The 71,607-nt window shown below is 36.5% G+C and overlaps 5 protein-coding genes across 18 annotated transcripts in view; 4 read left to right on the top strand and 1 right to left on the bottom strand.

Annotated features, from left to right (window-relative positions):
- Positions 1-19,596: 19,596 nt before the first annotated feature.
- LOC116255830 (serine/threonine-protein phosphatase PP2A-2 catalytic subunit) lies at positions 19,597-31,832 on the top strand. Its single transcript, XM_031631870.2, has 11 exons — positions 19,597-19,900; positions 21,824-21,880; positions 24,003-24,086; positions 25,226-25,297; positions 27,244-27,315; positions 27,588-27,628; positions 28,950-29,016; positions 30,675-30,866; positions 30,947-31,036; positions 31,150-31,257; positions 31,373-31,832. The coding sequence occupies exons 1-11, from the start codon at positions 19,808-19,810 to the stop codon at positions 31,436-31,438; spliced, it is 942 nt and encodes a 313-aa protein (XP_031487730.1). The 5' UTR covers positions 19,597-19,807; the 3' UTR covers positions 31,439-31,832.
- Positions 31,833-34,807: 2,975 nt separating this feature from the next.
- On the top strand, positions 34,808-39,783 carry LOC116255616 (uncharacterized). 3 transcript variants are annotated; one of them, XR_004172907.2, is made up of 10 exons: positions 34,810-35,164; positions 35,254-35,370; positions 35,566-35,694; positions 35,757-35,933; positions 36,113-36,253; positions 37,037-37,222; positions 38,098-38,172; positions 38,295-38,428; positions 38,562-38,625; positions 39,427-39,783. XR_004172907.2 is itself a non-coding variant. In XM_031631487.2 (9 exons), exons 1-9 carry the CDS (start codon positions 34,898-34,900, stop codon positions 39,464-39,466), a joined length of 1,266 nt encoding a protein of 421 aa, XP_031487347.1. In that variant the 5' UTR covers positions 34,808-34,897; the 3' UTR covers positions 39,467-39,783. The 3 variants fall into 3 exon arrangements, 2 of the variants coding, with proteins under 2 accessions (XP_031487347.1, XP_031487348.1); XM_031631487.2 differs by lacking the exon at positions 38,562-38,625 and having other exon boundaries at positions 34,808-35,164; XM_031631488.2 differs by lacking the exon at positions 38,562-38,625 and having other exon boundaries at positions 35,026-35,164; positions 35,475-35,694.
- Positions 39,784-43,201: 3,418 nt separating this feature from the next.
- Positions 43,202-47,288, top strand: LOC116256426 (DEAD-box ATP-dependent RNA helicase 41-like). The gene is made up of 3 exons (XM_031632790.2): positions 43,202-43,716; positions 44,096-44,191; positions 44,744-47,288. Exons 2-3 carry the CDS (start codon positions 44,137-44,139, stop codon positions 46,285-46,287), a joined length of 1,599 nt encoding a protein of 532 aa, XP_031488650.1. The 5' UTR covers positions 43,202-43,716; positions 44,096-44,136; the 3' UTR covers positions 46,288-47,288.
- Positions 47,289-48,759: 1,471 nt separating this feature from the next.
- On the bottom strand, positions 48,760-54,795 carry LOC116256417 (uncharacterized). Of its 12 annotated transcripts, XR_007573719.1 has the most exons (6): positions 54,326-54,793; positions 51,807-51,968; positions 50,332-50,381; positions 49,998-50,075; positions 49,350-49,574; positions 48,760-49,224 (listed from the first exon to the last, which is right to left on the bottom strand). XR_007573719.1 is itself a non-coding variant. In XM_031632779.2 (5 exons), exons 1-5 carry the CDS (start codon positions 54,505-54,507, stop codon positions 49,201-49,203), a joined length of 555 nt encoding a protein of 184 aa, XP_031488639.1. In that variant the 5' UTR covers positions 54,508-54,794; the 3' UTR covers positions 48,760-49,200. The 12 variants fall into 12 exon arrangements, 2 of the variants coding, with proteins under 2 accessions (XP_031488639.1, XP_031488640.1); XR_007573717.1 differs by having other exon boundaries at positions 49,350-49,899; positions 49,998-50,381; positions 54,326-54,795; XR_004173113.2 differs by having other exon boundaries at positions 49,350-50,075; positions 54,326-54,795.
- Positions 54,796-68,411: 13,616 nt separating this feature from the next.
- The window catches only part of LOC116255575 (heparanase-like protein 2), a 9,519-nt gene continuing 6,323 nt past the window's right edge, over positions 68,412-71,607 (top strand). The window contains exons 1-2 of the mRNA XM_031631445.2: positions 68,412-68,766; positions 71,109-71,145. Of these exons, the coding sequence (XP_031487305.1) occupies positions 68,542-68,766; positions 71,109-71,145 (262 nt within the window). The 5' untranslated portion in view covers positions 68,412-68,541. The remainder of the gene's footprint in view (positions 68,767-71,108; positions 71,146-71,607) is intronic.

Here is a 71,607-nt window from a genome sequence, read left to right as displayed (position 1 = left end):
TTGAATAGTGTCACTTTCTATGTTGTATGTCACCATGCATGCCCCAACTTGATATATGTGTATATTGTCATTGCATGCAATTACATCAAGCAAACTGTCAATAGCTTTAACAAATACAATTTTAACCTACTTGAACATAGTGAGTGTGTATAAATTCATAGCATATACCGACAACTTCATCTCCATTGTCATTGGAACTATGGGGAATACCTTGCAATCTAACTATAACTCATTACCACTACCAACTTCATATTGACTAAAAAATCAAAAAATTGTCAAACATGAGTAAAGGTTCTTCTTAAGGATATCATGCATAACAAAAATACTATCAATTGTATGCTATAACACACTTCTTTTTGTCAACATACAACCTTTCCAACCAGTTGTTATCTTCTAACTGTATTAATCACTCATTTCCTTCCATGATGATAAGATAGGCTCTTCATCTTGTGACTTCAGCATGCACTTTGATAAGCAATCATTGAACCCAAGCTTTTTGTCGAAAACATGCCATGTATGTTTTGTTGCATGTTCGAATGTATCATAAATAAAGCCAATGATATGCATTTGTCAACAATTCCATTATCAACATTAGTCAACATCACTTGTGAGTGCACCTCATTCATTGCCTCGGTAAAATGTGAAAACAACAAAAGAAAAATCTCTATCATCTAGTTATACAAAAATGCACCACCAAATATGCAACTTTGTGTGTGGTAGTTTCTATTCTGCAACACATGAGACCATATTGTTGGCAATTTAGTACCATCAAACAAGCCATAACTTGCATACATCTCCATCTTTTAGTTTGTGATCTTCATGTGTTCGCAATGCTATATTGTTTATTCTTTGTTCATGCTCTACTACACGATGTAATATGTAATCAAGCTCATTATAGTGGAGACTGGAGATTTCCTGCTTTAGCCTATGAATGCATCAAATATAGTCTGCTTTCAACATTCAAATTTGTGAAATAGTTTGTTATTGTGCACACTATTGGCTTTTAATCTTTCACATGTTGCATTAACACGAATGTCACCACACATGTGTGTCATCCTCTCAGAAGCCAAATAGGTTCAGCATAATCTTCTTCTATCCAACTTCACATCATCATTTCCAAATTTTGTTTCTAAATCAATTCAAATTTGCTTGCAATTTTCATCTTCCAATTTAATTTCCTACTTGTTTTCTCAAATGCCTTTTTTAAAACCACGTTGTATACATCGTGTAGTCATAGGACTTCATGTTGTGAACCCAATGACAAAAAAAACATTTAAGTTAATTCTCTAGCCAATACCCTATGGGTTCCCTTAGTATTTAAATTAATTCCTTTTTCAAAAACTTAGGAGCATGTGCATCTTCCATTTCACATTGCAAATCAGGTATAAAGCATGACACTTGGTTATTTAGGCATTAAGCATATAGTTTTGTCATTAGTTTGGTTACCTTTGGTAAATGTGTCAGAAATAGCTCAACTTCATATCAATAGGATGTGTCTCATTTATATTTCCTTGGAATGGAGGCAAGAACAATTTTCTCCCATCAAGTCATGTCACGTGCAAAGTTCCCAAAGATTTTGCATATAAACACACCTCATGCCAAAGTATAAGTGGCCTTAGAGCATCTTCATTGAGTCGTTAGCATAGCAGTCACGTCCATGTCTAGAGTCATGCTTTATAAATCACAAAAATTTAAATGACAAACATATGCACCAATAGCTACATCAAATCAAGACGATGTTCTCCCTAAGCAATTTAGATATGGAGTCACTTCATGGCAATTTTCATAGTTCCGTGATTTTTGGTTTAGCCTATGAAATGCTTGCTTTAACCCTAAAAGTTGAAAAAATTGTGTCTTCACAAATAGCAATACCAACTTTGGTACTGTTGATTTAATTTTATGGAATTAAAGAGCAGCAAGAGAAGGATGCACTCAAAAAGTTGAGTCAATTCCACCAAGATGCAATGAAGGGATATTACATTTTGTCTAGTGATTGACTACTATGCATCACAAATGCAAACCTATTCTTGCAATGGAGTTTTTTAACATGAAGATTTACCTTGTTGCATGATATCCTAATGAAATTCAATGATATGCCCCATCAATACTAGATAGGTTGCATGACAAATAAAAATAAATAAAACTCCAAAAAATGTGGGAGACTAAATGAGTGAAGGACAGATGCCCTTGAAAAGGTGGAGACACACTAAAGCAGTCGAGGTAGCCAATGGCTACAAGTAGGAGTGTAAACCAAAATAGTGTGGACCTGCTAAATTCTTTGATGTATTCCCACACTGATTATTTGACTTCGTTGAAATATCAAGGACTTGTTCAATATAATGAAGGCCATTTACATGTGTAAATGTAAGTTTAAATTTAGAGGGTGTAGGACCTTAACAATCACATAGGAAATTATAGGAGTACACCAAAATAAGTATGTTGGGTATAGCCATAAGCCATGTCATGGCCTTCACTTTAAATGATAGGGCCTACTCGTTTTATGTGAAGGCTGCCAACATTAAGCTCAACTGTTCTCCTTCCTAAACTAAGTCCCTAGAATGGGTGGTAAATATATAATAATCACTATTTCATTAATTTTTTTTTCATTAAATCTTTGAGCACTTTGCTACATTCGTCACTGCTAGTGAATAGAGGAATGCTTCTATTTTTGTGCATCACTATCATTGACCTGCTCATGTTGGTAGTATAGAAATTGATTTCCTTTTGACATGCATATCTGAATGCTTATTATATGGATTGCTATTGTGAATCTATTAATGCCTACTTATGTGCATTGCCATAAGTGTGTGCTCATGTCAAGTGTGCTCTATTATGTGCATCTCATTTTGGCCATGCAATCATTGTTCAACAATAAAAACATTGCTTAAGTTCATCATTGTCAGTGATCACCATAAATGCTCCTGTTACTTTCAAATCATTTCACCTAAAGAGTTGTTTCTGATTTGAAATGTAAATTGTTGTTGTTGAAACTATTAATAGGATATGAGAGATACCAGTGTGATCTTTCTGCTGTAATACATCCCAAGAAAATTAGGTCCTGATGCTGGCTTAGTGTCCAGATTCCACAATAATGGCAGGTTGTAAAATGATGATGGTTCGGAAATAGGTTTACAGTGAGGATGGAGCTGGTCACCCTTGAACACCAGGTTTTCACGCTATCACTTTCACCAGCACAGGCTGAATGAGCCGGTGCATTGGCCCTCTTTCCAAAGGGATGCCATCAGCATCCCATGCTAGTACTTCAGAATGAGTCAAACAGCTCGAACTCAACTCGTTTATGAATGAAACAAGCTCGAGTTCAAATGTCATGTGCTCGAAATGTTGAACGAGTCAAATATGAGTTGAAAGAGTTCAACTCATTTAAACTCAAATAGGGAAATATAATGAGAGAATAGATAAACAAATAGCAACTGAATGAGTTAAATGAGTTAAAAGAAATGAGACAAGCTTAACAGAAGCAAGTTAACGAGTCGAGCTCAAGCCTGTTCTATGGAGCTCAAGTCGAGTTCAAGCTGAGATCGAGCTCCACTCAATTCGTGTGCAGTGACATAAGTGCCTCCATGGTCTGTTTCCAGTATTGCACCGGGAAATGGCAGAACCGTCCAGCCGCCTTGCCATGGTGGAGGGATTGACCTCCTGTGGGGCTATTCCAAATATGTCGGCCTTTACTCAAGATTGCTGCAGATAATTTTTTACAAGACCGAGGGAGAAGCCATGCAAGGAAGCACAAGATGCACAGATTTATATGAACTGGAAGGTTCCAAAAGGAAAGGCTAAAACTAAAAGTCGTGCATCATAGCATGATAAAACTTCGGAACAGACCACCAAAGGTGTGAAATCACCTTTTCTATGGCAAGTGACAAAATTGCAGTGAAATCACCTTTCTTTTTTATTTATGTAATTGGTTTATGTATGTCGTTGTATGCTACAATATTGCACGCTTTACGCGATTAACATTGGAGTACGTCACAGTGGAAGAATAATTCCAATAAACCTTACCTGTCTTTTCACTCCTTTCTCATGCACAATATTGAAAATTTAAGCAAACAGATAAACAATGAACCTAGAGAACATGTAACATGAACCTATGTACATTAATTATGTGAATCCTGACAAAACAAATAATTTAATCCCAGTGGCGAAGCTAGAAATTTCAAGTTAAAGAGCACTTTTAATTTAAATTTCAAACTTTAAGAGACCTTATATGCAAAAACAGTAAAAATGAATGAAGTATCAGTACACAAATAAAAGAAATTTTACATGCTGGTGTGAACAATTGCCCATCCGCCACTGTTCAAACCTACGAAAGTACCAAAAAAAATTAACAAAGCTATCTTGGCATTTATGAGTTCAACCTTTATAAAGCACCGCTCCAAGGAAACGAAATCATTTTATTGATGCGATTTTTTAGTGAAAAATACCTTTCCCAAACCTAAATAAATAGTATGCATGTAATGCTACTATATGAACTAGCAACAAATTAAATTAGAAAGTGCATGAAATGGAATGTGATGCAATGCATGGCCACCATTGCATTTGAATGAGGAAATACCGGGACATGTGGCACGACACTGCATGGACATGACACAACAGTACACAAAGTTAGTAATGATGCATGCAATGCAAGTTAATTTCCTAAACTATATGAATGCATGTAGAGGCGGAGGCAGGGGGTGGGCAGGGGTCTTGGGCCCCACTCAGACTTTAAAAAATTGGAAAATTTATATGTAAATTTTAAAAATTATAGCAACATATATAAAATTTTAAAAAAAATATTTTGATGCTTGTTAAAATTTTGAAACTATAGTTGGAGCCTTGCAAGAAGAAATTCCTAGCACCACCCTTGAATGCATGGTAGATAGTAAAATGATATCATAAGTTAGTAAGTTAATGTTTAAATTAATTAAGTAAAATAATGACAGGACGATGCCTAGGGCTGGGCTGGAGCCATGGCTGCCCAGTGTGACACCTATGTCAGCTAATGGGGCCCTACCACTTAGTCGACCTCCCTTATGGGTTGACTAAGGTTGCTCAATTATTAATTGTAATTGATTTCTTTGTTAACCAATTAGGCTAATTAAATCCTAGGTTAATTTCCTATGTAAGCTCATGAGTTAGTATCCTAGCTAAGACAAAGTCAAATCCCGTCTAAATCCATAAAGAGCTGGCATGAATTGGGTGACACTTAACTTATTTTCTTCTTATTAAGGTTGTATGGCCATTCGAATTGTTAATTGATTATCTTTCTAAACCTCAGCCTTTGAATTTTAGGAAGAGGATTTCGAGAACAAACCATATCTGGCGTGATCTTGAATGAACTGTAAAAATCTGACGAACTTAAAGTGCATTATCATTTTAGTCCAGCCCTCAACATATGAGGACTCACCTTTATGAACTCTCAAGCTCTCACCATGCTCCTCGTTTCCATAAGGTACATGACTTGCTTTTAGTATTTCAGAATTGGGCGCCACCCTCATTGTGCTTCAACTTATAGGTCGGCCTCCCTTTTGTAGTATAAAGAGTTGATACATCGGGAATTTAAAATGGAGACTGGCAGCCTACCGACCCGCACCCCATCTGTTATACCAACCCCCTTGAAGGCCACCTTTATCAGCTTTATAGCTAAAATGCATGCAATATGCCTTGCACATATAACACGTTCCATTAAATACAAGACGCATTCACAAGAACACAATGCCAAAACGTAATAAAACTATAACTACCAAAATGCAACCCTGATGAGTTAAATGCATGACGACAATGAGATTTCTAATTTGGTAATTAACTGTCTCCTCTTGAAGTGATTTTATTGCAGCATCTTATTCACGATCCAGGCCAAGAGCTGGCTCTCAAGGCCAGTTTTAATGGTGGCTGGCTGGATTCCGATAGGAATTCCGGCCATGCATATGTAAATATGTGAACATGGTACGGCCTATCGAATACTGAATGCAACAGTATTATCATCCTAATAATTAAAATAACAACTTGACTACACGATTACAATTAAAATGAAAACTACGCATACTGTTCTACATGAAGAAATAAAATAGATTCCATTGCAAATTGAAACTAACAACTCTTTGGTAAATCATCTAGCCTAAATCGGCAGCAAAACCAAGCAGCCTAAACCTTTTACTATCTATAAACCAATTGGTGGCTGAAGTAAACATAATAAAAATCAGATTCTAAGCTTAACCAGATGCATCCTATTACTGACAGTAACATGAAAAATTTTCTAAATGTTAACAAACTATAGGTTAGAGAGCAATGGCTTCGAGAATGATGGAGCTAGCAGTCAGCAAATCCAACTTGAGTAGATCTCCAATGCACATGTGCTTTAGAGAAAAAACACTAGAGCTCATGCCTTTACGAAAACCCTTATGCATGCACATAATTCCTCAAAATATATATGCCATACGACCTTTTCTTTTTTTAATATATGTGACTTATCATAACTAATGTAACTTTTGAAAAGGACGCACTAAGTAACATACCACCAGAAAAGAAAATGCTATAACAAAAATGAAATAAATAAAATAAAATAATTACAAAAAAGTAAAATGTCTACATGATAGGAACTTTCTAAATGGCAAAGTGGGTTATATACGCCTCATGCTGCACAAAAATTTCATGCATATGCCTGTGATAATGCCACGTTGTGACCAAAGGTTTAGGGGTTCGATAAAGCACAAACCAAATAATTGTGTCAGTCTATATATGCATGTCGTTATAACTGATATACTCCTTCGAGCAGCAAAGAAGTGTCTTTGTTTTTTTCCCGTTCGTGTCGTTATCTCATACCCTTATCGTTATCTCATAGCCATTATTTCATACCCTTATTGCTATCTCATACCCCTATCATTATTTCAAATGCTAAGGGTGTGAGATAATGCAATGTTAGGGCATTGAAGTAAATATTTACATATCGGTAGTTGGGTCCATCCTCTGGCCTAACGCTCATTGTGTACACAGAATGGTACATAGAACTCGCTCTCCCTAAATGGTGGCATGAAAATAAAGAAACTACTACTTTTAATACTGCCTAACATGCCTTCAAACTAAACGCGTGATTCCTTATATGCCTTGCATCTCCAACAAGGTCGTTCCATGGAGGATGACCTCCATGGCTGGGTCTCATGGAGATCCCGATTGAACTTGGTAAGATACATGAAAAATTATGACAACGCATATGCAAATCCTATATTGCATCATGTATGCAATGGACAGTGCATGATGACTAAGGTGCGCAAATGCAAAAAGTATGCAACATAAAAGCAAACCGATACATGACCCACAATTAAGAAACTTCAAGGAAAATTAAACTTTATATGTTAAAGTTAGTAGGTTAGAAAAAAGAGAGAGTTGACCAGAAGCAGTGATGATGCCATGCACCAGCTCTCACCCATTTCCCTTCATGTATTTTAAACATTACCCATATTATACATCAAACATATATAATAATATATGTCTAATTAATTACCCTATCTATGCCTAAATCATGTCGTAATCATAAAACAAGATCAAACTGTGTAGAAAACGGTGACTAGAAGGTGAATAACAAGATGAAGCCGATGGGTAAGTTGAACCCATCAATTTCTTCTCTTGCAAAATCTTTAAATCACTGCAAAAACTCAGATCAATACCCACAACAACTAGAAGAAATATACCATTCAACATCTGAAAAAAAAAAAAGGAAGAAACAATAGAGATATAATAGAAAATAGAATAGACTATAGACCGACTCCAGGCACGCCTATAAAAAGAGATGCAAAGAAGAACACCTATCTATTTGGTGTTTTGATGAATCATAGAGGGATATGATGCAATGTAGATAAAGAATTTTATGAGAAAGAGAAGGAAAACACAATTTTCATGGTTCATATCATAGATCCAACATCCACAAAACAATTCATGCAGAGTCCGTAGCTTCTTTTCTTATGTCCTTCAATTTGTTACAAAATATATAGCAAGTTGAGGAAATAGTAAGATGATGGCAACAATAAGGCAACAATAATTCCTCAATGTTAACAATGCAAAAAAGGCAACTCAATCATTTTACAAATGGAAGGAGGATATTGACACATTGCATGAATCTTAGCGAGCTTCTCTTCACTCCCTCTCAAGTGGAGTGTAGACATTGTAGCACCTCGACTTGCTAAGAACTTAGCTAATTCCTTTTCTTGATATAGCTAGCTAGCCAGCCAACAAGTTGATTTCAACTATGAGTATATGAAGTACAAATTTCTCCATTATGAACTTTTTCTCTCACAAAATGACAACCAATTTCTATATGTTTTGTCCTCTCATGAAAAACTGCATTTGCGGCAATATATGTGGCAGCTTGATTGTCACAATACATTGGAGTAGGAGAGCTGAATTCAAGTCCAATTTCTGTTACTGTAGCTCTAATTCATGCAATTTCATAAGTTGTAGTGGCCACAGGCATGTATTCTTCCTCTGTGCTGGAATGAGATATATTTTTGTTTCTTATGGTACCAGGATACAAGGTTATCACCAACATATATTGAATAGCCTATAGTTGATTTCCTATCAATATGAGCAGGAGACTTTTTCAAGTATTTTAGAATTCTATCATCTTTCAATGTTCTTCGTTCAGATTATGCCTATGTTGACTGGCTGGTTTACAGTAGATGTTATGTCCAGTCTCGTGGCTATAAGATAAATGAGTCTCCCTACCAAACATTGATATCTTGAAATGTCAGAAAACTTCTTCCTTTCAATGGCATTTTCCTTTGCCCCGACTGTCACAGAGGCATCCACTGGTCAACATCCAAGCGTCTTTTGTGTCCTTCAATAGGTCAGTGACATATTTCCTTTATGACATGTAAACCTCTCTTGGATTAAGCAATTTCTATGCTCAAAAAATATCTTCGTTCACCCAAGTCCTTGATGTCAAACATCCTTTTACGAAGCTCCTTGGTTTCTTTGATGTTGAGACTATTGTTCTATGTCACAATAATGTCATCTACATAGATCAATACCAGAATATATTGATGTTGTTTCTGTTGAAAAACAATGAGTTGTCAGCTTTGCTTCTTGTAAAATTGTGTTGTTCAAGAGTTTTACTCAACTTGAGGTGTGAGGCTTTAGTAGATTGCTTTTCGAAGTTTACATACAAGAGATGAATCTTAAAGAGGAAAACTAGGAGGGCATTTCATGTAGAGTTCTTCTTTTAACTCTCCCTGTAAAAATGTGTTCTACACATCTAATTGTGATAAAGATCAATCATAGTTGTAGGCTATAAAAAGTAAAGTACAAACATTGTTCATTTTTGCAACAAGAGCTAATGTTTCCTCATAATCTAGACCTTGTGTTTGCATGTACCCTTTGGCAACGAGCTTGGCCCCATATACTTCTACCATTCCATCACTATTGAATTGGTCTTGTAAACCCATTTACACCTCGCTGCAAGTTTTTCTTCGGAAAGACAATTAATTCCCAGGTCTTGTTTTTATGTAAAGCATCAAGCTCCTCTTGCATAGCCTTGAACCAAACAGGTTTGTTGTTGGCTCCTTCATATGTACTAGGTTCTGATTCTATCTCTAACATGGTAAAGAAGGCAGTATGGGTTTTGGAAAAAATTTTGACAGTAACTTGTTTTTCAATAGGATGTCTCATGGCTTTATATGTGACGTAGTCTCTCAAGTGGCTTGGTGGTTATCGATCTCTTTGGGATCTTCTAAGTGCAAGATTCTCAGTTGTCCTACTCTCAGGTTCAATGGAGTTGTTGCTTTCAATGGAAGTCTGCTCAAGGATTTCTCTTGGTTCATTATAGTGGCTAGTAATGATTTCGTTCAGATCATCGGAAGCACTAATATTTGGCAACATTGGCTTCCTTGATTGATCTTCCTTGGCATGGCTGTCCTCAAAAAATGGAACGGTTTCATCAAATTTGACATCTCTTGAGATGTACATATGTTTTTCATCAATGTTGTAGCCCCCATCAAGTGTTTGATGTTAAATTCACGTCTTGTTAACATATGAAGAGGTGGTTTTCCTCCTAAGCTGCAACTTGGAGTTCAATTTATCAAATAACATGTGTCATAATAGTTTCGCTCCAAAAATGTTTGGGAACATTAGATTGAAAAAGTAACGATCTAGAAATTTCAAGTATATGGTGATTTTTCTTTCAGCAATTTCATTTTGCTGAGGAGTTTTTACACAAGAAAATTGATGCACCATGCCACTTTAATTTTCAAAATCACCAAAAAACTTGTTTTTTGAACTCTATTCCATTATCAGTTTTCAAAGTTTTGATCCAAGAATTAAATTGATTCTTGATCATGTTATAAAAATAGTAAACTTTTCGAAAACTTGAACTTTGGAGTTTAGTAAATATAACCAAGTAGTCCTAGAATAATAATCAAGAAATGACAAATAATACTTGAAATTATTATAAGAGACAACCGAGGTGAGGCCCCAAACATCATCATGCACGAATTTGAAAGGCTTACTTGCAATAGTTTCAAACAAGTCAAATATAGGACAAGTCATTTTGGCATATTGGCAAATCTCACAAATATGAGTGTCTAATGAAGCATTAGGAAAAAAAATACAAAAAATTCCACTAGCTGAGTGGCCTAATCTACATTGCCCCAAGTGTCGGTCAAAAACAAAATTAGCAATCATTGCAATGTTCGCCTTTCCTTGGTAGATCACGTACAAGCATGTTCCTCTCTCCCTTCACCGATCGTCCTCTTCATCAACCTGTCCTAAAAGATGACATTTGTAGGGAAAATAGAACTTTGCAATTTAATTATTAAGCCTAATAAAAGATAGTAAATTGAGAGACAAACTAAGCATGTTGAAAGTTCTAATTTGTTTTCAAAAAAAAAAAACCAGTATTCCCTATGCCACTTATTTCGACACAAGAGCCATTGACAATAGTAACATGCTTATTTTCTATTTCCCCACCCAAATTTTTTAAGTTGCTTCGAAAGCTTGACATGTGTTCAGACATGTCTGAATCAACAATCCAAGAGCATGAATTAATAGTTGGGTTATTTGAATTAATATATGACCGGCTTTCATTAACCTATTGTTGGAGCTTGCTTTTCGGCTGCTATCCCTTTTATCATTTCAGCAATAGTCAAGAGAGTAATTTCACTCTCCTTTTCTTCACTTCGAGTGATATGTGCTATAGGTCCTTGCTTCTTGGGATGTTGAACGCCTCTAGTATTGGGTTGACCATGAATTCCAGCATTTCTCATGCACATGATCTTCCTTGTTGTAGTATGAACCCACCAGAGGTTTCCCTTTTGGTTTAGTCGACTGGTCCTCATGTTTTTTCCATACGACTTCTATTCACAAATATGTTGAATGCTACCTTTTCAGCACTCTCATTGATTGATTCATCTATATTGGTATCACCAGAATACATAATTTTTCTTCATTTTCTTCAAGCAAGAGAGTATTGTAGACATAGTGTTCACATCCCCAAAACTCTCTTTTTGGTTTTGGAGTGCTAAAAAAAGAGATTTTATTTTGAAAATGAGAGAGAAAGAGACTCACCCGTCGGTACGATGATCGACCGTTCCCGGTGCCTTTACCGGGGGTAATCAATCTAAGGGCTATGCTTATCCTTGATGCATTTCATTTTGGCTTAAACATCTTTTTCATTCTATATGCGGTGTAGAAAAATATTGAAAGTTTGATGTTTCAAACTTTTGAAAAGATTCTTCAATAATTACTTGAGAATGCTAAACATTTTGAGGAAAATTAGAACTGACAAATCTTTATAAATGTCAATTGGAAAGCTTGGGGAATCATTTTGGAAACCACTTTGGTGTTCTCTTAAGACTTTAAGTAGGTTTGAGGTTTTACTCTAATTTGTTTACTACATAATTAGAGCTCTATCTCATCTTGTTTAAGTTCTTTTAAAGATATGATTGTGCTTATTTGTGATGTTAAGTGAATGTGGATGCATGAAAGCATTGATCCTACATGATTCATTCCTACCACAACATTCATCTAAAGGCATTCCTACCATCACATACATCTAAGATTTTTGTAATAAATATTTTTATGAGGAAAGAAAAATTTTTGAAAATGGAATGAGATTGTAGACCATCAAGCACGAATCCAATATTGGGTCATTACTTGATTTTTTGTCTTAGTGAAATCGTCAAATGAGAAATTAAAATCTTAAATCATAAGAGAAAAAATTAAAAGTGTGCTCTTGATCACGGTTTCTTTTGATCCAAGACAAATCCGTTGAGATGGGACAATGAGAATTCATCTCTTTCCATTTGCCTTTAAGTTTAGCAATATACTCACTGAATGTTATATTTTCCTATTTTAGATCATATATTTCATGACAAAGTGGGTACATGTTTGCAGTGCTATTTTTTTCAATATAAAGTTCTCTTTTAGCATTTTGGACATCCTCAGCGGTTTCAAAATAATAAAAGCTTTCAGCAAATTTGGCTTCCATAAAATTTAATAACTAAGACTTCACCATGTGATTCCTGGATTCCCATTCTTCGGATTTAGGATCATTATCATCAGGCTTTGGTTCTTTTCCATTAATGAATCCAAGTTTTGATTTTCCTATGAGAAATAAAGTAGTTGCTTTCAACCAAGCTAAGTAATTCATGCCATTTAATGGAACATTAATAACCTTGAGAACATTAGTACTTGTCTCCACAACAATAGTTGTTGATGTCCAATGGCCTGCAATGTATAATTACGACCATGAGTACTGCCAGCTTTTTTATTTTTGTGAGATGTCATGGATAAGCTCAAGGATGACACTAGCTAACTTGGCTCTGACACCATGAAGAGTTTTATGAGCAAGAGAGGGAAAACACAATTCACATGGTTTGGGTTTTAGATCCTACATCCAGGGGACAATTTCACACAGATGCATGGCTTTCTTTTCGTATGTCCTTCAATATGTTAAAAAATATATAGCAAGTTGAGGAAACGGTAATATAATGGCAACTGTAAGTCTTCAATGTTAACAAGGGAAAAAAAGGTAACTCTATCATTTTACAAATGAAAGGACAATATTGACACACTTCGTGAACCTAGCGAGCTTCTCGTTAGGAGACTTGATCCAATGGTTTTAGCGGCCCTCTTAACAATGGTTTTAGCAGCCCTCTTAACACGCCTACACCATGCAAACTCCTCGTGTGACTTCAAATATGAATCCATGAAGGAAGAAGGTGCATAAGGATCTTGGCTAAGAGCACCCTCGCAAGCCAAGATTGAAGGCCTAGGCACCCTCGGGCCTAGATCCTCATGTGACCTTGCTCGAAAGCCTACAAAAAAACATGAAGTGAAAAAGAATAAGAAGAAAAGTGAAAGACACAATGGAACAAAGATAAGGAGTTGAGCACTAGCTAAAAGCAGCCTCCTGTGTCGGGTGGATGGAAGAGAATACAAGGAAATATCTCTTGAGGTGAGCTGTGGTGGGGTGGGGAGGGGGAGATAAGAAGAAGAGCAGCCACCACTCACAACAATGGATGTTGCAATGGGGGAGAAACCCACGTCTATTTTTTTGAGGTTTCAAAATTTTTAAAATCAGTCCAATTGATGTTTGCAAATTCCTCCTAAAGAGAATGCCTCATTTGAAGGCAGTTTTATGTAATTTTATCATTTCTTCTCATTTGGATTGGATTTAATGACTGGATCCAAGATTTGCTCTGCTTCAGCTCTTTGGATTTGAATCTAAATTTGGATCTCCTGTAGAAATGCTCTATAGCACAAAAGTTGTGATATTTCCTCTGTTTTAGCATTGTTTTACATGAAATTTGGAACAACAATTCTTATCAATAAAAGCAGCATGAACATAGATTTTAACTATAAAAACATGGATGAATGCATAGAAAATGATATAAAAATATGGTGCATTTCATGAATCATCAATTGCATTAATCTTCTCACATTACTTAAATCCCTAGAATAATCAATTGCATCAATCTTCTAGTATAACTTCGATGTGGTCCTTCATTCCTGTAATTCTTCTAATGGTTTTCAACATTATGGTGATCTCAAAATCCCTAAACTGAAAGGTGTTGGTATGAGTTCGTCACTTCTTGATCAGTACATCCATCCTTGTCTAGTAGACTTAGGAATGGTCATTGCTCAAGATCTCAAAATCCCTAAACTGAAAGGTGTTGGTATGAGTTTGTCACTTCTTGATCAGTACATCCATCCTTGTCTAGTAGACTTAGGAATGGTCATTGCTCAAAGTTATACCAAAATACGTCCTCCTCAATTAATCCTTTAGGAAGAAGTTCAACTAATCATACCAACTATGAACTAAGGGGTCGTTTGGCTAATAAAATAGTTACATATTATATTATTAAGTTGCCCTAAAAATTTAAGATGGATTCATGAAACACTAGTTTGAATTTTTCATAAATCTGTCTCAAAAATTGGAGTAGGTTGGATAGGATTAAAGAATGGTATATAATTGTTCCATTAGCCAAACAACTCATGAAAACCACTAATAGTGCCCCAAAAAGTTTCACCTCAATACAATAAATAATGTCTTCTAAACTTTGATGAACTATAATTAAGTTTCTAGTTCATATATCAAATCAATGTGCCATCATATCTAATTTGCATTTATAAACTTATTATGGATCTTTAAATCTAATCCATCTTCTCTTCCTCTTTTTCCTTCCCTCATGTCTCTCCTCTATTCGCTCTCTCCCTACTTCACCTCTTTTTCTCTTCTATGTTTACTTCTTTTGCAAGTTTCATCATCTCTTCTCTACTCTCAACTTTGTCTTCTCTCCTCTTAGTTTCAATAACTTCTTCCTCTTTCATCTCCAGTTCCATCTTTTCTTCCTCTCTCCTCACAGCTTCCCCCTTCAAATATCTCTCTTCTATCCCTGTCACCCCACAATCACTTCTTTTTATCACTTTTGTTTTTTCACTAGAACTCTTATGTTTTTTAGTTCCATCCTTTCTCCTCTACTCTCAGCTTCTTCTTCTCTCCTTTTAGATTTAATTTTATATTCTTCTCTCTTCTCAAGTTGTTTTTCTCTCCTCTCTAATTCCACTATCTTTTCTTGTCCCCTCTTGGCTTCTTACTATTCTCCCATTTTCCCTCTTCTATTTGCTCTCTTCCCCACAATCACCCCCGTCTTCTCTCCTTTCTTATCTCACTAGAACTCATTATTTTCTCTAAAATTTCATCTGCTCTTTGTTGTTCTTAGCTTTCTCATTTCTCCTCTTTGGTTCTAGCTTTTTTTCTTCTCTCCTCTTAGCTTTCTTTTCTTTTCCCCATTAGATTGAACTTCTATTCCCTTTTTTCCTACAACCATTGCTTCTCTTTTTTTGCTCTCTTACAAGAACTGTCTCTTCCCTTTTAAGTTCCATAATTTTCTCTCCACTCTTAGCTTTCTCATCTCTCCTCTTAGTTCCATTATTCTCTTCTCTCATGTCAGCTCACTTTTCTTTTTATCACCAGATCCACATCTCTTCTTCTCTCCTACTTGCCTCCTCTCCTTGATCCTAGATTTTTTTTCTCTTCCTCTCTTCTCGTAGGTTCCCCACATTCCCTTCCTCTTCCCCTCCTCTTAGGTCCATGTTTTTCTACACTCACTTCTTCAAGTCTCACTTCTTCATTTCTTGTTTCTTCAGCCTTATTTTTATCTACTCCATTTATATCTCCTTGCCTTTCTTCTCAAGTTCTTGTTCTTTCCTTCCCTTTCATCTTATGTTTCCTACAATGTTCCTTTCCTAATCACTCTTAATTTCATCTTCTTCCCATACTCAGTTTTTCAACCCTAGCTTTTTCAATCATCACTTGTTCAATTCTCTTTTCTTTAACTCATGTAGGCTCTCTACTTCACTCATTTGTGCCTTCCATTGTCATGTCATGGGAAAGTATAAATGGTATTAAAAGAATCTTGCGTGGAGTTATAGATGGGATAGTTTTGTCCTTCTCATTTAGCCTATGCAATTGTACAATTTAAGGGTTTAAAGATCAAGCATATATACCAATATTAATAGCTATGCATACCAAAAAGGATTGAACCTAAAAGTCAGAAAAATTTAGTCAAAAGTTCCAACAACAAGATTAACAAGTTTACCAACTATGATTTTACAAAATGTAAAAATGATAAGTTTGTATAATTGAATATAAAGATTGACTTGAAAGGTTTTCTATAAAGTTGACATGTCAGACAGCAAAGTACCAAGGGATTAAATACTGTTTTGGTGATTTACTACCATGCAAAGCATGTATGTTCCTACAAGACTGAATAGTGATTTTGTAAAATGTATGCATGGTGACAAATACATATCATTCGACATGCATTATCTACAAAGTAGTGATTTATGACACCCATTAACTAAAGGGATTTTATATGTTGTCGAGTGAGTTAATGCTTCACATGCCAAAGGTAAAAACGTATTCCGACAGCAAAACTGACTGCTTGGACTTTTATATGCTTTATAAAATATATCACGGTGGCTAAATTATAGGTCATTCGACATATATACTCAACTTCTACAAATTTCCAATTTACTGTCGTACAGTGATACCCTAGAGATTTTCTATAAAGCGATCGTCTTTGCTACACAATAACTTAACGAAATTGGGTCATGACATATTTTTGACATCCCATAGCTAGTAAAACCAGTAAAAGTACTTGCACATCAATGCCAGATAGAGGTAGCCAATCACAATGATAGAGAACACTGAAATAATGTAAACTTGCACGATAGAGGTACTCCTATATCAACGATCCCCCAACTTAAGTGAAAACTCGAGACATCTACTGATGAAGGTTTTGGAAGAGACATGTGGCTTGTGGGTTTGCAGTCCGATGGGAGTTTTTAAAGGAGATTTTCTACTTCTCTCTAATGAAAGGCAATTACATATTTGTATAAAAATAAGCATCGTCTAATGTCTTCTTAGTCAATGTTATTCACATCTTTATAATGATGGCCACATTAGGCAGAAGAGAAATACAAAACTCAAGCGTGGAGGAAATTAACGTTTTATTAGTAAAAGGCATAACCATACGTCCTTCTACTGACTAACGTATTGATTCAAATGAAAATTGATGGAGGGGAGGAAAGATAAGGTACACGTGATGTGCATGTGGCACATAGAGTAACTCCATGACATGAAGTCATGTGTTATATGAACGACAAATAACTTGTTTCAATTGGATTCAGTGAAGAGAATTGCTGGATCCAAGATCATACGTACATATCATGGTTTGTAACTAACATGTAGAAAAAATGAAGCAGAAATTGGTTGCTGACTCATTCACTTGAACTCAAACTTGGCCATATAAGTTCGACAATAAAAACAAAGTTTGTTCCTCACTAGATTTAGGTTTAGTGTGTGTACATGTTCTTTTTTGTTGTGTACAAACAAATTATAATGAACCGCCTGACAAATTGGTTAATAACAAAATGTGCCTAACTTTTGAGAAATCTCAGATAGACGTTCATCTTTTCCAGCAAAGTCTCAAAGAGGCGCCTCTCTTTATAAAGCATTAAAAAAAAAAAAATAAAGTGACCAAAACACCCGTTTATCTTCAATATCAGAAAAACAAACCTTAAAAAAGGGGACTTGGTTTATTGGCCTTCGCCTTCCGTCCCCGGCTTGGTAGCGAGGGTCTAATCAAGGCCCTCACTACCATACCAGTCAAAATAAGTATGTCGTGTTGTGCACAAAATTTCGTGTGCGAGAAAATGTTTTTATTTAAATAAAAAAAAAACTTCTTGTAAGGATAAAGAGAAATTTAAAAAATAAAATAAAAAGACTTTACAAAATATAGTTTGTCAATAATTTCAAAAACGTTTTTTTTTTTCATATATATGTTCAGGGCACTGAGTAGCATGGCATACAACTCTATTTCCCATACCAACCAGTCACTGCAAGACCAAGTGTAACAATCTCTTTTGAGGGTGAACCTTGTAGGTCTAGTCAGTAAGTTCTTGACTAAGCCTCGACTAAGCTTGGGCATTGGGTTGGGCTGGGTTGGGCCCGGGCCTCCGACCAGTCCAATAATGCATCAAGCATATGCTCAATCACAGGGGCAAAATGAAGATTTTTTTCAAAGGCAAGCTGGTTCAATGAGCTTATTGGGATAGGACCAAACTAAACTTGAATATAAAAAATATATTAGACAACTAAAAAATTTCAATTTTTGTAATGTTTTTTTTTTCAAATAGCTGGGTGGGCCACGGCCTAGGCGGGCCCCCCTCCATCAGCCCTTGCCCGGTCAGCCCGATAGAGCTCGATTTAGCTCGATTTATTTTTTATATTATTTTTATTTAATAATATATATATATTATTATTAAAATATATTTTATATTTAATTTTTTTATGTTTAAAAATATTTTTTTAGTTTAATCGAATCGACTGAGCCCAACCAAACTCGAGTTACCCAGACCTATTCTCGGCTCTCTCCATAAACAACAAGGGTCGTTTTTCTTTCCTATCGCTTAACTTTTTGTTTGGATGGAGAGATAGAAAGAAAAAGAAAGAAAAAGGAGAGAAAGAGGGTGAGAGATGAATGAAATGAAAAAGAAAGATGTGATTATAAAGCGTGTTTGGATAGAAAAAAAGAAAATGATAGAATTTATAATACTTTACAATAATACCCTTCATATTCAAAAATTATTATTCAAATAAAAATATATTTAATTTGATTTCCTGATTCAATAAAAGAAGAGCCACACTTACGCTCGACATTTCATTTTATAGTAAGAAATATGATAAAAATTTATATTAATCAAATAAATTTTCAGATGCATTTATTGGATGACATAAAAATGACAAAAACTTGATTTTGGTAAAAAGGCCGTTGTGAAATACCATCCAAGTCTCAAGCAATGTCGAGAAGGGAGAGAGAGACATGCACGGCGTCGATCGGAGTCTTAACAAGCGGCGACGAGGGAAAAAAAGACTCTTTTGCGGTGAGTGAAAAGGATATACATGGTAAAAAATGATAAAACTTTTATTTTCCATTCCAATCCATCTAATTTTGAACGGATTGAATTTATATTAGAGTTCCCTTTCTTTTTTCTTCATTTCTTTTTCCTCTTTATGCAACCAAACAAACATTTTGTTTTTTTTTTCTTTCCATTCTTTTTAATTAATCAACTAGACCAAGAATGGATTGTTGTTGCATTTCCTTTTCCTCCAACCAGACAGGGCGAAAGATAAATGCATCGAGCTTGCTGAAGTTTTAACAGGTGTTTTTAATCTTTTTAAAATAGAGACATCTCTTTGTGAATTTATTGAAAAAGATGAGTGCCTACTTAATTTTTCCCAAAAGTTAAGCATCTATTTGTTATTGGCTCATTTATTGTGCTGTTTTACGTAATTTTTTGAACAATAAAACTGGAAATTAGATTTCAAGTTCTGCCCTTCAATCTGGATCGGCCTTGGTAATGCTAGGATCCAACCCGACTCAAAGCCGTCCGTGTCAGTAATCACGAAATAATATTGCAACTTGGCGTTCGACGGCTTTCAGAAATCCTGTGGCTCATGTGGTGATTCAAAAACCCCTTCAGACATTAATTACGAAATATTGGTTTATAAGTGAATTTTCTTCTGGTTCCTGAATTAAAAAGTCGAGGGAGAGAAAAGGGAGCAAGCGCATCGGGGGAACAACAAAAACCAAGGGTTTTGCTTTTGCACTCTCTCTCTCTCTCTCTCTCCATCACCCATCGCGTCCCCGTCCCCGCGCGCGCGCGTGGTCTACTTCTTCCCCAACCCCTCCTGCTGCAGAGAGGGAGAAAATAGAGAGAAAAAGGGAGAGGCTGGAGGAAGAAAGGAAAGATGACCGTCGATCTCGTCGCTTCGAACTCCCATGGGAATCTCGACTCTCAGATCGAGCAGCTCATGCAGTGCAAGCCCCTCTCCGAGCAAGAGGTTTTATTTTCTAACCTTTTAACTCTTCCCGTTTCCTTCCTGATGCGTCCGCGTCGGCAACCCTAACTTACGAAAAGCAACAAGGGAGAGAAGGAGATCTCGCGATTTTTGTTGTGAGTCCTGCAATCTATTGGTTTAGGCCCTTTTGCAGATCCAACAGCGTTGGTCTCCCTCTTGATCTGGTTCTCCATTTGCTCTCTGGGCGAAACCTTTCTTGTTTTGTGGGAGCGGATTGTGCTTTCATTTTTCGGCGTCTGGATTTGTCGCTGTTGAGCTGTATTTCTGTGTAGTCGAACATTTGAGCATTGATCTGCAGCTGTGATTCCTCGGAGCCTCGATCGGTGGGTTATTCTAGTGGATTTGTGCTTTTACGAGGTTAATGATCGATTTCGGTGTCAGTCGTCTTGGTTTTAGACGCCTTCCAGTGCGGTACTTTGCTGTTTGGTTTCATCGTTTATGCCGATTATGACCTCAGCTTCTGCTTTTCTGATTTAAGGAAAGGAGAAAGCGGGAAAGAGGGGAAGGATGGATCGACTGATTATATGCCTAAAATAATTTTTTTTGTGGTTTTCACTTTATTTTGTGCAAAGTTTTTCACAATATTCCAGAAAAGATGATATTCTTTATGTACATTCTCATGTGTACGTTTTGTCTATATATTAGCGAGAGATATGTGCTTCCACGACCTCAACGACACGGTTTCTTTTTTGGTTTTTTGTGTTTATGTTTTCCACTATCTGACACTGCACACTCATGACAAGGATGCTTTACATCGTTGTTGGTTTACTTTGGGTTTCTTAGTAGCAGAGATATCTGTCAAGTCAAATATTTTTATGTAAAAATTGTTTTTCCTATTCTGTTGTGTGATTCCAGTGCAATCGCAGTGGACCATGAGCTCTTATGTTTAGATCCCTTTAACAATATCTCTGCTTTTTAAGTTATCTTGCTTGTATCATGTTGTCCATGAATGGGAGTAGGGTACATTATTTGTATGGTCATATCTGCAAAAGTGTTCAAACTGTAGCCGCTATTGTTATAGTGCATAAGAATTCTGCTTCCTTCCTAGTACTGAATATTGTTGCCTGTACTTGAGCTCTTATTTGTTAACCTAGAGACTAATCGGTGTGACGAGTTGCATAGTTGTCCTAGGCTGTAGTCAACTGACTAGCCTCTAGGTATTAGTCGTTGGGCCCATGATAGTGACTAGTCGACTGAGCTGGGCTTTTTCCAAAAGATATGTTTTGAACCATCAAATGTTTAACTTTTCTAAATTTCCTCTTTTCTTAATAGTTTTCCTTTAATCTACCTTCAGCCTCTGTTTTTTAATTAGCTCCTTCTAATCTATGTCCTGCCTTTATTTTGTATTACTCTCTCTCTCTCTCTCTATTTATCTATGTATCTATCTGTGTGTGTGGCAGGAAAGCATTTGTAGGTATTATCCTTCTCTCCTCTAAAAAGTGAAGCTCCCTGTGTTTTGTCTGTATATTTATGCATTCTGTATATTCTACATATATCCATAATTACATTTATCGATGCATGTATTTAAGTATATATGTATGTATTTTATATATATATATATATATATATATATATATATATATCACTTTAAAATTGTGTCTATGTGTCTCCTTTATTTATATTATTTTAGTTGACCGGCTTGGACAGACCAGCCCAACTAGTTTTTTTGGGCTTTGACCACCTGAATCTGATTTCTGATTTTGACACTTAAGCTTGAGCTTATGTTTCCTTATCTCTGCTGAGAGTTCCACAGCTGCATTTATGATAATACTTGTTCTTTCTTTGCTTGGTTTGTAGTAATATTGTGCAGGTTTGCATTTGAAAAATCTATAACATTCTTTGTATTATTTATACAGGTACTTGTGTTTGCAGTTAATTGGTTCTTTTTCTTTCTTTTAAATGTAGGTAAGAACACTATGTGACAAAGCTAAGGAGATCTTGATGGAAGAAAGCAATGTTCAGGTGTGGACACGCTAATGTCTGAGTGGACTTTCTCTTGTATTATTATTGTTGCCAGAGTTGGACTTTGTACTTGGATTTGCAAAAAATTGTCTAGATTCCTATGTTCTCATCTTGATCTACCATCTAGTGGGCAACTTTTACAGTGGATTACATGGACCCAGTTCACAAGATTGCAGTTTTTTGTAATTCATTATGCGTTATGTAGAGAACAATCATAAATCTTGGCAATATTGTTTGTCTATTGCAATATGGAAGATATCGATTGAAAGTTACCCAATTTGCGATGTAGGGCTTGTATTTTTTGGGAAGGGTGATGCATCCTTACATAAGGATCATGATGGTCATATCTAGGTGACTGTTTGCGCTGAACAAATTGAGAAATTATACATATCATAATAATATTCAAGGAATGTATTGGTAAAACCTTGGGACTACTTTTCCATGTGTGTCTGTCTTGAAATTCATGTTTGGTTTTTTTCTTCTATTCTTCATATACAAGGAAGGAGATCCTTGGATTTTTTATAAATTTTCACCTATATCATTCAGCCCATTGTCACAGAAAATGCGTCCTATTGAAAAAAAAACGCATATAATACGCGAAAACACACTCAGCCGTATAATACATGAATAAAATGCATCTTTTTAAAAAAAACGTCAAAAAATAAAAAACATGAAAAAAACACGTATTATACACTTCTTTTCACGTTCTTTTCGTATTTTTTTATTATTTTTTATTTTTTATAATTTTCGAGGTTTATTAATGTTTTAATTTTTTTAAAAATTTGCCGAGATATTTTAGAGATATAGAACTTTGCCGTATTATACCCGAGAAATTCCTCACCGTATGATACCCGTGCACGTTTTTTGTGACTTTCAGCTCCATACATTGAATTAGCTATGGGCTCAAATTTTCTTTAGTCACAGATTTTTAGTTCTGCTAGATCAGGCCTAGTCTATTGATATCCCCATAAGAGATCCTTAGACAAATGCCTATTATTTTAGGAAACATGATATTCTAGATTTTTGTGTTTTACCTTTTGAAGTTGAAGTTGTTTACTACTCTGATAAGAAACAGTTATTTGGTTCATTCAATTTCACAGATGTTGAATATGTCAAAAAATAGAGAAAACAGGAAAAAATAACTTTTTTTAAAAAAAAAACATGAAAATATACTTTTTTTTATCAAAAAATAACTTTTTTGAAAAAAAAACATGAAAATATACTTTTTTTTTATCTCATTTTATCCTGTTTTCTCATTTTTCGTTTTTCTTGTTTTTTATGTCATTATCATCATTAATTCAAATTTGAACTTAACTGAAGTCATTTACCATCATTTTTGTCATCATTAATACATTATCATTTTATCTAGTTTCTCTAATACCTTTGTATTAGTTTTTCATTTATTTTATTTTTACCAAATTTTGGATTTTTATTTTCCAAGAATTTGTCAAGATTTTTCCGAAAAAATAACTTCACCAAAAAATATGTGAGAAAAACCTTAGCTTTGCAAACCCGAGAATGATGTTTGTGATAATGATTCAGCTATTGTTATTTTATCTCCACTTTCTCTTGGGATTTTTCCCCCCAAATTAAGCTTAAAGTTTGGGAGTAAGGCCCTTTCATGGGAGTAATTCCCCATGTACCTACCTGTATTCTGTGGACAGGATTAAAATAAACTTGCTGATGTACCAGAACTTAAATGACTTGCTGATAGATAAATTAAGAACTTTAATGTAGAAATTTGGGTACCTCCAGAAGTGATGGATTCAAGAAGCTTAGAAAGCAAATACCCTGTCTCCTGCAGTCAGGAACTACTACCAGCTCACTGCACTCTATGATGATAACTTCATAGATGGTATTATTATTTATTAGTTTTTGCATTTTGTTCTTTAGGTTTTCTCCGCAAGATTTGGCTTTACAAAGATATTGACAAGACTGAAGTTTGTCTCTCTTAAATGCATATCTTTACAAATGCTTCAGTTTCCTGTAATTTCTATGATTTGTTTTAATTGATTTACTTGTGTGAACGGTACTCTTTTTGTCCATACTCCTGAGTGCATAGCTTGCAATGATCCTTTCTGCTGTATTTTTCCCTTTTCTTATATTTTCCTTGTTTATGCAGCCAGTAAAAAGTCCTGTGACAATTTGTGGTGATATCCATGGACAATTTCATGATCTTGCCGAGCTCTTTCGTATTGGAGGAAAGGTAAGGATTGTCATAGCTTTAAAAAGGAAACTTAAGTTGGTAATAAGCTCATGAAGATTTTGGTCACTCTGCTGTAATTCGTAATATCTTTTCCCTGCACTCTCTCTCTCTCTCCACTATGTATTACTTGGGAAGTTTTTCCCTTGTATCAAACAATATCTTGTTGTGAGCTGAAGTGGACCAGTGTACTCTGGTCTGAAAATATATATTTGTTGATTTCTTAATGCAACCAATGCTTCTTTATAATTCTTTCCCAGTAACCATTGTGTTATTAAATGTTGTTTTGGATTCCTCTCTGCCAGGTGGTTGTTTGTTAAAGTGCATTATTTTTAATGTTTTCTTTTTCGGTATGAGGAATGAATATGATTATCATAAGTCGTGACAAAATCAAGCACAAGGAAATGTTTAAGGTAGATAAATTGGAGGTGTATCCACTCAAAAGCACCAGTCAGTGTAGTCAACAATTTTCCTCAAAGGCCTAGATGGGGACTGGTAGTCATAGCCAATTAGAAATGAAAAAGCTTTAGAAAAGCTAGAGATAATGGTCAAGCCACCAAAATATGGAATTATATCTCTGGGAATATTCAAACAGATGCAGGAATACTCAGACAAACATACAGGAATTGCATGCATGCAGAAAATGGATAAATCAGTTTCCTGGACACTGCATATAGGGTATGGTTTGTATTTGGTGCATTGCAATTTGCAAGCTACACAAAGTTGTACTGGTGGCCATACATACTCTTCTGACTTGCATGCATGCATAATTTTCCATTTTATCTGGTGGATTTCATACACTTTGTGGTTTTGTGATCTCAAACTCTTCTGAGCTCTACTTTGATTTAGATCTGGCAATGGTCTTATTGCTGTTTATTCAATTTCTACCACTTGCAATTTCAAGATATTTTTCTTGGTCCATGTCACTTTTATGTTGTACGTTTACGGGAGGAAAAAGTAAAGGGACAACATAAAAGTGACATAGACCAAGAGAAATATCTTGAAAATTAATTGAAATTGTAAGTTGTAGGTATTGAATAAACAGCCAAAAGACCATTACTTTAAAAATTGCTTTGATAATGTTGCTATTAGCCTAATGTGCGTTATCTGAATTCATGTTGTATTTTGTTTGCACTTTGCAGTGTCCAGATACTAATTATTTGTTCATGGGCGACTATGTGGATCGTGGATATTACTCTGTTGAAACTGTAACTGTAAGTAGTGAACCACTGAGTTGATTACATGTCATTTATAACCACAAGGTCATGTGTATTACATGTCATTTATAACCACAAGGTCATGTGTTAGGAGAAGATACTTCTTTCATTGAATTATGTGCTGGCTGGAGAAAACTGTGGAACAGTGGAAGGGCATGTTGGCATGTATTGTTATATACCTGATACAATTGACCTTGTGTGTGGCTGTATGGTCTATGCAACATCTTTTCTATTTGAATTATGTGCTGGATGCACAAAATTGTCAAGGCCTCTGCTTAGCATATATTATATACATGCAACTTGCAAGCAACTGCAAATGTGTCTGGTTGCAATCCGACTTGATTATGCTAGCACTCTAACATAGCCATGAGGATCATAACTTGTGCATTCTTTTATCTTCTGTGCTGACTGTGCATGCATTCTTAACGTTAATATGAATGAAATGTGGTTACTTTTTACCTTCTATGCTGATTAAATATGATCCTGCAAATTACAGTGTATACACTATGTGATTGGTGGATCTTACTGTTGAATGTTCTATACACTATGTGATTGGTGGATCTTACTGTTGAATGTCTGGTGTCCCCCTCTGCCAGGCTTGCTAAAGGAACTAGGATGTTGTAGGTCCCCTGGGAGATGGTCATTTTCTTGTTGAGTGCCTTTTCTTGGTTTCATAGTAGGAAGAGTATGATTAGTTGATTACCGGCATCAATCTGCATTCTGCTATTGCAAATATTGGTGTTAAAGAAAAATGTAAAAAAAGGAAAAGAAAGGAAAACTGGAAAAGCTATTTTTGAAAAAAATGCTAAAATGAAAATTGTATTTTATCACCATTTCCCCCTTCTTCAGAGAAAAGTGATTTTAATGGAAATTATGTTTTTTGATGTTTCTTGTAACATGTTATTAAATATTTTAAATTTTGATCAATGTTTTTGTAAAAGATTAGTTGAAAATTCAATTTTTCATGTTTCTTGTCTTTGTTTTTTTATTTTTTTGAATTCACATAATTTTTCCAATAAAAACAAGCTTCCTGGTTAATACCTTAGGAAAATCTTGCCAATAAAGCTCAAGAATGAATTTTTTTTACAATGTTTCAAATGTTCATTAGATCTTATTCCCTCATCAAAGAATTGCATTTTTCTGTCAATCTCCAGTTCGACATGAAAGAATTACTTTTCTGTGCCATTCTTCCATCTGTGCAGATCCATAATGATTTTCTTTACCACTCTTCCATCTGTGACGGTGTAATATATCTGGGATTAGAAAAAGTGTTAACAGCAGTTTATCTATTTCTTTCTTAAGGAAGTCAAAAACATGTTCTTCCTTTCATCAGTCTGGCATTTCTTGGATTCGAGAAAGTTGTAATTTTGTAAATGTCATTATTACTTTATTATCTTCCTTATGCTAGAAATGAAGTAAAAAATGCATGTCTCAGGCTGATTCTTATTGCATTTTTAGGCCAAAATTGTTTGTCTTTTATAAAGAAACAAAGTTGTGCACCAAATTTGAGGTAGCAAAGCATGTCACTGAAATGAAATGATATTATGTCACATATAAGTTTCTCTGGATTGCTAGTTAATGTGCCTGTTTAAACTCAACATGATATGCACAACCTAAGCTTGACATTTTTTAACGATCCTAATTGGTTTTTATTTTTTGTATTTCTGTTGAGATTTCCGATCATTTTTATCCTGATCTATTTCTTCAGTCTATTCTTAGAACTTTCTTGTATATGATTATGATCTTTTAAGTGGAAAATGCTGTTATAAGTAAATAATTGAATCTGTAGGCCAAGGTTAAGTGTACTATAGTATTAGCCTTCTCCAGATGTAACCTTGGGTTGCATGTGCGGCTTTTTCTGGCTCTATATGAGAAACTTTTTTGTGGTTAACTGTTTCATTGTGGTGACGTTTATGACGTATAATTTTCTATCTTTTATGCAGCTTTTGGTTGCCCTCAAGGTCCGTTATCCACAAAGAATCACCATCCTTAGAGGAAATCATGAGAGCCGGCAGGTATGCATTTCAAAGAGTATTCCATGAATATTGGCTGAACTTCTCTATCATCTTGAGACTTGAGTTGGAATAGTTAACCAAGGAGGGTGTTGTTCCTAATAGATTTGAAGCTGTTTTGGCTGGCAAGATTAAAAAAAAAAGGAAGTTTGGTTATGGTTTCTGCTTGCTTTCTGGTTGTTAGTTTTTAGTTTATGGAGAATATTTTAGTATCTCATGTATAGTAGGTAAATTTATCGAGATACCCTCACTATTTTTTTTTCTTTTCTTTGCAGATTACTCAAGTGTACGGGTTTTATGATGAATGTTTGCGGAAGTAAGCTTTGATGTTTCAGTCTCCAAAGCTTTTAACCTTAGATAAGAGATGTCTTTCTTGTATGCTGTCAGAATCTCTAGTTCACTTTACAATGTACATTTCTAAGCCAGTATCCTGTCCACTTTGCCCCAAACTATCCTGATGTTTTGTACAATCTCGATGAAGTTGCCTTTCTCGAAAAAAAAAATCGGAAAAAATCTCAGCAAATTTAAAAAGATAAAATATCCTAAAATCGAGAAAAAAAATAAAATAAATGGGAAAATACTAACAAAGTGAAAGAGTCATCAAAAAGTCGTGAAAAATTGTGAGAAAATCACAAGATATTCATTTTTGCTGTGCTTGTGAGGTTTTCCCGATATTTTCGTTTTAATTGTTTTTCTCATAAATATCATGAGTTTGTCGAAAATTTCATGATATTTGTGACAAAGTTTTAAACCGAGAAGTTTTCTCTTAGTGGTCAATTTTATGTTTTAAGTTTATAACAAATTAATGATACTTATTGAACTTGGCGTTATGGGTCTATTCACTCGTTTCTTAGATCTTGTCTAGGCAATTGAGTCAGCTTAACAGTTGCACAAGTATATTGACATTTGTTCTTACCATCTCTAAATACCTCATGAAAATTAGGTTGAATAGAATGTACAGCTTATATCTATAAGGTGCAAAGGATCAGTTTCTTTAATAATATCATTTGAGATAGCCGCAATGTCATGAGACTCATGACAGACTAAAAACATTTATAATCACTGTGCTGTATCTTATCACAGCTGAAATGAATTTTGTTTCTTCTTATGTGCACTTGATTGATAAGATAGTTGAAAATATTGTTCTCTTGTTTTCTTATCATTTGTATGTGATTGGTTTCAGATGCTATTAGATAATCTTTCTTCTTCTAGAATGAAGGCAAAACATTTTTGTTCACTCTTTATGCCAAAGAAGCAAATGAATATTATCAATGATTCCTTATGGTTCACTTTTTGATTGAAAAAGTTTCACCAATGACAGAAACCTTTTGATGAAACTTGGTCCAATTTTACCTCTATTGAATATACAAGTACCCTTGAAGGTCTTGATAAGCACCCTTGCTATGTCTGATAATGGATTTCTACTCATTTCCATAATGTACTATTTCACATTAGAACAAAGATCATGACATATTGGCTACTCAAAATGGGTAGCTGAAAATGTTAGTTAATTACTAATTAGTTTTGCTCCACAGAATTCTCAAGCATTATATTGGTTGCTGTTATGTGCACATTGTATTTGAATTTGGTTTTATTAGTTTGGCATGTTTAATGCTTTCCTTTTGATATGTTATCAGGTATGGAAATGCAAGTGTCTGGAAGATCTTCACTGACCTATTTGACTATTTTCCACTGACAGCTTTGGTGAGATATGAAGTTACATATACTTGTTGTATGATCTTACCATATGATGAAACTTGATCTTCCTTTTCGCTTGTGTACATCCTTTTTAGATTGCTTATCATGTGGTGGTTCGTGCATTGGCTAGCATGTTTATATTGGTTATATTCCTTAAGAAAGTTATACTGGTAGGTCGCATATCCAGATCTTGCTGTCTGGAAATTGTTACATAGTCCACGATTTTGCAGTGACATTGACTCACTGCATGACATTTAAAGACAATTGCAGTGACATTGACTCACTGCATGACATTTAAAGACAGCTGTATATGCCAACAGGTAATTCTTTATTGCATAAACACAAAAAACTCAAAAAAAATGTGATAAATGAATTAGCCGTTTAAAACATTAAAGAACACCGTTCTTTTGAAAAAAAAGTTAAAATGAAAAGATGTTCTTTTTTTTTTTGCATTTTTTGCTTTTTTCAAGCTTGCCATATTATATCCGAGAAAAACCTCGCTGTTTAAAACACGATAAAGTTTTTTTGTGACTGTTTTATTGAAGTGTTGTAATATATTTCCAGTTTTTTCCTTTCTTCTAGTTAATTGAATCTTTGTTGCTTTTCCATTCAAGCCTGGGGAATCTAATTTGATATTCCGATGTTAGTTGATTAGGAAGAAACAGGGCTCTGATAATGGAATAACAGAACTAGGAGAATAGAGAAAGAAGCTGCCAATAAGGCCTTTATCGTTCTGAGAACACTTTTTTATTGTGTTTTAATCATGTTATTGTCAAATTAGATCATGAGATGCAGTTTGATTCATGTTGTTCCTACTTCTTGGATGGACCTTGCATAAGTAAAAACATGTGATGTTGGTTGCTTTTGTATCACATATAGCCAGCTTATGAGTCAATTCATTGTACAGCTTATGTGAAATCTTGATTCCTCAAGGAAATCTCAAGTTCGTTGGCAATAGATACAAGGGCTTCATGGTGTACATCATCCATATTGCTGTGCGAGAGGGATACTGTTTTAAGCTCCTGTTTCCTTCTGTGGTATATACTGTGCGAGAGGGATTGACCATCCAAAAAGATGTTCATGTTTAAGAGAACAGGGGCTGTTTCTGCAGTATTGAATGCTGCACAAGGTCTATTTTATAGAAATCCATAGAGAAGCCAAAGCCCTTGTTTTACAAAAAAATGGTGGTTTCAAGAAGTAATTAAGTAGCTACCTTAATGCTTGGAAATTGAAAAGAAGGCACAATATTGACAATATTTGATGTTGGAACCTGCTGGATGCTCAGCAGGAAAAATGGTTTCATGGCTGTTCCCAGTTAGAGATTTTTCATATTAATATTTTTCTTAAGTTTTTAAGTTCAACTGCTATCTATGATAGCTCCAGATATTTTCAAAGCAAGGACCTTTGCGTAGAATGATCATCGTAGAATGATAATCGGAACTGTCCGATGTATATAAGAAAGCATGTTTGCATTAGATAATAAAAGTAAATTTGACATGAAATATGAAAGTTACATACAGGTGACCGAACTGAAAATATTGAAAATACGTGTCTTGATAGGGATAGATTATTCTGATAAAAATTCCAAAGCAAGAAAAATAAAATTACATGTTGATATTTATTCCCTGACCAATGCCAGGCAGCATAACTAGTTTGTTTTCTAGGTGGAATCTGAAATATTTTGTCTGCATGGTGGCCTCTCACCATCTATTGAGACTCTGGATAACATAAGGAACTTTGATCGTGTTCAAGAAGTTCCTCATGAAGGGCCCATGTGCGATCTCTTGTGGTCTGATCCTGACGATCGATGTGGATGGGGTATATCCCCACGTGGAGCTGGATATACTTTTGGTCAGGTATTGGCTATGCAATCTCTAGTCCATAGTCTAACTTTTACATTTTTCATCTCTTTAACTAATTCAGTTTTTGGACACAGGATATATCCGAGCAGTTCAACCATACCAACAACTTGAAGCTCATAGCTAGAGCCCACCAACTTGTCATGGAAGGTTACAATTGGGGCCATGTAAGTCTCTCCCTCCCTCTCTCTCTCTCTCTCTCTCTCTCTCTCTCTCTCCCCCCCCCCCCCCCCCCCTCTCTTCTTATTGGATGCTTATAAAACTTGTTTTTGTGCTATAGGAACAAAAAGTGGTAACCATTTTTAGTGCACCTAATTATTGTTACCGGTGTGGGAATATGGCATCAATTTTGGAAGTGGACGATTGTAAAGGTCACACGTTTATTCAGGTACAGTGCTGGTCTATGCGTGTGCATTTGTACAGGACTGGATGAGATATTGTTTATGTTTATGAATGCTATTCACTTGCACTTGACCATTTTAAGACGGTACATGTTGCAACAGTTTGAGCCAGCTCCACGTCGGGGTGAGCCAGATGTGACTCGGAGAACACCAGATTACTTTTTATGATCAAAGATGTCATCTTGTTGCTGATCTTCTGTGGCAGCAAATTTAGGCTAATGGCAGGTCGAGAAAGGGGCCACAGGTAATTAAATATTCTGTACTGGGTCATAATCTATTTCGGGCTTATTGCCTTGTGGGTTTACCAGAGAGCTTGTAAAATTGAGTTCGCAGTGGGGGCCACTTCTTGTTTGAGCTTTAGAACCGTGCAGACCACCTTCTCTGAAGTCAGGATGGGTTACAGAGTGGGGGGAGGGTTGCTGTAGCATGTATCATTTCTGAAAAAAGATGTTTCTTTGAGGTTTCGAGAGAAAGGTATCATCTTTTGTTATTTTTTTCCATGCCACGATTTTTGTTTTACCAGATTCTCTTTCCTATTCCAGTATATCATTAATTCAGTGCCCATCCAATTGTTTTTGTTACTTCGCCTGCTATGATAAAACCATTCTCAATGACTAATCGCAATCTTGTTTACTCGCTGACGATGGTAAGGTATGGTTAAAAGCTTCTTGATGAAACTGACAAGGGTGTGGTTACCGGCTAGTCCCGAAGGTTGGTGGCAATAAAGATGGAGATGTTATTTTTTGAAGTTGATTGAATCGTTTTGACGCAATCTCAAGTAGGGAGGGAGTCCCTTGTAACGTTTCTCAAGTTTTGCAGCACGCGATTTGAAATTCATCTCGTCGTGGGACTGGTTTTGTTTGACTCTCTGGATGCCTCAACTCCCAAGTTGACGGGAGCATGAGTCTCAGGTGTCATTTTCGCGCACTATCGCAGGCCAAAGAATCTGTACTGGTGGTTACGTCAGTCGTGTTTTTGCTAGATTCCTGATTGCTGTTTCATTATGGACTAAAGTCATTTGTTATGCAGTTGATCGAATATGAACATGAATCTCGATGGTTGGTCATGTTAGGGCTGCACGAGTTGAGCCGACCCGCTCTCGCTCGTAAAGGCTTGATTCGAGTTCGACTGGCTCGTATAAACAAGTCAAGTTGGAGTTTAAATTTATGATCGAAACGTTAAACAAGTCAACTTGTAATATCTCGGTTTGGCTCCACTGCATAAATCCATGAATGAGATTTTTTTGGTTATGCAAAGTAAATGCATTCTTTAGATTGTCTTTTATAGCTGAATTAATTTAAAAAACAGTTAAACAAGTTAACGAGTTAAATAAGTTAAAAGAAATGAAACTAGTTAGGAGAAATAATTTGGGCGAGTCGCACTCGAACTAGTCACTTTATAATTGAGTCAAATTCGAGTCTGTTCTATTGAGTATAAGCTCGTTGACTAGAGTTGAACTCTCCTTGTGTGCAGCGCCGCCCTTCAGTGTCTGCTAAAGTAAACCCCCGACTGATTTCCTTCCATGTCCTAGTTTCCGAAATTCATAAGGAAAAAGATGAGCATCCATTAAAATCTTGTCCGTCGACGATGATTTTGCTTTCTTTGGCTGTGAGAGCTTTCGAGTAGATCAGCGTGGAGTGGTGGGACATAGTCGTCAGACGGATCAATGGTTTTATTTTCTTGATCGGTTGTCGAGTGTGCTTTCTTGGGGCCTTCTGTTTCCCACCTTTTTTGTGGCTTTCCTGTTGTTCTCATGCAGGAATTACGCTTGTAATTTTCTCCCCTCATGCTTGAAACACAAAAATGTAAAGTTAGGCGGCCGTAATCTGGCATGTCTTTCGTAAATGCTTTAAATATTCGAGAATTTAAAACCAATATGTATTCATCCATTGGAGCTAAAAATTTTTGGATGCTTTATGAAGTTGTCGGGTGATTTAGACCAGGGGTTTGGCACTTGGCAGTGCCGAGAATGTGCGGTTGATGGTCAGACTGGCCGTTACTCTTGAGGAAGTCGAAGCCGTCGATATAAGGGCCACCGACATACGCAAAATGTGTTTTAATGCTACATATGAAAAGGTTTGAACCTGAGTTTTCTGTCCAAATTGTTTAAATTGCATATTTTAGTTGAATATGGGAAACTGAAACATTACCATCAAAAGAAGAATAGGTAAAAATTACTCATGTAACCTCCACTAAATATAAGATATTTAGGGGTTAGGTGCTAAGCAGGTGGAACATTCTTCTGTGGTGTTACCAATAGACACATAAAAGTCCATTCTGAAATATGAAGTTTTTTGACGTGTGCTTGCGGCTGGAAGTTGGGACAAGTGTAGGCGAAGAAGCCACACGCTCTAAGTTGAATCCTTGACCTCTTTCATGTAAGTTACGTTCTAGGCAGGTGGGTGGCGGTCAAATGAAACGGGATTCGCAATCTCTCTTGATGTTTAATGTGACCTCCTTCCAGTCTCACCAGTTGCTTCAGTATTCCTAAATCATGCTTTACACCACGAGGATGACGAGGTCCCCCTTGCTACCCCGTTTATTGTTTTCCGTCTGAAAATAAATTGTGTCTGTCCTTCCATGAGAAAGAAAAAAAAAAAAAAAGAGAAATTCCCGTTTGCGTCTATCAAAAAGTCACCTGCACTCTATTGCTTTAGGAGTGAGTACTACTAGCGTAGGCAAGATACACGATTTCATATTCTCTATGTACCTGAATCCATGTGGTTGGATTCGATAAAAAAAGTTGCATCCATTAGTAATCAGATTTATAATATACCATATCTGATGTGTTGGAGCATGGAGTAAAATCTGAATTCAGTTACAAGAAATTTGAATATGGTTCGGTGTCCTGTATATTTGAATTCAAATTCAACTCGAACACCGATTAACCATTATCCAGTTCTTTGCATGCGACAAGTAGATATATCTGTGCCAGAATGCTCTCCTTGCTTGGGCCAGACAGTGAACAAAGAAACACAGTGGTCTTGAAAATATGTTTTGACGTTGATCTAACACAAAGTGCCTTCAATCAATATAACCCTGAGGTTAACATTCTACTGTCCGGAAACAAGGCCTAAGTGTCACCCCCATTTCCTCTACCTTCATATTCTTGGGCTGCTTTGTCATCAGCGATAGCAGCCTTTCAACTTAGGTACCATGCACACAAATCAAATTAAAGACTTGCCTTTTTACAAACCCCTAACCTGACAACTACACTATGCTCCTTGAAAGAAGCAAAAGGCCATTAGATGAGCTAAGTTGAACCAACAAAACCTGTTTGCACTCGACCTACCATACCGACAAAGCCAGCTCATTGGGTTTTAATGAATCGAGTGGGGGAGGAGCTTGGAACGAGCCAAACAGAACGGGGAATGAGCTGCGTGGCTCAATTTCCACGGTCTACTCTCTCTTTAACTTTGAGAAGCTTGTCCGCGCTTGGCACGAGCCAAATCGGGTCGGGCATGAGCTACTTGGTCAGTCCCCCTCGGCCCTACCTGGAGGAGGGAACGTTCATGCGGTTCGAACCGAGGGCCGCGGAGTTCCGGGGAATGAACGTGCTCGGGTTCGGAACGCCCGAAGGTCCCTGCTGTTTATTCAACTTGGAGAAGCTTATCCTCGGGGCGGGAAATGGCGTCCCTTCTTTGCCTCTCCTCCTTCGTCTCTTCCTCACTCGGGGTTGCAGTGCCTTCGCCACGACGCCACCATCTCTTTGGCGTCTCAAAGAAGTGGCGGGCCCCAATCTCCTGTGCTCAGAAGCGATGGGGAAGGGCCTATACGAGCGTCATGATCGTTCCCACGGGCGTTGGCGCCTCCATCGGCGGCTTCGCCGGCGACGCTCTGCCTGTTGCTCGCGCCTTCGCCTCAGTCGTCGACAACCTCATCTCCCACCCCAACGTCCATTGCCCTTCTCCTTCTACCCCTCTTCTTCTTCTTCTTCTGTCTAGCCTTTTATAAATCTCACCATATCTTCCTGTTCGTGTCAGGTGCTGAATGCGGCGATGCTCTTCTGGCCAATGCCGAATGTTTTGTATGTGGAAGGCTTCGCGCTCGACATGTTTGCTCAAGGCTTGTGGGCGTTGCGACCCGTTCACCAGAACAAGGTCTCTCTCTCTCTCTCTCTCACACACACACACACACACACAGAGTCAAGCTTAATGAAGGCTTGAAACGGTACACGTACGCTTAGTATGACAAATTCTTTCAGGTGGGACGAGAACAACAGTGCAACCATGTCCATGAGCTGCAAATGTTCCACCATTATCAACCTTTTTCACGATTTCAGATTTTGCCATCAGGTTGGATTGGTTCTTGATGCCGGGATGGAGGAGGATCTGCGAGTTCGTCATTTGCAGGTTGCTGATGCAACAAGGGCATCCCTCGGATTGCCTGTTGTTGAGTACATCGTCACTGATACACCTCTTCAGGTACACGCGGACGCTGAAGAATTTTTTGTTTCATTTGAACACTGATTAATAGACAATGACAGGTTGAGAAGTGGATAGAACCAGAATCCGGGCAGTCAACGGGGAGGATCCGGCAACCTGGTTCCTTGTTGAGAGCTGTCGAAAAACTGGTAAACTCTTCTGGGATAGATGCTGTTGCAGTTGTAGGTCGCTTTCCTGATGATGATGCTGAAGAGTTCGTTGATTATCGACAGGGAAAGGTTACAAGCTCGCGATATCTTGCTTACCGTTATAATTTTCATTTCCTGTAATTGATGTTCTTGCTTATTGAGTGACAGTCACCTGCATCTACAGTTAATGAGCTTTCTGAAGTTGGTTGAACTCGTATTGGGGGCAATGATTGATGACTGAACTTAATTTTATATATTTTTTGGTGCAGGGAATTGATATATTGGCTGGGGTTGAAGCAGTCATAAGCCATTTAGTCGTAGAGAAGTTTTGCCTCCCCTGTGCTCACGCACCTGCCTTGTTGCCTCTGCCTCTTGACTCCTCATTGTGTCCAAAATCTGCTGCTGAAGAGGTTAATACACTATTTCTCAGTGATATGGCCTTTTGCGGTTGTCATACTTGTGACAATTATTTTACTTCACATAACTCTGTTTAATTTTCACATGGGTTTCTATGCAGATGAAATGTGGAGTTTTAGTTTCTTACCAAGTGTCTCTTTTGATCTTTTCCGAGTCAAGTATAAGTTATTTCAGATTTGAGAATTTTATTGAGTTAATTGTTTATAAGCGAGAGGATGGTAAAACTTGTAACCAAGCAAGCAACAAAATGATAAAACTTATAAGCTAGCATGTTGTTATGAACTACACATGACCATAAGCATGCACACACACGGACACAAGTGGCACGAGGGAGGAATGAGAAAGGCATGGCTAATCCTTATTTTCATTGCTTTGAAGGAGTGCACCTCTAGACTTCATTAGTACACATATAATTGCCCCTTTGACACCTGTTATTGCTAAAAAATGAAACTAAATTAGAACAATCATTAATAAGATTCTAAGAGTTGCTTGGTGCTTTTGGTGAGCATTATAGTGTACTATTATTAACACTGAAGCCTCTCTCTCTCTCTCCCCCCCACCCCTCCAATATGTTGACAATGAGATGTTTACATAAAGCAGCTAAGACCTATCTAACAGTAAATTAAAATCATATATCTGAAACATTCAATTTGATGAGGAACACTTGCAATTTGCATCATTTTGTGGAAGATTGCTTTGTGGTTTCTCCTATAAATCTGGGGACACTCATGTACTTGATATAATTACTTGCATGAACTTTTGTTCCTGTCTAACAGATTGGGTTCACTTTTCTACCTTGTGTACTTGCTGGGCTAAGCAAAGCACCTCAATATCTTGTTACTACTGCTGGTTCTGTGGGGACTGACTGTTTAGTTGCAAGTGATGTAGACAGTTTGGTGCTTCCTATTGATGCCTGTGGAGGAATAGGTTCTCTTGCATTTGCCAATAGTGATAGAAAGAAGGTAACTTGCTTTTGCTCAAGTGAAGACTGTTACATCTTGGAAGTGATGTTTCTTGAGGACCATTGCTTTGCCTACATTTTCTTCTGGAAATTTGTTGAACCTGAACCAACTCGATTGGACGTGCTTGTGAGAAAATTCTTTGCCACCTCATCCTCTTTTGAATAAGGTTTATGGTTTTTCTGTCAATGAGTTTACATTTTAAATGCACCTTTCAGAAAGCTTTGAAGTTCTCAAGTACCTTTTCTTGGAAGGATGAAACTTTTGTCATCTGTGTGATATTTATTGTACTAATAAACTAATGTTGTTTAACATGCCAAGGGATACTCACTCAGATGGATATGTTCTTCATACAAGCTTGTTGCTTGTGGTACTGATGCACTTTGACATTCTTTGTAATTTGTGCCACTTTCTGGTGTATGTGTTACAATCTTCATTTAATTTTTTCCTTTGACGTCAAACTGGGGCCCAAGTTCCTTATATTTGAGGGTGTACTAAGTTCTAAGTGCATGTTTTTTTTTATGTAGCAATGGTAAAAAAATGTCAGTTATGGGAGAATTTCTGAAAATAGTGATTGATAATTATATTGCCTTCTTTGCCCTAGAACTTTTAATTTTAAGGACTTTCCCTTGTTGGCCATGTTATCTCTCTTATTGATTTATCACAAATGTGGTTGTTCTGGTTTTTGTTATATGCTTTGCCAATGTCTGCCTTGTTACTGTTAGTCCGAGGACTGAAGATAGCCTATATGTTAAAGAGAATAAGTTTACAAAATGTATATGTCAATGTTTACTTAATCTTTTGTGTTTTGTGCAAATTGAAAACCAATAGAACATTTGGTTCTTGGTGCTTACTTTATCTTGTTGGACAATGGACAGCGACCATTGATTATTGCAGTGAAGGAGAATGAGACAGTTCTTGATGACACCCCTGATAAGATTGGGATTGATGCGGTGTGTTTTGTTGATTTTTGGTTTTTGATCATTGTTAATGCTTTAGTTTAGTTTATAACTTTTTTGTAATTTAGCTAACAGGTTGTTTTTCCTTTTTTGCCTTTTTCTCCTTGATGAATTAGTTGGTCGTTTCAAATTATTGGGAAGCTTTAGGAGTTATTGCAGCTCACAAGGCAGGGATTGATCCTTTATCCATGAGAAAGGATGCAACTAAGCGTATCAGGCAATTTTCATCCAGTATGCTTACATCTAACAGGTTGATTGCTCCCTTAAATATGAGTAACTGCATATGAAATATTATGATGGAAATTAATATTACAGTTTACCAAGTTCACTGGAGTGGCAGAGCTTTTTTCCTCATCCCGTAGGTTAATTTTTTGTGATTGTAGATAGAGAGGATGATAACCACAAGAAAATGAGGGGCCTGATTGAGAAAAGAATCATCCCATTAAGGCAAGTGTTTTTCTTCTTTTAACAAATGGCAGGAATACTCTGTGCCGCAACATACATTTTTTTCGCTCACTCGGCTTTCATAGCATTCATTTGTTGAAGGTTGGAGGCTGTGTCGTAGCCCAAATACAAAAATTTGCTTTTTAATATGGAACTAAAGCAAACATGCATAAATTTTACCATGTTTAATTGTTTCAGATGCATCACATTAATGTGTAGATGGGTGTTAATCCTTTATACTCGTAGAACCTTGTGAGTCAATGACAAGCATATTGAGTCGATTGAGGGTGTCAAATGTATAGGAGTTCACATTTGCTTGTTAAGACTTCCAAAGGCCTTAGACACACACACAGACACGCATTTTTCTTTTCATATACACCTTTTGAAGTTTCATTTTTGTGGTTTTTGCATTTCTTGAAGATGCAACAACCATTACCGTTGGTTTTCTGCACCGACAAGCTCTGACTGATTTACTGTCTTGACCTCTCATCTGTTTCTGACCTTTTACTGGTTTAATGGATTCCCTCAATTTGTGCAGATGAAAAGAATGATAGGGGTTACTTTTTTTTATGTTAAAGCTTGGGGCTCACACTGTAATATTAACATGCCCTTTCTGCCATGAAATATGCTTCATCTGTAAAGAAACATTAGAGTTTTGTTTGGATCTGAGGACAACACTGTTAACATCCTCTTAACTTAAATTTTTGCCCATGACTAGGTCTTTCAGACTAAAGCTGTAATAGTAGTACTTCTTTAGTAAACTTTGTCTAGTAGAGCTGATGATTCGATTTTGTGAAATTGCAGGCAAAGAGTAGAAGTAGAACAGATGGTATCTGTCATTTAACTTCATTAAGTGGCAAAGGCCCATTGAGAAAAAAGGTTCGGACTTTAGGGAATGAAACTGACTGAGGACATTTCAGAGGATATGCATACGAATCAAGACTATGTTTCTGCATATGGCTTACAGAGGAATTTCTATTGTTCATACTTCAACTGCTTCTTGACGGCTAGTACAATACTTTTGATTTGGAGATGCTGCAGGGAGCAAAGAAAAGATAAACAATTGTTATGGGAGGTTATCTTGAAGATCAGGACGGTATCTTGTTTGCCGTACAGGCCAAGCTTCCAGTGTAATATAATCTGTCGTTATTGATGGTACAATTTAGTGAATGCCTACAAGTTTCTGTTTTCAAATATCGGAAGTGCATTTTCTTGAGAGATGAAAAATGTTAAAAAATAATTTACAATTTACAAGCCAGTGAGAATTGAGTGCCCATGTATATTCCCATGGCAGCATATTGCGGGAGGTTGTTCCCCTTTGTCCGAAAAGATATTGGTACCCAAGCTAAATTATTTACCTAAAGTGATACAGTTGGTAGCCTCTGCACTTGACCTTGGTGAAATTTAATTTTTTGTAAGGAATGTTTAATGGGATTACAAAATCACAGGAAAATAAAACATACGGCATTCACAAGCCGGTTAATTCCTTTATTTTGGAGGATGTTTATGTTATTCGAAGGGCAAACCATTTTAGCTGATAGACTAGACCTTAAAGATTTAAGTTTGAACTTTTAATAAAAAGGGTGGCAGAATGAATTATCTATTGCTTACAGCATAGATATCAAATTGAACATAAAGAAACGGCCTTATTTGTTTTTCTTTTTTTCTTTTTTTTTAATATTTACTTCATTGATTTGAAATCCTGCATGCCTTTGCTTGTGGATGGCTGATATGTAAACCCCTTCCCTTTGGGTTAGTACCAACTTTTCATGGATACTGATTTATCATGAAGCAATTTCCAGTTTCAACTTGTACACTTTATCTTTATTTTCTTTGATGACATATTCTTATGAATGTGTCATATATACAGTTTTTTTAACACCATTTAGAGAAGTAGTCTTTATATCCATCTACTAAATATCCAAGTTATATAAGGCTGATAGTTAAAATTATTCTCCATGATACAAATTTTGCAACTAGTGAATATGTTTTTAAATAGTCAATTCATTTCTTTTGGAAAAAACCTTTCGTCACAACTCTTGATTTGAATTTCTCGACTGATCAATCAACCTTATACTTTTTCTTTGACATTCATTTACAGTCAATGTGTTTTCTTTCTAAAGAAGATCTACTGATTCTCATACTATATTCTTTTCTATGTATTTAATTTTCTTATCCATAGTATTTACCCAATGATCCACATGAATTTATTACTTCATCATATGTCAAATTATCTGACATTTCATTTAAATAACATAGTTCCTTTGCCAAATCTACATAATAATCGTTCAAGTACGAAGAATGAGCTCTAAGTCTTTCATGACCCGACAAAATATGAGAAAATGAGGCAACCGAATCAGTTGGTTCGTTACCAAACTATTTTCCAATTGATTCATTGTCAAACTGTTCCTCAGTCGGTTCATTATCAGACTATTCCTTTAATAAATCAAATCAACCAGTAGATCGATTTGATCTTCCATTTGATCATTGTTCTTATTATTATGTTCTTCTAGAAACGCTACATCCATACTCTCGATAAGTCTTATAGTCGATTGATAAAATTTGTAGCATTTGGATATTTTCGGATATTTAATAAACAAACATCTTACATATCTATTACTTAGTTTACCCATTTTTTAGTTCTAGGATTTTTATATGGGCTACAGATCCCCATCAATTGAGATGTCTCAAATCTGGTTTCACCAATCCATTTCTCATAAGGAGTGGTTGAGATTGCTTTGCAGGACAATCGTTGAGATTGCTTTGCATGACACTCGATTTATACTACACATAGTTGTTAATACAATTTCACTTCAAAATACTTTGGCTAACTATGTACTTATTAACATGGATTTTACCTTGTCCAAGAGGGTTTTATTTCTCCTCTTAGCTATACCCCTTTGTTGTAGTATTCTAGGCATTGTTCTTTGCTTATTAAGTCTAAAGTTTTGCAGTATTCGATGAACAAAATGAACTTCAAAATCGTTTTGAATCAGAAATGAGGACAAACACTAGTTTCCTCCTCATAAAAGGAACATAAAGAACCTCGTTCAGATTGTCACTGGTGCCCTCACCATTGAATTGATATAACCTGACTCTCATGACATCACAATATGAATTATTTTCTATAGAAACCTTTTTGTACTCTCGGACTTAGGTCTTCTATATAAACCACACATTACTTTGTTTTTGATATGTGACAGATAGCCCCTGAATCTACCACCAACCAGCAGTTCTTTATTTGTCAACAAACACTCTAACACAATACGTATGACTTCTTTGTTGTAGTCCTCCCTGATTTTTCCTGTTGTTGTTATTGTCCTGACCATTGTTGTTCTTCTTGTTTTGGAACTTTGTCTTGTAGTTCTTCTTTATGTGTTCATGTTTTGCACAGTAGCATTTTATTACAACTCATTGAGGTTTCTAAAGACATATAAAATTATCCTTAAACTTGCAACCATTAAAAATTGTTTAGGTTTTACTTGACACATGACTACCAACATATTTATCCTAGGCTATCATGAGTTCTGCATTTTTTTCCCTCTTACTCCGGTGTTCTTGCTAAATAGCAAGTTGAATAGAGAGCTTTTCTACAGTCAGAGTACCAAATTGAAGGCTCGGGGCAATGATTATCATGTCTCAAAAAAGAGATAGACTATTCAAGGTTGTCAGATCTGCATGTTATCTGAAATCACATTTTATATTACATCTAGGTCTTTAGCTATGACCAACATCTTATTAACAATCAACTACTCTATTTAGCTCCTTCATTTTATATAAATTATACCGCTTTAGGAGTAACTAAACATGCATCGTAGTAGTGGATGTCATACTTTGAGAAGATAGCATCAAACATCTTCCTTGCTGTTGGATACTTTAAGTCAGCTTTCATGAAAGCTACAATAATAGTTTCAGCCATAAGGTCATTAGTCTTAAAAGCATCAAAAGTCTTCCTTTTTTCATATGTACACATGTTATCTAATGTGGAAAAAGGTTTATTAATGACATGAATTAGCCTGACATGAATTCGCCTCTCAAGTGTCTAGGCTAACATGATCTTATGCTTCCATGCAAGAGAGTTGGTTTGATTGGGTTTTTTATCTTAGCGAGTTTTGAGGCTTCCATTCTAGAAGTCATTTTTAAGTTTTGAATTTTTAATGACAAGTAAAGAGTAAAAAAGAAGAAATCAATCCATCGTTAGAGTATATGGAGCATAAAAAAATGCTCTAACAATATTCTAAAATGACTTAGAAGCAAGGAGTACCTAAATCAAATTTTATAAGGAGGTTTTCTTTTTTTATTTCAAAAAAAAATTTTGGAGACCCACTTTTAGCGATTTTAACAAATCTAAGGGTGTCTTTATGAAATTTTGGATAAAATTCTGGATTTAAAATAAATTTAACTTTCACAAGCCTCTTTCTGAAAAACATTTTAGAAAAATGCAGTGGTATTAATTTTTGTTAAATTCGACGTGTTTATGAAACTATTGCAAAAGAGGTGCACTAAATCTATAAGTTTAAACTATTGGTATAAATTTCTTCGACTCCAGTTTTTTTTTTTTTCATTTTTAGTTCGGGGTTTCGTCCACCGTTTCTCTCTTCACTCGAACCCTCTCTGCTACCACAGCGAGCCAGAATTGCGGCCGGGGAGCACCAACGCCTCGTAAACTATCCCTGCTACCACCGCAAGGAAGACAGCGCCTGGGTCGTGGCTCCACCCCAATCAATTGAAAAAAAAAAATTTACGTTAAAAAATTTTCAAAATTTTTTTAGTTGAGTCATTTACCCGAATCCAACCTACAAATCACAGCACCTTTCGTTGCCCTATTTCGAAATCTCTATTTCGAAAACCTGTTTTCGAAAGAAAAACGCAGGAAAACCTAGGGGGAAAAAGGCAGCGAAGAGAGTGCGAGGGAGAGAACGAGACACAAAGAGAGGGAGATAGGGAATGAAAGAGTGAGAAAGGGAGCACGGCTGGAGAGAGCAGGGCTGCAGCCTGCAGGTAGGAGGTCGGAGACTCGGAAGAGAAGAGGAGAGAGTCAGAGAGAGAACTCGCCGCGCGGCAGCAGCGGGCTCGATCTTGGTTGATCGACAGGTAGCATATTCATCATTCGCATATGTGCTTCAATTTTGCTTGTTAGATTGTTTCTTTGTAGTTTGCCCCAAAAAAATTTTCTCGCCATGAAGTTCTTTCTCTTTGTTTGAAGAATTTTAGTGCTTGAACTCTTAAATCTTCTTCTTGTCACAACCCTCTTTATCACGAGGATGCAAAGCCCAAGCCTAAGCTCTGTCCCTGGTAGAAGGGCCAAGATGGTCTCTGAACCCGCCATTAACAGCTTTGAGGTCGAGACCGGTGGTTTTATCAGCATCTTCTTCCTCTGCTTTTGTCAAGAGGGCTTTATGTGGTGCCAGATAGTTGCTGAATTCTGTTTTGCAATCTGATCTTTCCCAACCCATGTTGCTGTTTTTGTTAGGCTTTCAAGCTGTTCACTAGGCATTGGAATTCAAACCTTCGATGGGAGTGAGAAACGACAATACACAGTCCGAACAAACTGTCGAAGCTCTTTCAGGTGAGAATTTGCATTGCAATTCGTTGTCATTCTCCCTTGGGCGTTAATACAAGCGAAGATTCATTAGGTATCTTTTTTCGAACCACATTTTTTTTTTTTGGTGCCTTGGTTGTCTGTAAAAAAAAATACTTACATGGGGATGACAAACGTCTTAATGGTTGAAAACGGCATTTTGCTACTATATTTGCAGTAGTTTTTTTCAATTAGATGATCGTTCGTGGAAATAGTTTAGAACTTTAAATACCAATTAAGCTGATCCATCGTGAAATTAGGAGATGTAAACCTTTTTGGTGAAATGGTTTTATTATTGTACACCTAAGGAACTTTGGAAACATTGAGCAAATTGTATGCGCTGCCTCTTTAGGCTGTTTAATAAATGGAGCAAGCAAACACCAATTTGCGCCATTTATAATTTGTTCATGTGGCTTCAGCTTAGTAGATTTTGATAGGAGACGTCAAAGGAACTTGTGGAGATTATTAATAATGTGATGGGTGGTTTTAGTTCTGGCATTGAATAGCAGGTCACTTATCAAATTTGTGTGCATGATGCAGCAAGTTCGGTGAAAACAAGGTGCCAGGATCAGAGGGAAGCATTGCCAGCAGAGCCACGCTGTACTGTTTGTGGCCGTTATGGTGAATACATTTGTGATGCAACAGAAGATGATATTTGCAGCCTCGAGTGTAAACAAGTTGTTCTTGCCAGGCATCATTCCAATTCTATCAAACCAATCAAAATTAGCGCTTCCCCTATAAAAGTTCCTGCACTTGATGAGTGCTTTTATATAAAAGATACTGGGCCAAATAGTACATGTTTTAAGGGTACCCAGATTGAATCCCTGAAGTACAGGATTGACATACATGTTACGGGAGATTCAGTTCCTCCACCAATTTTGTCATTCTCCACTCATGAACTTCCACTGAAGCTGCAGAGCAACCTGGAAGCCGCAGGCTATGTCATACCAACACCAATTCAAATGCAGGTTATCCCTGCTGCTTTCATGGGTAGAAATCTACTCGTTTCATCTGAAACTGGATCAGGGAAAACTGCATCTTTTCTGGTACCTCTTATTTCCCGCTGTGCAAAATTTCGTCTTCAGCACCCCTCTCAAAAGAAGAAACCCTTAGCAATTGTTTTAGCGCCCACGAGGGAGTTGTGTGCACAAGTTGAGGAACTAGCTAAGGTACTTGGAAAGGGTCTGCCATTCAAGACAGCACTGATTGTTGGTGGTGATCCCATCGCTGGACAAATCTATAGGATTCAGCAAGGTATAGAACTGATCATTGCTACTGCCGGTCGCCTGATAGATCTCCTAACCAAGCAGGATATTGAACTGGATGAAGTAGGGATTCTGGTTTTGGATGAGGTGGACTGCATGCTTCAGAGAGGGTTCCGTGATGAGGTGATGCAGGTGATTCATGCACTGTCGCAACCCCAACTAATGATGTTCTCTGCCACAATACCACAAGATATAGAGAGGACATTAGGTACGATGCCTAAAGATTTGCTCCGCATCTCTTCTGGGGAACCTGGAAAGCCAAGGGAAACCGTGAAACAAATTGTGATTTGGGTAGAAACCAAGCATAAAAAGCAAAAGTTATTCGATATATTAGCAAGCAAGCAGCATTTTAAGCCACCAGCTGTGGTCTTTGTGGGCTCCAAAATGGGGGCTGACCTTCTATGTGAGGCCATCACTGTCACGAGTGGTTTGAGAGCCGTGGCAGTACATGGGGACAAGACAATGAGTGAGAGGAGAGAAAACCTAAAACTGTTTCTGACGGGGGAGGTTTCTGTACTTGTTGCAACAGGGGTATTAGGACGCGGCGTTGATATGCTAAAGGTAAGGCAAGTCATAATCTTTGACATGCCCAGCTCAATGCAGGAATATGTGCATCAGATTGGGAGAGCTTCCAGATTGGGCATTAATGGAGTGGCCATTGTTTTCATCAATGAGGAGGATAAAAACTTATTTAAGGAATTAATCAATGTTCTGAAATCTTCTGGGTCTGCCCTCCCTACGGCTCTCTTAAATTCACCGCATTCACAAGGTTTTCATGCTGCGCGCCATCAAAGGAAGAGGCAGAAACCCACTTACTGAATTGTCAATTACAAATTTGTTGGTCGTCTGAGATCATGGTTGCTGCTGCTTTGCTTGAAATGGAAGGCTAGCAAATCGTGCAATCTAGAGCGAAAGGACATGCCTCTGTGGACTTTCTGTTGGCATAGAGGGTGTTCTTACATGCCGTTTCCTTTCTAGATGAGAATTGGGTTATGGGGGAACGTCCCATTCATATGAAAGCAATAAGCATGAAGCTTGACTTCATTGAATTGAATTAGGAGTTGCAGTGTCGACATTTCCAGATGAAATAAAAGCACTAAGAATGATTCCCTTAATTGGTCGGCTAACAGGGGAAAATGCTTATACATCGACTGGGGCTTGTCTGTGTTCTCCACATCTTGATACTCTGGTTTGGTCCTCTAACAGAGGGGCCATAAGGTTTCGGGCATTGCTACATCGTTAATTAAGGAGGCTAATTAGCTTGGCGTTTCCACTTTCCACATGCAAACCTTCTCTTGTAAAGAGAAGGGAAATGCAGTCCATTTTGAATTCCAGTATCAATGGAGAGATGGTGGCTAATAAACGCAAGGAGAACAGCCAGCAGAAAAATACAACTGCAATGCCTTGCACATAAAAGGTCAGAAATAACTTGTTGCCGGTTAATAGCTAGTAGACATTGTGATTCTCTCTCATCGTACTTTCTACGAGAAAGTAACAAGGTTTCGTCAGTACACTTAATAAAATATGGTTTGTCGTAAGGCTATTCTTTGCACTAGAAACCACATTCAGGCCTACGCTACCTACTTTTTATTGTAGTGTTGCAAATGCAAGTTGTCAAACAAAGAATCCATGGTTTTCGGTGCGTCTTTGATATCGGCTACTGGTTCTGAAGTATGGCTGTTATGAATCCAGCTATGCAGAGCGCCCATGGTAGAATTAGCATAATCTGATCACGTTGATAACTATTACTTGTGTTGGAATGTTGGATACTGTTGAACACATGATTGCATATGTGAAAAGAATCACTTTATCCTAAATCACTATCATAGTTGCGGATGTTTATGCTTCTCTGTTGTTTAATCCAGACAATAATTCATTTTCTTGCTTGTTCTCTTAAGACCATCTTTGCACCAAATTAACCTGGGAAAGGTACTTTTTTGTTGAGATATAGATTAACCTGACAGGGATCTGCCTAATCCCATTTGCTACTAAGAAAGGGATTTAATGCACTATCTCTGACACAGTTAAACAGGGAAAATACCTATTTAAATTCCTTTCTTTAGAATCTATCAAATATATTTTCTTACCAAGCTATAGAAGATGCAAATTTGCGTTTATGTCGAGCACAGCCTCGCCACTATTAGCTGAATCAAGTGCTACAGTGGAGCATTTTTGGTTACTCAGTCTTATATGACATTGTATTCACCAATTGATTTTTCGCCATTTCTTGTAACGACGACGTGATACTCACTTTAGAAAACATTTGATAACATGCCGTCTCTTTAAAAAGCGTTTGATAAGGAAAATATTTTCCAAGACTGCATATTTCTAAAGACATGGAACGTGTTTTAAGAATAAAATGGTTTTATCATCAAACTCTCTTTTAGTGTTTGAACGTATGTGAGCCAGTCCAACCAGTCAAGACTGCTAAAAAATGTACAGAACTTTGGACCTTTACTAATATCAAGGTGGGTTAGGCCAGATTCATAGCAGATTTATGTCAAGGGAGAACGAGGACGCTCTATGGATTTGGTATCCCAAAGGTCGTTTTGCAAGAATGCAAATGTTTGGAAAAAATCATTGCGAAAAGTTCATCTTGAAGTAACAACTGGCTTGCTTGGCCATGACAAAAGCTTTCCATCCCTTTTGAAGAGAATTAACTGATCCAAGGATGACGATAAGATCCAAATTCAAATGTATGCAGAAAAGTAAAATATTATTGAAATGCTTTTTACATGCCATTAGACATATGTGTTAATCGGGATGCACTCTCCATGCTTCTCCAGCGGATGCTTCAACAAGATGAGCACCTTGAAGGACTGATAGCCTCCAAATTTCCGACAAACAAAAGGCAAGTACAAAACGTATCTACTCCGGGAGATGGAGTAATTCCGTGGGGGTCGTTTCCCTAATAAACCACCGAATTTGCTCGCCAGAAGAACCCATCACGAGACAAATAATAAGTAGACGTTTGCCTTCACCAAAAACTACGGTGATATTAACCTACTGGTGGGCTTCAAGCTGATCTCCTGGTCCAAGATCATCAATAGGTGGGCGTTGTTCGTGGTGGTCCATGACCGACTGATACGTCATTGCCAATGCTAAGGCCTGCCTAAAATTAAAGACTCGTAAACAGAATGTGAAGTTGTATGCATGATACATAGGACTGCGGGATAAAAAGAGATAGATCCTAGTAAGCCCCAGAACCTTTTGATTTCGAAAGAACCCTTTGATTTCAGAAAACTGTCTTTCAAAAATCAACAATTAAACAGGGCCGGTAGGGACACGAAAGGAGGAAACAAGGAGTTCTCATACATGAAAACAAGCCAACAGAATACATGATAGTTTTTTTCCTTTTTATAAGAAAAAATCTAGACGTAGACCCAAGATCCGCAGAAAAGATGGTTATGGCGATCAGCTGATGCTCGTTTCATCGATAACCAACCTTGTTTAAAGAATATGCCTAGCAAATACTGCAGAATGTGCTTGCAAACACAACCTAGTTTTTGGGCCGGAAGAATACCACAGAATGATGATTAGGTGGTGCATATATGCCAGTTCTGATGGTAGTTCGACGCCTTGTGCCACTCTTTGGTGGATCCGTGATGTTCTTGAATCCAGTTGGAACAACCACTAGTGGCATTCCCACCAGGTTGCCCAGACAAACTTTCTCCCAGTCAGTAGCATTTACTATAAATGCATCGACTGTGAAGCTCTCCTGGATCTCCTTAATCAACCTACCTCGTGCCCGCGTGCCTGAAAATGTGTGAAATTATTTAATTACCTTAACATACTATAATGTTAATATATAAGATTAAAAGAAGCAGCAGTCACGTCTTATTAAGAGATTGAGATTCTAAATTGTATAAGCAAACATGCACCTGCAAGTAGTCCACAGCCGGAATGAGACGTGCACGGCGCAGTTCCACAGGCCATTCATCTAGAGGTTCACACTTCTTATCATCGCGTGCACGTTGCCACTCATCAAAATGACTTAACATATCAGCGTCCATAGTGATGTTCAGTATGGACTGAACAGAATCCACCAAGTAGTTTAGCTCAAATGGAACCACAGTCATCCCTTTTGAAGCAAGAACATGAACTACCTAGACATGCAAATATAAGAGGTCATAAATGCAATAAGTGTAAAGGCGTCTATGTGGCTGAAGAATATGGAGGAGAGCAAGTTTTCTGTCAGGAAAAGATAACATAACCTAAGAGATACATTCTACATTCAAAGCCTAGGTATTCCATTATTATAGAGCAGCCAAAGACAAGTGCCTGACCTCAATAAGTCTCAAGTTTGAGCACAGCTGGCATGAATCTTACACTAGAACCCCTATGCTTTGACGTGTGCAAGATAGATTGTGCGTGATACTATACTGATATAGTATCAGTTGTACTGGTCGGACATTGACTCAGTTCATGCCACTAAAAAAAACTTTAATGCTCAAATCCAGGGATAAAAGATTATGAAAATTTATGCACATGAACTGGAAGATTCAGATAGTAACAGAGGAGCATGGCACCTAGGAAGAAAACGTATGGTACTCCGCTACAATAATGAGTGCGATGAGGATAACCAGATTGATTGGGCACAGCAGTTTCTGCGGTTCATGCAACGAGACTAACCAGGTGTAACGAATGTCAATATCATTCAAATTTACTTCTAGAAAAAGAAAAAAGCTCGGTCATAATGTTGGATCAAGTGAAGTGGCAGTGGATTGGAGGCATGAAGAAAGTCGTCGCCTGCACAATATGTTCAACAGCGGCTCCAGATTGCAAGCAGAGAGGCAGCAACAGTTCCCTGTTGAAAAATAGAAGAGCAAGAAGAAGAAGAGGAAGGAGAAGAGAGATTTTTACCGGTTCCTATGCATCCGTACTTGATCACCGCATTTAATAGATGAAAGGTCCTAGGAAGCCAAAAAATCCCCAGGAAAAAGGTCAGCTTGTCCACGATGCACTAAGGAAATACATGCTTCAGATGGCTAAAAGGATACACACTGTTACTTGTGTCAAAGTCTTAGCATGTGTCCTCCAGAGGTGGGTTACGGCTGATTGTACAAATGCAAACATGGACACACAAACATTATATATATCCTCCAGAGGTGGGTTACCGCTGATTGTACAAACGCAAACATGCACACACAAATATTATATATATATATATATATATCCTCCAGAGGTGGGTTACGGCTGATTGTACAAATGCAAACATGCACACACAAACATTTATATATATATATATAGTGATTATGGTTCTTCACTCTAATCCACACGAGAAAAAACACTAGAAAACAAAGAACGAAGGGAAAAGCATTATTATAGTACTAAACAAAAGAAAATAGGTCTTTTTAAGAGGCCTAAGCCCTAGTCTGAATTGGATATCAGATCTACTAAACAAAAAAGTCCAAAACCTCCAGAACATCAATGCCAAATAAAACGAACTACAAAGCTTAACTAAATCTGAATATGCGATCCGACCTACCACTAGACCACACTACATCATTCTCCCTGGGTCGAAACATTTGGCTCGTGAATCTTGATGAATGAGATAGTGCTGTCGTTATACAGGTGAGCCGCGATGTAGAGATTGCCCTTTGGGCCACCGTGCGTAGGTGCACAGGTGTCCCCGACTTGCGAAAGTAGTATTGAAACAAAATCTACTACTAGAAGTGCATCACCTGCATGAGTTGTCGACAAGGTTCTACCAGGGCATGTGACCGTTCTGAGCACATTGTAAGTCTCATGTTTCATTTACAATAGGGTAATAACTAATAAACCCGCCAATCAATCATGATAATCTCTATAAGATAGACCGACAATGTTTGATGCCTTATCAGAATCCTTCCCTCTAATGGAACTAAACTCCCTACTAGGTAGCAGAACAATCTTTTTCCCCTCTAAACTTGAAACCATAAGTGTTTCTGTGACCATTGTGAATAGTCGTACAGACATACTACCTCAAATGTCCTAATAAAATATGACTGGCAGTCATAGCCCTTTTGCCACACCAAACCTTATCATGTTAGTAGTTTCCCATGGAAATTTTCACTAAGTACGTATGGGTGATAGGGACTTCATTTTCCTTCTTAAACCACAACTAATAAGGATGGGGTAGTTCCTCACTCTCTAAGTTTAACTTATCAACTATATATTGAGAAACTTATCACATAGGTACGGGTACGGGTGCCGGTGCAAACCATTTTCAAAAAGCTTGGGTGTGGGGGTACGGCCGTACACACACACACACACACACACACACACACACATATTAATAAATCATGATCCAAAACTTATGAATACTACTAAACAAAGTATGAAAGTAATTAACATACAAAATATATCAGCTTTGTTGATTCTCCTCAGTTGCATCATCAAGATTAGAAGGAACAACATGTTTTGTAAGGTCCATATTAAGAACATGCAAATCATGTTCTCCTTCAAGTTCTACATCAACGTCCTCTGGGTTAACATCCCAATGCTTGGATGATCATGAACTGCAAGTTGCAACAAAACCAATACGATTTAAGTTAATGTTAACTTTAAACAACCAATATAATATACATATGTATACATATCAAAGATAAAGAAAGAAATACCTGTAAAACCAATACGATTTAAGTTAATATTAACTTTAAACAACCAATATAATATACATAGGTATACATATCAAAGATAAAGAAAGAAATACCTGTAATCATCTGAAGTACATGAAAGTAAGCATAGGTTGGAGTGGACATAAACTAAATCTTTTGCTCACTTACTAGTTAGCTTATTTCTCTTAATGTTGTGAATTTGAGAATAAGTGCTCCAGTTTCTTTCACAACAATAAGAGGTTGTAGGTTGAGATAATAACTTCAACACAAGTTGTTGAAGATTTAGCATTGAAACATATCCACCAATTAACAGGATCTTCTTCATCTCTTGCCATTGCACCTTGCAATGAGTCACTTCTTCTATCAAAGAAGCTTGCAAACTCACTATTCATTATCTTCAATTGATGAGAATCAGAAAATAGTTTTCTCAAATATATCTTCCTATTATTCGATATTTTTGAATCTCGATTAGGAGGAACACAACCATTACCTCTTGTCAACCATGTTTTTCCATCATATTTGGGATTTAAGGAGAGTGCCATATGTGCAAAGGGTTATTGTTTATATTCCATCTTCTTACTAAAATTTTATGCATATGATAAAAACACTTAGAATCATCAAATGCAACATTTTTCTTTTTATGTCTAAAAATGATGTTTTGAATTTTTTCAATAATGTTATCCTACATATCATAAACTCTATGAAGCATAGGCTCTTCTTTATCAACTTCTCTTAGAAATAGACTCTATAAATTGCAAAAAATATGTTATCTTATCCCATCATTCATCATATAAAATACATTTTTTAATTTCTTGAACCTTCACAATGTCATCAGTCCAATAAAACTCTCAATCATTGTCAGTCACCATAAGTGTTAATGCATGTGTCACCTGCCTTATTTTTGTCATCATTACAATAATGGATGCAACACAAGTCTCTGCTACGCTAATAATTTCAAATCAGGTTATTAAATATAGCAAGAGTATTGTAGTGGTTTACAACAAAATTTCTAATGTTTCTGATATCATGCTCAAGCTCTTCAATCTATGAACACAATTTAACAATGTTTGCATCTTCTTTGATGGATTGCAAACACATTTTAAGTGCTAGATTTATACTGCGTGCCACACAAAGAGTCCAGAGTATGTGACTATACTTGGAATCACTTGCCAAATTCATCTCTGCTTGTTCACAAACTGGAGCATTATCAGTAATAAATTGCACAATATTGTCTTCACCCACGTCTTTGATGACTTCTATAAATGGCCCTTTTAAATACTCAGCATCTTTATACTCCCCAGATGCATCAACACTCTTCAAAAAGATTGGTCCATTAAGTGAATAAGCAATAAAATTTATCAGTTGCCGTCTTTGTATATCAGTCCATCCGCCAGAAACAATGAATATTTCATATTGTGTCCATGAAAATTTCTTTTTCTCTAATAATTTTTCGATGTTTGCTTTTTCTTCTCCAAAAATTACGATTCTCAATTTCATTGAACTCATGGGTACATAACCAACCAAACTGCTATTAGCCTATTAGCCAAACTTGTAACAATATCTTTTCAATAAGGATGTCTGACTACATTAAAAGGAAGTGAACTTGCAAAAAAGAACATTCCAATCCTTCTATCCATCTCCGCCCTTCCCATATTTTTGAATGCTTGTTCTATTGTTTTGGTAAGTCCCATCCCCATGCTCATTTTTCTGTTCTTTGAAGCATCTTCACCTCCTTCAATAGCATAACGAGGAACATATAGTTCACTTGACTTAGTTGAATTTTTTTCGCCTCGGCTGCATCTTGTTCTTTTTTCAATTCCTTCATCGATTCTTTGCTAATTTTTTCGCAACCTCTAATTCCATGGCATTTGATATGCAATAAATGTGTCTTGCAACTCGTATAAGAGCCAGTAAAATGTATATTAGCAAAATTACAAGAAAAAACATATTCTCACCACCACCACTAGCTTTTCCTAGTTTAGTCACGTAGCACCAAAGAGGCTGAGATGAATCCATTTCTACTAGAGCAACGATATTGACACTACTGCTACTGCTTGCCATATTTAAGCTTGTAAAAAAAATTGTGTAGCTCTGCTAGTCTGCAACTGCCACATGAAAATAGTGCAGCTGTTGGAGCTATATCACATAAGTGCATGCTCAAATCAGGCAACCAGAAAAACACAAAAATCAGATTATCCACAACAGTCTAGGAAAACACACAAACCGTGTAAAAAAAACTCGACGAAGGATGAAAATACCTGCCACCGGTCAATGGGAGAGGCTGTCGGACAATGGGTGAAGGTTGCCGGAGAAATAAGATGCTTAAATGTTGGTTAGAGAAAAAAACGCCCAAATCAGGCGATGGAGAACCATATTTCAGTCGTTGTGGTCGAGGACTTTGTTGCGTTTTGGTTATTTTTAACATTAAAAAAGGTGTCATCCTTCGCCAGAGAAATCGTCGGTCATCAGAGAGGTCACCACTCGATGAAGAAGTTGTTGTCCGCCTAAGCGGAGCTTGTTGCCGTTGGTCGCTGTGGGTGAATTGCAAAAACTGTTGAGGGCTTCGCTACCGCATTGCATTTCGCTTCTCTTTAACATTTAAAAAGGCATCGCCCTTCGCCGGAGAAGTCACCATTCACTGGAGAATTGCTGGAATCGATCTTGCTGCTGCCATTGGCTGCTGTGGGGAAAATGCAGAACCGTCGAGGGGTTTGTGTTTATTCTTTAATGTTTTCATTTAACGTTAAAAAATAAAAATGTAAACCCTAACTGTGGACATTTTTAGACTCAGTCAAAGCTGATGGAGTCCGAAAATGGATGGATAGGTACTCGGGTATGTTAACCATACCCGTACGTACTTGAGTGCCTACCCATACCCGTATCATTGTTGTATCGATACAGTGCAAGTACTGCTCCACCCGTGTTATATAGTGAGAAACCATATTTTCACACGATCCATTATGACACTACATACATGCCCTTCAAAATGACATTTTATCCTAAAATGTTGTTTCGCAACCACTTAAGATAGAGTCTTGGGGTTGCTAAGACATGACACAAAATAAGAGGTTATAGATGTTCTCACCATCATATATGACAACCTCTTCATTGGTGTTAGAGTCAGTCTTTGACTCATTTTGAGCATCCACCAGGGGTGGTGCCGAAGTTGGGAGCCATGGAGGCAGATGGCGACCATCCAACTGGTGGGCACTGACTAGGGACAATGGTCTCCAGGAAAGGCAGAAGGCAAAATCTCTTTGGTGTTAGAGGCAATAAGAAGCGGATCTGTAGTAGCCTAGTAGGGAAGTTTCCAACGATCAAAGGGAAAGCATAAACGTCACTGGTCGGTGCAGGGAAGTCCAACAAATAAAATCTCCATAGTGTTAGGGGCAACAAGAAGGGGACTTGTAGTACCTTGTGGGAAATTTCCAGCCGAAGGGAGAGCAGAAGCGTCGCTGGTCGGTGCAACAAAGTCCGGTGGTGGTTAGGTGAAGTTTGGCAGCACCAGTATCTAGCGGTAGGCCTGAAATCTGTCCCGCTGCTGCATCAGGCAGGGTTTGACCACATTCCAAACAACCGCTTGTTGTACAATCTTGGCTGGCTGTTTTTCTAATTTCTTCTTCCATTCATCGAATTTGTCCATCTTTCTTGCAAATCCATCCAGATTTTTATTAATCTGCAGCATATTTTCTTACATTTGGGTCATCGTGCTAATCAGTATCATCACCTAATCTTAGTTGAACTTTTTTTATTTTTCTTATTTTCAATCTCCTCACTGGAGACTTCTTCCAATGCCGGATCATCCTTTGGATTCCCAGACATCACAAAAATCTAGGCAGCAGCCTGGGCTCTGACACCAATCCGATGTAGTGATTAGAGTTTCTCTCTCTAATCGCCCATGAAAAAAGCACCAAAAAGCAAAGAATGAAGGGAAAAACATGGAACAGGAGGAGAAATTCAACAACAAAGGAAAAATAAGGTTTCCTTGATCATCAATTAATCTTAAACAAAAGAAAAAGACCATTGTTAATAGGCCTAGGCCCTAGATCCGAATTGGATCTCGGACCCACTGAACAAAAGAGTAACAAAGTTCAAACACTAAAGAACATCAATGCCAAATAAAACCAAATCCAAAGCCTAACTGGATCCACATCTGGGATTCAATCTGCTACTAAACTACACTGTATCAATGTGCATATATATATATATATATATATATGTCATTGTTGAGCTCACCTCTATATGGAGGCGCACCATGATTCAAGTCGTTTGGCTTGTTGCCTACATCCAGGGAAGAAAAAGTTGATGTTACTCTTCATGCTTTTTTCCTTCAGTTATAAGGCACGTATATGGTTGCCTATCAGCATCTATATGTTTTAATCTCTTTGTTACACTTGAGCCTCTTTGTTACGCTTGAGCCAGGTTCTCCTTAAGCCCTTAGGAAGGACTGTCATCATGTACTTAGAACAGTCATTACCTCCTCCGAAAAGATTCTCATCATCATGCCCCTATAAAGGCTATTGGAAAATACCGTCACCATGACGCCCTTGGGCTTGGGAAGGGGAGTCGTGTATTTTGAGGTGCACAACAACCATCTTGATTGTCTTTGATAGTCCCATGGCTGTTCTCATTACTATGGTAGATTAGCACTCTGTTGTAAGGATGGATGTTATTATCTTTGCTATTGGACATGGTTCCATTATAAGGGCCTGCAACTTTTAGGGTGGGGGTCAGACCAGAGCTCAAGTTTGGGTTGTAGAGTGCAAAACATGCTTTCTCATAGTAGCTTTAGTCAATATATCAGCTACTTGAGAAGAAGACAGCACAAATAGATGGATAAGTTGCTGCTAAGCGACTTTTTACAAACAAAATGATAATCAATTTTCACATGCTTCGTGCAACTGTATCAAACAAGATTAAGTCTTATGTAAAGCTAATAAATTATCCCAAAAGTAATTATTTATTGAACTGTATTAGCCCCCACATGAATAGTATAAATAAATGGCTATAATAACCAATTAAACATGGTTAAAATAATAAGTCGGCAGCATTATCTTCAAACTCCAAATGTCAAGGATGAAAATTTCAGAACACACTTCTGAAATTCATTAACTGAGTACTGAAGTCGAATTTGACTCCCTGGGAAACACTCTTGGATGAAAAGTCATTTGGGTCTAGAGGAACCCTAATGGGTGCTTTCTCACATTGTCGCGCGTAGGGATGGAACTTGATGGTCGGGTCAGCCCAAGCTTGAGTTCGAGCCTGACTCTAGATTGGGCCAGCCAGGCCTTATGCCTACCCCATTCACATAACTCATTTCAGTCACTTGTTCCACTTTGAATGTCATTTAAGCTGATTTTTGCTAGAATGTCATCATAATTTTTCCATTTTTTAGCACATCATGTCAGCAAAATCCTTACTGTTTATGGCTATGTGCAACGTTGAGATGAATTCAATAATGAAAATATCTGCCCATGTTGTTAGCATGTGACTCCTAATGTACTTGCAACATAACAATATTAGCATATGTTTGGTATATGATTTGTCCTATTATGTAAGTAAAACATTAAATCAAATGGGCTGCTGTCACAACCTGTTAAACATATAAAGTAGTCCACAAAGGGGTTAACAAATGTTCACCTTCATTCACATGTGTTATCACCCCAAATTTTTTAAGAAAGGGCTGTATTTTATGTTCATTCAAATTTCAATTATTTTATTTGGATTTAATTCCAAGGCTTCAGGCTCAATCCTAGACCCAAAATAAATTTGCGACTATTCAATACAAAATGAATTTCTAAACCCTAGTTTGAAACCAAACACAAAATTCAAATTCAAAACACAACTTCAGACGTGAGATTCAAATCCATAATCAAACTCTCGAATCCAAATTAGATTCAAACCCCAAGTTCAAATCCAAATCAAGCATTTCAAACTCAAACCCAAAATCGAGTTCAAAACAACAAAATTTGGTACTATTGAGCATCGCGCGTGCATGCACAAAACTTCCTTTTGTTTTATATCTCGTCCTCACACCAAAATTATGTTTTTGAGCTTGAACCACTCAGTAGGCGTGTTGGCGACCAATTGAACCTAATCCGGCTCTAAAACGAGCCTAGAGTCACTCAAAACTGCCCATTCGTAATAAAAATCATTTTTTACACATTTTAAATAAAAAATTATTTTATGTTTCTTATATAAACAACCTTTATTTATTTATTATGTATGCATTTTATTAGATTTTATTATAATTTATTTCATTTTATCTTGTTTTTGTTTAAGAAAAAAAAAGAGCAGCGCACACCGGCATGCACACCTCATGGCCATGCAAACGCGCGCCGTGCACAAACGAGACTTCACGCAACACGTTGCATGCTGATGAGCACAGTGCGCTGCGCGCTCGCGTAGCGAGCTAGGCACAATGCTTGGCACGCCAAGGCTTCCCATTTTGATGAAAAGCCACCCCTTTGGGGGCGATTTTCGACCTGGTGGGTGGCCAATAGCCCACACCCCCAAAGGGGTGTTTGCAGGGCTAGTGGCCAATTCCACTTAGCCAAAACCTATTAAAAAAAAAATAAAATTATTCAAAAATACTTAAAATTCGCATGAAAATTTTGTTAAATTCAAAAAAATTCAAACTTTGAATTTTGGTTCCCAAACTATCTATAAATACCCCCATAATCTTTCCTCTTGTGCATGGGCTAACCCTTGGAGAATTTTTAATACTTCACTTTGAAGATTTAGAGTTTTCCTTAACCCTCAATTTGCATTTTTCTCTTCTTCTCTTCTTCTTCTCCAACGTTGGGAGCATACCTTTCCAAGTTCAAATTCTTCAAGAGAGCACAAAAAGATGTCTTGGAGGAATACTTTCATCATTTTAGAGCTTCATCCATGGTGACCTTAGGATCATCATCTTGAAGTTTCATTCTCACTATCATCTTTATTTGAGGTATGTAGTCATTATTTTTATTTATCATTTCCTCTTACCACCTCCTCATGGCCATGCAAGAAAGCTCTAAAGACTTTCTTTTCGGAGTCAAGAGCTACTCTTGAGTGCACCGACACTGTGAGCAAGGCGAAATAAATTTCATTTCTTCATTTATTTTCAAAAAATGTGTTTGTTATATGCTTGAGATGATGTTCATGCATAATATACTAATTTTTTTGATTAATGAATGTTTGGGTAGAGATTTCTTTATCTTATATTGATTTTTGTGGTTGAGATTTGTCCAACCTGAGAAAACTATTCATTCACGAATTTGTACATGTTAATATGCATTCTTCATATCATTCTCATGCTCAGTTTCTTTCTTAATCACTTAATTAGGGATCCTAATGAGTGCTTTCCCATGTTGCCATGTATATTTGATTTCTTTCTATACCCAACAGTGGAAAAAATATACTCTTGTAGCCAACAAACTAATAACGTTTTTTATGTTTATATACAAAAAATATTTAGAATCATATTTTTCAAAAGATTTTCGAAAGCATGAATTCTCTCTAATGTGACATTGAAGACTTAGTTTAGGCGCTTGCATGAGTCCAAGTTCCTTCCCAACCTACATAAAAATCAAAGTCAGATATTTTTAAGTTATTTCTTAATTGTTCAATTTTCATGAAGACATATGTTTATATAAATGTTTACATATGTATACGTGCACATTAATATCTCTCTTTTGTCTTCCTCTTTTTATGATTTAACATATTTTTTTACAAACTCTCGTATACGTAGATATGAATATACATAGATATATTTTATTTTAAAATCTCTCTCTCTTTTTCTAAAATCATATTCTCCTCTCTATTTGATTTAAACCTCTTTTTTCACAAGCATTCACACACACACACATATATATATATATATGAACACATATCTCTCTCTCTCTTTTAAATCCTTGGTTTTATGATTTTCAAAATTTCTTTCTCTCTCTCTCTCTCTGTTTCTATATTTCTTTTGTATCAAGTCTTTCTTCTTTTCTGATCTTTTGAATATTTTTCTCTCAAGATCTTTTTATTTGCTCAAGATCAAAACTCAAGTGATGACCCAATATTGGAATCATGCTTGATGGTCTATAACCACATTCTATTTTCAAAAACTTTTTTTTATTCATAAAAATATTTATGACAATTATAAAATGAGAAACTTAGATGTGGTGGTACGAATGCTCTTAGATGAATGTTATGGTAGGAATGAATGATTTTCTTTCAATAATGTAGGATCAATGCATTCATACATCCACATTCACTTGACATCACCTGTGATCACAAACACTTCTTCAAAAGAGCTTAAGCAAGATGAGATGCAGCTTTAACTAGGTAGTAACCGAATTAAAGCAAAACCTCAAACATACTTAAAGTCTTTAGAGAACACCCAAGTGATTTCCAAAAGTAATTTTCAAAGGTTTTCGAATGATATTTATAAAGATTTCTCAATTCAAAATTTCTCAAATCAAAATGTTTTACACTCTCAAATGATTCTTCAAAACTTTCTCAAAATCTTGAAACATCAAATCTTCAACATTCTTTTCAAACACTACACCACATTTATAATGCAAATGATTTTTAAGTCAAAATGAGATGCATCAAGAATAAATATAGCCCTTGGATTGATTACTCTGGTAAAGGTGTCGGGAACGGTTGATCCTCATACCGATGGGCGAGTCCCTTTCTTTCTCATTTAAAAATAAAACCTTATTTTTTTGAAAAACTCTTAAAAAAAAAAATTTTGGGGATGTGAAAAACATGAGAAAAAATATATCAGTGTTTTCATATGATAATCAACTTAATTATACAAAACATGATACAATAAAAAAGTCCTTAGAAGATGGCATTGTTTCCTAGAGTTGAGCCCTTTCTCAATGACAAGCTCAATTATTAGTGTGCATATCCAACTTCTAGTGGGGACCCAAAAACATTACTATCTAAAAATGTCATATTATTCTAAGTATGACCAAATTCTTAGTTCGAAGTGAGGTATCACATCATATCTTTCAAATGATAGTACAATGATTCATGCATCTTAAAATGCTAATAATCTTTAGTTCACAAACTACAATTTAATAAGAATCATATCCATAACATAAATTTAGGTCAACAATAAACAAACACATAGTCAATTATTGAGTGACGAGTAATAGCACATTCTTTTGGAGTGTTATAATCTAAGACACGATTGTTGCATAAATTACGATTGGTTAAGATGAGGCATTAAGGTACGATATGATGCATTTGACATGAGGTGGTCGGTAACCTCTATCATGACTCTAGATCGATGTGTTGGGCTCAATATACTTGTTGTAGCAGCAAGTCACACTCACTGGTGCCGAGGATGGACTAGCTCCTTTAGTATCATAGGGGAGCCTTGGGAATATATACTTGAATAGATAATCAGAACAAAACATCATCGAGCCCTACTCAATCCCTTTTGCGATGGACATGACTGACATGTAGTCATTCAAAATCAAATGATATTCTCCTACAATTTTCTAGCCATAGGTTGTTACCCAATGTTATCTTTCACACTAAAAAAGGCTGCCAAACATTGCAATCAATTAATACATTCAAACATACACAATCGTTTAGTCATTTAGTCACATCAATCAATCATCTAATTAGACAAAATAATAAACCATTCAGTCAAGGGGCTTCTATACAATTGTTAGCACATGAAAACATTCATCAAGGCATAAATGCTCTCATATCATTCATTTATACTGGCCAAAATACCAGCATATGTCAGTATTTGATACTAGCTTCCAAACATGGCTCATCAAGTACCTGCATCATAATCAATTATTCATGGACCCATCAACCTATGCATCACATTCCATTTTTGCATGCTACATTTTATTCAATCATTCATGGATCCCAACAAACCATGGACCACATCATTTTAGCCATATACGTATACCTACATCATAACTGATCATTTGTGGATTTCAACAACCCACTCATCAATTTATTTTATTTGTGCATCTCAACAAGAAATGCAACATCGATGTCGGTTATCTAAATACAGCCTCATTCACTAGTCAAACATAAAATAAAATAGATATTTGGATTCAACATTTAAAACATTATAAACAAGGAGTAAAAGAAAGTCAACACACAAATATTAAAGGAGGATAACACATAAATAATGCAATGTCTAACCAGGAAGAAATGATTTATGGCTAATGCATCTATGCTGCTCTAATTTATAGCATACAATGTCACTAACATTAACTTAAAATACTCCTCCAATACATGCAGGTATTGGCCAAGGGCACTTCGCTAAATCATGAATACTGGGCAACTTGCATATTATTTTTCAACATGGTAGCATAAATTAATTAATTGTACCTTTTCCCCATGCTGGCTTAAGTTGAGCCAAAACACAAACTCATTCAAGTTGAATAATGAATAAAATAGTAAAAACAACATTCACAGACAAAAATGATGCATTAATGCAATATGAGTATCGGAAAAAATTAAGTGTGATCGACATTACAAGTTACAACTCATGTAGAAAATCACTGTTATATTTATAACCCACAAAGTGGAGTTTGTTAGTTTAAAAGAGTTAGACATGCATCTTGTGAGGGCCCAATGCGGGTACTTTTAATTCATCCAATTATGATAATATTTTAAATAAAGTTAAGTAAACTGAAATCCATTGTATCACTATTGGGTTGAAAGTTTAGGTGAGATCAATGTAATTAGAGTTTTGTTCCAATGTCTAAGATTGACTAACAATTAGATGTATTGATCTAAATCATGAATTAAGAAATACACATCAAATTTCAACCATTAGAAACCCTACCTCTCCCTTTTTCTCTGTTATCCTACATTACATGTTTTCCTATTTAGACTAAGAACTAAAGGCACACCTAGAGGGGTCGCCCCCTTCTCTATTATCTCTTCCGCCTTCTCTATTATCTCTTCCCTTCTATTTTTCTTTTTGTCCCACTCTCGCTATTGCTCCTGTTCTTACCCAAGGCTGCTGTTGAGGGCGCAATATTGAATGCCATTCTCACCTCTTACTTGTATTTCAAATTTTGTTAGAACATGTAAAACTAAGGGTCATAACCATCTAGCCAACCCACTACTTTGCCTTTGATGTTTATTTTTCCATTTTTATACATCACAATATTAGGAATTACTTCTAATCCCATTCAATTAGTAATTTACAATCTTGCCCATTATACTTTGTTTAATGCCTCTGTATTTCCATTTTGTTTCGATTACAAGTTTATGCTTTGCTAATTAAGAAATTCCTTCTCATCCCAAACCCAACGGTCATTTACAAATCTACCTTTTTTCAGTTCACTAGATGCCTATTGTGCCCATCTAAATTTCTATTCCTAATTCGCCCCTTAAATTTTTGGTTAACTACCAACATATTCCTAGATAAAAAATACATTTGTGCCCCTCACATTTGATTAAATGCATGCTATATCCTTCTTAATTTTTCAAACGAAGCTTGCTGTTTAACTTTTCAACTAATACCTAAAACATCCCTAAACCAAAATTAAATTTTTTGCCCTCGGAGTTTCTAATTAATTCCTATTATGTCCTCAAGTAATTTTAAGTTTAAACTAAGAATACACCACCTAATCATGTTCTTTTCTAATTAGGACTTTGGATTTCATTAATCAAGCTTCAAACCGACATATGTAGAGATTAATAAGCCACATATGGTACTAAGTCCAACCGTAGACTTTGTTAACACGATGATTGTTGTACTTATGTCCTTACTGTTAACCATGGAGTATCTTGTTTACTTGTTTTAAAGCTGATAGGCATTACTTGAATTTGTCATTAACCTATTCAAATTTAGTTTGGCTTATGAAACTTTAGTTCCAAAACACAATGTAGGTGTGCCACACACGTTTATCCATAAGGGCTGTAGTGGATTACTATCTGGATTGATCCTTTAGACTGTTCTTCAATGGATTCATTTGTTGACATTAACAAAATAAATTTTTGAGCATCACATTAGTGTTGTTTCTTGGAAAAAGCTTTTTCAGGTTTTCATATTTAATGTTGAAATTTTGACCAAAGTGTCATTCTTTTCTCTTAGAAGTTTGGAGTCGGATTTATAATATAATTGTTTATGTACCTTGCCAATCATGATGGAAGATTTTTTATTAATAAAATATATTGGAATGATGTACTATTTTTGAAAAGATTGATAACCAGAGTGAATAGGAAAGACATCAAACCATTTGATCACATTTTAGTAAAGCTTGAAGATATCCTCATTTTTCTTTTTTCCATATGGGAGGCTTTGAATGATATTCAAACATGCTCTTCTCATAATTATTTTTTTTGTACCGCATGACTTTCTCATGATTGCTTTTTTGTTATGCAATTATGTAAAAAATATCCAAATTTGCACGTGTATTCATATAAAACACTTCCTTGCATTGATTTAATAACTGCAAAAACATGTCCAAAGTTTGTAACAAGGTTCATTATTATTGTTATTTTTCTTGTCAGTTAGATTAATGTTGATTTAGCAAGTTTTTCCTTTCTTTCCTATTTCTTTTTCTTTCAAGTGTTTATCTCGATGTGTTCTAGTGCATTACTTATTATATAAGGATTTGTTTTTCTTCAAGAAACCTAGGAAGAATGTCGGCATGAATTTGTGACAAAAAGCTTCATAGAATATATGGTTGTTTTTAAATGTTGACTTCCATTATCTAATTGCTTTAATAATATGGGGATTGCAGGACTAGTCAGTGCAAGACTGAACCATGAGGAGTCTTGTTCATAAACATACACCATTGTGAAATTCACGTACCATTAATACTGGTGCATCTATGCTTCTATTATCCCATTCCTTGATCATAGTCAGGTAGGTTTTTAATGCAAGAAATGTGTATAATAGAAGTTTGCTACTTCAGAAGTATTTTCTACAATAGCTTGAACAATTTTACATATTCTTAACATGATTGAATTCTAGGTACTACCCCAAATTCAAATTCATTATAGTTTAGTAATGGTGTCTTATTTCTTGTTAGACTTAGATGATTCGTGGTTGTACCAAATTTGGAGAAATCTACGTATGAGATCATGGAATTTTTTTATAGTTTTTTAGTCTTTTTATTTCTTGTTTTTGGTTTAAACAAGATTTCTCCAAGAAAAACAAAATGTCTTGCTAAAACTGATGATGTTAAAGGAATTTTTCTCATATTAGTTGGACAAGTAGCAAATGTTCAATCTGTTTGTATGTAGGTGCACTCAATAAGTTTATAATGTTTGACAAGCTGGTAATCAGCTTGTCCTTTCTGCAGGCAAAAGTTGTACATAGATATAATGGACCTGCCCCAAAATATGGGATCCAAAGGCTGATGCTTGCTATGATGAAGAAAAAGTTGTTCCTCTAGGGTAGCTTAATGTTGCTAATTTGTGCCAGCTCTTCTTCTCCATGAATGCAAAGTAGATGGTCAAAGTAACCCTATGGATGCAAAAGCTACTACAATGACACTAAAAATGGACGTGGTTGACGTTTAGTGAACCCTGCAACATCTATCTCTCCCTCTTGAAGGTTACAATAAAGGCAACATCGATGACTGCAAGAGATTTCTTGTGAGAGTCATTTGCAAGTTTGGATTGGTGTCTAGCATATTCATTGTATTTGCCGTGTTGATTTTGGGATTCATTAGGAACCACGGTGGTCTTGGCTACTACTAGGGCTTTTGTGTTCATGAACAACACACCAAGGTCGACTGCTGCTTTTGTGACCTTTGTTGTTCTTGCTTTTGGTTTCCCACATGAACACCTTGTTTACATTCTTTGTAGACTTGTTTGTTGCTTTAGAAACAATCGGTTACTAGTGGGCTATCATTCAAACAATGTTTATTAATTTTATGTAATTGTTTCGTAAACTTCAGTTGTGTAAAGTTGTAAACAACATCTTGTATGTATTACTTTTTTTTTGTGTTTACTTTATATATATATATATATATATATAACACTAACACAAGTATATAGATGCAAAACAAAAATAAAATAATCAATAACCACAATTTCCATAGCTAATATATGAAGAGTCATACTGTAGCAAGTAATAACAAAAGCATGGTTAATGGTTAGGTAAACTGTGGCTGGTGGATGCAACAGCCACCGCTAAAATCATGACAAAAGGTCAATAGTTACAAGGGCGAGTGTCATAGTTACTTTAATTAATTGTCACAATCAGACCATAGTTGAGAATATCTTCAGCCACAGTTTTTGGGCTAAGTGGTAGTGATTTTGGCTGTGGCAAATAGCCATTTTTGTTGTAGTGAAAATTAAACAATTCAATAGAACTCTTCTTTTTTGAGTGGAGTTCTGCATCAAATAGAACAATACATGCTTTCCTGTTTGAGTCAAATTAATTGGGTGATTGATCAGGTCAATTAGAGAATGGACCCATGTAGCTACACCAAAACAATCAATTTCCATCAAGTATCAAAACCCTGATAGTTCATTCATGTTCTATAGGACAAGATGGATAGGGCAATATGTGCTCCATGCCTCTGACACTTCTATGTCAAATGTTTGATGAAACTAGGAAGAAAACACTATCTCCATTATGTCTGTCACACATTACAAGTTTGTTTGTTTTCTCTATCCTATCCAACATTTAAATTGTAAGAAACATATTTGTCTATTTTTCTGTACCTGTCCATATAGTTGTTACACCAGCATATATCGAGTTGAGGGTACAGCTACAATTTTTCGTTGAAGGGGCCGAATTATAGTTTCAAAATTTTAACAAATACTGAAATATAATTTTTTAAAAATTTTATATAGGTTGAACTAAAACTTTTAAAATTTATAAGTAAAATTTTGATTTTTTAAAAACCGAGGCAGGCCTTGAACCTTCCTCCCCTGCCTTCGCCCTTATATTGAGTTGTATTGGTTACAGCAAATTCAAGAAAAAACTTTTTCTTAATAACTATGTTAACCCCATAAGGACGATGCACACTTGTCGGAGGCATTTCAATCCTCTTTATCATTTTACTTTCCCCTCAACCGATATAGACTCAATGGAATTACTTTTTTCAATTAGTTAAAATATAAGTTTGAATTTATAGGAGTTAACATATCTCTCTCTCCCCCCCTTGCTCTGTGTGTGTGGGTGTGTGTGTGCATGCCTGTAGCTTAATTCGCGGTGGGCAACTGCCCATTTTAAAATCTAAGCTTCGGGAGTCAAATTTGTTTAAATTATGCCACAACTTAAAAACCTAAAAGTACCTTTTTTGTGCAATAACGGTTTACTTTCGACAAATTTTTTACCTTTAAAAATCACTACTTCCCTTTATAAAAACTAGACCGAATGTACTTTCTTTTATCTGTCTATAACAAAATCGTTAGATTATCAAACTTGATTTACAGTAGGATTGAAGAAATAAAATTTCAACTCATTTTCAAAAGAATCTTAATAAAAGATTAATTGTGTGATACTTTCAGTTTGTCCCAATTAAAATGTAAGTACCCCGTCAATCGGAATTATCAAATCCTGCAGATTCCCGATGTCTGCAGTTGGATAGAGAATAAATAGTTAAAAAATCACTAAATTCGGGAAAGAATACGGGAATCACCAAATGTGCCTGGGCAAAAGGTCGATCGGGACTCTGAAGGCTTCTCGAGCCCATGCTGCGGCCATGTTCTCAACAAACAGAACAGACAGTTGTTGCAGCTCCCTCATTTCTTTATACCACTTCAAATCCCAACGTCTCTTGGAAAAACCAGAGTCATTTCTTTTTATTTTTTTTTTGTCTTTCAAATTTTCAGTTGAATCTTATCGACAACGCAAGCAGGTGAGATGGGAATTGGGGACAGCTACGTCCGTCGGATTGGGACGTCAAAAATCCGACCGAATTCTCCGGCGAAACTTTTACCCAAATCTTCAACCTAAGTCAAGCTGGTTAGGTTTGTGCACGAAAAAATTGATGGAAATGACCAAAATATTTTCATTAAAATAATAAAGAGAAACTTTTAAAAGGAGTAAAAAAGTTATTTAAAAAAGTAAAAATATCTAAAATGACTACTCCATTATAAAAAATTTCAAAAGTATTCTCACTCATTCTTGGTGCATATTTATTACGTGGACACTTCTGTTTACGCAACTCAATCTGCAACCTTACCTATTCCGGATTAGTTGTATGAGCTCCCGAAAGAAAATTGAGCCGCAATCAAATAAAAATATTACAAGAGAAGAAGGACGCGAGAGAGAGAGAGATAGAGAGAGACGCGGTTGCTTCCTACCAAGGCGACCTTCATTTCACCCGCCTCTCCCTTACCAGCCGTGCCCCATCCTTCATACTTTCCCCAGCCCTCACCCACCCCTGGCCTAACTTTCTTTCTGTTTGTCTCTTCTGCCCAGCTGGCCACTTATACGTTTCTCTCTTTCTCTCTCTCACTCTCTCACCGTGAAGAGTCTGGTCGGTTGGGAGAGGGAAGGAGATCAGACGTGAAGTAATTGGTAGCAGAGACAGCGAGAATGAGGGATTTACTGGTGGTGCTTATGTGGTTGCTGGTGGCGGCCGTGAGTTGGGGAGAGGGGAAGAATGAAGATGTGAGGGTGAGGGTGGTGGGGAAGGCGGCCATCGCCACCACCGACGAGCATTTCGTGTGCGCGACGATCGACTGGGGTCCTCCTCAACGCTGCGACGCTACCGACACCCGATGCCTTGCAGCTCATCCCCAGACTTCCGTCCTTAACTTGGTAAACTCACCTGCACTTTACAATCTCTCTCTCTCTCTCTCGACTAAAATAAGCACCATAGACATAAGATCTACGCTGCGTGAAGAAGCCGATCAAACCCAATGCTTGTTTAACCAATGGATTTCAGCCATCGAGGATTTGGAATCCCTTCACACATTTGTTGAAAAACAAGGGTAAGCCTCACATTCCGTGGAATTGAGATCGCGGCGTTAAGGCCACACCAGACCTATGTTTTGATGGTTATGCTCTTTTGCATTATTAAGTTGCAATAACTGCCGAACTTATCAGTAGGAGAGTCTACCTCAAATGATACTACGGGTTGATTTGGATACTAAAACTATTATTCTATAAAACTATTATTCTATAAACCTGCTCTAATAATTAGAACATATTTAAATATGACACTCACCAAGTATTCCTACTACCAAGCTATCCGCCTAGTGAAAATTGATTGATGAGTGGTTGCTTCATAAGCATTAAAGAGGTGGGTGTTTCATTATTTCGAATATTTGATTTTGAAAGTTTGTTTTAGCAATTGACTTACTTTGATTATGGTTTGAGGACCGTATATTTTTCAGTATCACTTATGCATTAAATATATGGAAAGTAACAAAAAGAATTAAGCTTCGGCTTGAGATTCCTGGATTTTAAGCCGCAAGGTTCAAATATGTAGTGTAATTAATCTTGCGTCTTTTAAACGTAAGTTCTCATATCCTGCTTAAAAATGAAGGGTGGTCTTGACCTCTTATGGCACCTCGAATCTGTGATTGGAGGCAATCAAACGCACTCCAAGTTTCCCCACAATATTGCTTTGGACCTCCCATGATAAAATATTCAATACATTTAGTCGTATTTTAGTTTTGCTAAGTTACAGCCACATGTTGTGGTGAGTGTTCATGGGCTCTATGTGCAGTGGTTTTGCTTTCTAAAGTTCATAAAGCATGCTTGTGGTGAAGTAAAGGTACTAAGAGGGTATTGAACTAAGGTGTTCAAGAGAGAGGATGAAGTTGCCATGCAGTTCACACCAACAATAAAAGGAAAAAAAAAAAAAGGCCGGTAAAAAGCTAATATTGTGTGTCAAAAGAACCGTCTGTGACGCATTCTGGCAAAACGTCATTATTGCTCCAACCGTAAATGCGGCTGAAAATAGAATCAACGACAGCCGTTTGACCATTAGTGTGTCCGCTGAACCGTGGCGCTCTTACGTTAGATCGAGGTAAAAAAGGGTCTCTTGAGTTGAGTGACGCCTTTATCAATGCATTTTTCTTTCCATGCCACCAAAGGGTCGCTTTCTTTAGTAGTTAGAGCGTGTCTCAACCATAGGACCCTTTCTTTGTCTTGTTCTGAGAGGTGGCCTCTCTCACCAATATAATGGCCACTTCATCTCCCATCAGTATTACGTCCACTTCAAAATCGAGTTCATTGGATTGAAAGAAATGAGATCTAGTTTTGCAATTGAATTTAGACCTTTGACAAGAAAATCAGATCCCACTAGCATATACAACATCAAACTCTTATATGAAATAGTCAGGTCTTTAGATATTGAGTCTTAGTTAGATTTTGGACTCTGGTTTGAATCAGGCAAAAAAATACTTACTGAATATTAATTTATTGAATGAAATTGATATTCAATTATTTAAGAAGCGGGTTGTTCGGGCTGCTTTCTATTTAGTGGCCAGCCATACAAAAGCTTGTTATATGTACGGAAAAAAAATATACATTAAAGGGTGTAGGGACATTAAAGGGTATAGGGACTAGAATAAAAAACAGAGTTAGAAATTTTTTATGAGGGAGGTTGAATTAAAGTTTTTAAATTTTAATTAGGGTTGAAGTATCATTTTTCAAAATTTTTATATAAAACAAGTAAAATTTTGTAAATTTTACAACTAGATTTTTAAAAAAAAAAATTTGAGGTAGAGGGAGGGCACATGCGGGGCCGTACCTTGACTATGTTCCTATCCAAAATACCCTAGTCAACAAAAAAAAAAGAGCCCTTTATAAAGACAAAAAAAAAAAGGTAAATGAAAAAGTTGAAAATATAAAAAAGGCATTTCTTCTTAAATTTTTTTTAAAATATGCCTCAACGCTCCATTTTTTTTTCGGTGCATATCTGGTGCGTGCACCATACTCTCAGCAACCTATCGGCGGATAAGAGCAAATACGATTGCGACATTTTGATCATGCAGTCGGGTGGTACTTTCTCCTCTAGCCTTTTCCCCTAATATACGTATTTCCTGTTGTTTTGCACTTCCAAGGCGGTGATTCGCCTTTCTAATCAGATCCACATCGAGGGTGTTGCTTGAACGTAGAACTAACCGGATTCTGCTCCTTTTCTTTTGTAGGATTTGAATAACCCTCTTCTTGCTAAGGCTGTCAAAGGTAATGAATGATATTTCTCTCTCTCTCTCTCTCTCTCTCTCATTGAACTTTTTTTTATACAGATTTGGTAAACGAATTTGGGTCCACTCGATAGTTGAATTTGAATTCAGTACTTAGTTTTATAACTGAATTTAACTTCAAGTTAGTCTGACTTTTATAACGGTCCAATCCAAACCTCATTACACTAAATCCTATTGAATAAAATTTTGTAAAATTGGATCTAACGTCTTAAATTCAAACTGCGATTCACGTACCTACTAGACCATCTGGGATATATGACTAGAAACTAGCGACAAGAGGAAAAAGAAAAAGAGAAAAGGTAGGTAACGGGGTGGCGGAGCCAAGAATTTTAGTTTTGGTAGTTTCACCCATTTTGATCTAAACGCTCTCACGCCTGGAGTACTCCCTCTTTCCATTTTTATTTGTGAATTTTTAATTCAATTTTATTTTCTGCTTTTAAAT

Source organism: Nymphaea colorata, chromosome 6 (genome assembly GCF_008831285.2).
Source record: "Nymphaea colorata isolate Beijing-Zhang1983 chromosome 6, ASM883128v2, whole genome shotgun sequence".
NCBI lineage: Eukaryota > Viridiplantae > Streptophyta > Magnoliopsida > Nymphaeales > Nymphaeaceae > Nymphaea > Nymphaea colorata.
The sequence above is the reverse complement of the archived record's forward strand: the minus strand, read 5'-3'. Positions and strand labels throughout refer to the sequence as shown.

Coding starts and splice junctions, on each gene's coding strand:
- LOC116255830 (XM_031631870.2), top strand. CDS start 19,808: ATGACCGTCGATCTCGTCGCTTCGAACTCCCATGGGAATCTCGACTCT. Junction 27,629..28,949: donor TATGATGAATGTTTGCGGAA/GTAAGCTTTGAT, acceptor ATATGTTATCAG/GTATGGAAATGCAAGTGTCT. Junction 31,037..31,149: donor AAGGTTACAATTGGGGCCAT/GTAAGTCTCTCC, acceptor TTTGTGCTATAG/GAACAAAAAGTGGTAACCAT.
- LOC116255616 (XM_031631487.2), top strand. CDS start 34,898: ATGGCGTCCCTTCTTTGCCTCTCCTCCTTCGTCTCTTCCTCACTCGGG. Junction 35,695..35,756: donor TCACTGATACACCTCTTCAG/GTACACGCGGAC, acceptor AGACAATGACAG/GTTGAGAAGTGGATAGAACC. Junction 38,429..39,426: donor AGTATGCTTACATCTAACAG/GTTGATTGCTCC, acceptor GTGAAATTGCAG/GCAAAGAGTAGAAGTAGAAC.
- LOC116256426 (XM_031632790.2), top strand. CDS start 44,137: ATGGGAGTGAGAAACGACAATACACAGTCCGAACAAACTGTCGAAGCT. Junction 44,192..44,743: donor AACTGTCGAAGCTCTTTCAG/GTGAGAATTTGC, acceptor TGCATGATGCAG/CAAGTTCGGTGAAAACAAGG.
- LOC116256417 (XM_031632779.2), bottom strand. CDS start 54,507: ATGACACCTTTTTTAATGTTAAAAATAACCAAAACGCAACAAAGTCCT. Junction 50,076..50,331: donor GTACGGATGCATAGGAACCG/GTAAAAATCTCT, acceptor CATGAACCGCAG/AAACTGCTGTGCCCAATCAA. Junction 49,225..49,349: donor CGGCTGTGGACTACTTGCAG/GTGCATGTTTGC, acceptor ACACATTTTCAG/GCACGCGGGCACGAGGTAGG.